This window comes from Salvelinus sp. IW2-2015, linkage group LG15 (genome assembly GCF_002910315.2).
Source record: "Salvelinus sp. IW2-2015 linkage group LG15, ASM291031v2, whole genome shotgun sequence".
NCBI classification, from domain to species: domain Eukaryota; kingdom Metazoa; phylum Chordata; class Actinopteri; order Salmoniformes; family Salmonidae; genus Salvelinus; species Salvelinus sp. IW2-2015.
This window is the reverse complement of record NC_036855.1, coordinates 60,375,135-60,447,223: the sequence shown is the minus strand read 5'-3', so window position 1 is coordinate 60,447,223 and position 72,089 is coordinate 60,375,135. Positions and strand designations below refer to the sequence as shown.

Below are 72,089 nucleotides of genomic sequence, written 5' to 3'. Positions count from 1 at the left end.
TTGTGTGTGTGTGTGTTCGATTGTGTGTGTGTTTCATTGTGGTGTGTTTCATTGTGTGTTGTGTGTGTGTGTGGTGTTTTCATTGTGTGTGTTTCATTGTGTGTGTGTTTCATTGTGTGTGTTTCACTGTGTGTGTGTGTTGTGTGTTTCATTGTGTGTGTGTGTGTTGTTTCATTGTGTGTGTGTGTGTGTGTGTTTCATTGTGTGTGTGTGTGTTTCATTGTGTGTGTGTGTGTTTTCATTGTGTGTGTGTGTGTGTGTTGCATTGTGGTGTTGTGTGTGGTGTGGTTGTGTGTGTGTGTGTGTGTGTGTGTGTGTGTGTGTGTGTGTGTGTGTAACGTATATGGATGTTACATTTGCAAGTAGAGTGTGCATGTGTCCCAGTTTGAAAGTGTTGGTTGGTTGATGAGCTCGTTCGAGGCACAGCGAAGGGTGGGAGGTGTACAAGACGAGCCGGCTCCAGAAAAGCTGCATGTTCCCCTTCATGTCCAGAGGCACTGGGTAATTATGAACTCTGCTCTACACAGAGAGGCAGTGTTTTGTGACTGCTAACTGACATACTAGCCCATTCCACCCATCTGGTGTAGCTACTGGGAGACAATGTGAACACCTGCAGGGCTATCTCCAGAACAAGCAGTGAATGAAACGGTCCTCTGAAACAGACTGAACCAGGAAGTGACCGCTGCAGCCTGTTCTCACCATCCCTGGGAGACCACAAACCTGCTAGCTGGAAATACAAATAGCAGAAACTCTAAGCTGTGTTATCACTAGAGGTCGACCGATTAAATATAAATATATTTGTAATAATGACAATTACAACAATACTGAATGAACACTGATTTTAACTTAATATAATTCATAAATAAAATATATTTAATCTCAAATTAATAATGAAACATGCTCAATTTGGTTTAAATATTTGCAAAAACAGTGTTGGAGAAAAGTAAAAGTGCAATATGTGCCATGTAAAAAAGCTAACGTTTAAGTTCCTTGCTCAGAACATATGAAAGCTGGTGTTTCAATATTCCCAGTTCTTCAATATTCCCAGTTAAGAAGTTWTAGGTTGTAGTTATTATGATGCGTCGACTATTTCTCTCTATACCATTTGTATTTCATATACCTTTGACTAYTGGATGTTCTAATAGGCACTTTAGTATTGCCAGCCTAATCTCAGGAGTTGATAAACAGCGCTGGGCTTCAAGGATTGCTAAGAGCTGCTGGCAAACGCAGTAAAGTTTGAATGAATGCTTACGTGCCTGCTGCTGCCTACCACCACTCAGTCAGACTGCTACATCAAATCATAGACTTAATTATAATAAACACAGAAATACAAGCCTTTGGTCATTAATATGGTCAAAACCGGAAACTCATTTAGAAAACAAAAAGGTTTATTCTTTCAGTGAAATACGGAACCGTTCCATATTTGATGGAATGGGTGGCAACCCTAAGTCTAAATATTGCTGTTACACTGCACAACCTTCAAATGTTATGTCATAATTATGTAAAATTCTGGCAAATTAATTACGGTCTTCAAACAGTTCGCAACGAGCCAGGCGGCCCAAACTGTTGCATATACACTGACTCTGCGTGCAATGAACAGAAGTGACACAAATTCCCTTGTTAATATTGCCTGCTAACATGAATTTCTTTTAACTAAATATGCAGGTTTAAAAATATATACTTCCGTGTATTGATTTTAAGAAAGGCATTGATGTTTATGGTTAGGTACATTCGTAAAACGATTGTGCTTTTGTTAAATCATCACCCGTTTGGCGAAGTAGGCTGTGATTCGATGATAAATTAACAGGCACCGCGTTGATTATATGCAACGCAGGGCAAGCTAGTTAACCTACTAATATCAACCATGTGTAGTTAACTAGTGAATATGTTAAGATTGATTGTTTTTATTATAAGATAAGTTTAATGCTAGCTAGCAACTTAGCATTGCTCCTTGCTGCACTCACGTAACAGGTGGTCAGCCTGCCACGCAGTTTCCTCGTGGAATGCAATGTAATCGGCCATAATCGGCATCCAAAAATGCCGATTACCGACTGTTATGAAAACWTGAAAATTGGCCCTAATTAATCGTCCATGTCGATTAAAATCGGTCGACCTCTAGTGATCACCCAAAGTAAATGTTTCCAAAACATAAAATGGTGCCATTATGAAAGAGAAACTAGGGTCTACTTGAACAAAATAGGAGTGACGTGATTTAAGCCGGGGGATGGGTTAAAACTGACATGAATATCATCATTTGACAGGAAAGTGACATGCACATGATGTTGTACATGGACAAAAACCATATCTTCTAAAGAAACATGGTAGCCTAAGTGACAAGAGTCCTCTGCTCAGTAGCTTTGGGATTAGAAGGTAGGTAACACTATAGCAGAGATAGTTTCTGTAAACAACTCTTTAACAGATAGGTCTAGCTGTATTGCAGCTCCCAAAAGAACCTCTACTCTACAGTCTGCTCTGCCTGCCTCCGCCTGAGGTGCTGCTGGTGTCTGTTACACAAGAGGACGATACCCCCTTCCCTTCACTGGGAGTGAATCCACACAAAGGTCAGGACTCCGCTCCCGTGACAAAGGGGAGAGAAGGAGGACAGAACTGGCAGAATAAATACACAGTCCTGTACTGACGGTTTGTGCACTGTCAGAGGAGGACAGAGAGGATTTTGCCCTGTTKGGAGGGTGAAGGTCATCTTAGTTAAGAGACAGTCTTACTGATTTTGGGACTGGCAGTCCATGTTACCACCTATCTACCATCTGAAATAGAAACAGCAGATTATGTAAGTGTTTCCCCCATTCCCCAAACAAAGCATTTTGGATTAACCAAAAACCAGACAGCAGCTCTTCTCTTAGCTGTATGCACATCTTTTCTATCTCTTCATATTAACCTCTAGGTTTGTGTTTTGCCGAGATGTGATTTGGAAAAACTCCTTGGTGATCATATCAGTCAAGGACAGAGATAGCTGGAGACTACAATCGTCTGGATTTAATAACCCAATAACCATCAACTCATCCCACATACAGACAGGCACAGAGTCAGCCTAGGACAGAATACTAAACGTTTGGTAGGAATAGGTGGGGGCCTGTGAGAAGTAGTAGCTTGCTGCAGGCTGATATAACACTTTAGGCCTGGTTACCAGAGAACACCCTCTGTCTTCCAGTAGGCTATCCCTGCACCACGCTGGTGTACAATGCCAAGCCAGACTACCACACTGCTCTCAATGTCCCAGCCAGTGTGGGAAATACAATGTTTTCTCACAAGATTCCAGCGGTCAGGATGTTAAGATATTCCTGTAATCCAAAACCCCACACAGAGACTTCCTTGGGCGATTCCTCCCTTGAAAAAAGCTTTTGCTCATGCAGGAAAACACGTCACAGGTCAGTTATTTACTACGAGCATCGACAGGTTTGTTGAGTTGGAAGTGACGCTCGACTTACCTGGAAAGCAGAAGCCAGATCTGTTCCTATTCTATCCAACTCCTCTGACTGACATTGTCATGTCATTCAATAATTGGTCAATTAATGGCATGACAACAAAAAAATCTGATGAGTTGGCTAAAGCACTACAGATTTGGCAACCAGGCTAACGCTAGATCTCTTATGAACTTTTAATGTACAGTAGACTAAAGAGTGTGACGTACCTTCCATGTGCGTGGAAGTCAAGCTGCAGGACCTTGTCCTCGTGGGAGACGGCCCTCTTGGCTCTCTGGTGGTTGCTGTGCAGGGCCTCGGTGTCGTAGGACAGGCCCTCATAGTGGCGGATGTACTTGTTCAGAGGGTTTCCATACTGACCTGCAGGAACAGAGGTGAAAACAGACTTTTAATGGCCAATTAAAAAGTCAAAACAACTCATTCCTCACTGGCAGGTAGGCATGGGGTGCAGTGACAAAAYTTCAGAACAGCATTACTTCAAAACGCAGCTAGTCTATTAGGAATTATTTTTAACCCGAGACCATGACACATAATCTCTCATTATGAAAGCTTTAGCCTTCCCTAGATTCACAAGTATGTTATGAATAATACAACAGCAGGCTGTGTGAATTTCTCTCATTCTCACCATTGATTTAGACTTACTGTGTGTGTGTGTGTGTGTGTGTGTGTGTGTGTGTGTGTGTGTGTGTGTGTGTGTGTGTGTGTGTGTGTGTTTTCCATTTCATCCTTCCTTGGACAAAGATGTTACTTCCTCAAGCACTATTTTTGGAACTAAGAACAGTTGCACTTTTGAAGGACAACTGCACCAACAAGATAGTACAAAACTATAGAGGCCCAATGGTTATTTTCAGCTTAATATTTGCTATATTCACTTTTCCCTTCCCATCTAAAACTGCTGCAGCAATGGTAAAAACAATCAATTGAAACAATTGGCTACCGCAAACACATTTTGAATGCATTCTTTGAGTGTGTGTTAGATATTTATAGTGTTGAAATGCTGGGGGGGGGGCAAAAACACCTTCCACAAGTTGAGTAGATGATAAGCACAAGACTGCAGTGTGCTGCAATGATATCCCCACTCCCCTTCCCATCATAGGGACCTAGAGTGATTCCCATCAAGAGCAGCTAGCTAGACACCCTTTACTCTGCCTCCTGCTGACTCAGACCACTTTATTATCTGACACAAACACCATTCTCATCATTTCCAGCTCCTGGCAGGGGTTCCAGGCATCTCTACACTGATGTGATCCAATCCCCAGCCTCATCTTCCCTCCCCCTGCTCTCAGAARCACATTACAGCAGAGAAACTCCGCCAACACAGAAAAATTGCCATTTGTCAAACTTCMGAGAATATTTTATGTTTCCCTCTAAATTTCGTGTGATATTTTTTTTWAAATACATTTTAAATCACCAGAGCATTTTAATTTGATGTACTGGGGGGGAAAGCAAAAAAATATAATAGCCTAATTTATACGTTCGCTTTACACGACACCAACTCCATCATCAAGTTTGCTGACAATCAGGCCGTCGATGCCCCCTTGTGTGGCCGTCATGCCCCTAACCCTAGCTGCAAAAGTGACCGTTGTGCCTTTGGGCTGAATATAATGATTATAAATTCCCTTCTTCCGGCTGCTAATCACCGTGCTCCGAAGCACCTCTCACTCACATGGCTCGCTCAGATATCTAAATTCTTATTAACCAATGAACGTCACGTGATCGGGTCCTTCTCTCAGGCATTGCAGCTCCAAAGTACGCTACCTAGTGAAGACACACAATAGGCATGCTGCTGCGCGCRTCCCTCTTATCAAATTCCGAGGCGCATATTGAAGATGTTAGAAGAACTGTCCACATTTACCGTTCGTCAGCCAACAAGAATGAATTAAGAACAGCAAAATCACTAGCCTATGTCAATCTATCCGACCTAGAATATGTGGACATCTATAAGTACCTAGGTGTCTGGCTAGACTGCAAACTCTCCTTCCAGACTCATATCAAACATCTCCAATCCAAAATCAAATCAAAGAATCGGCTTTCTATTCCGCAACAAAGCCTCCTTCACTCACGCCGCCAAACTTACCCTAGTAAAACTGACTATCCTACCGATCCTCGACTTCGGCGATGTATATCTACAAAATAGCTTCCAATACTCTACTCAGCAAACTGGATGCAGTTTATCACAGTGCCATTCGTTTTGTTACTAAAGCACCTTATACGACCACCACTGCGACCTGTATGCCCTAGTCGGCTGGCCCTCGCTAACTGTTCGTCGTCAGACCCACTGGCTCCAGGTCATCTACAAGGCTATGCTAGGTAAAGTGCCGCCTTATCTCAGTTCACTGGTCACGATGGCTACACCCACCCGCAGCACGCGCTCCAGCAGGTGTATCTCACTGATCATCCCTAAAGCCAAAACCTAATTTGGACGCCTTTCCTTCCAGTTCTCTGCTGCCTGCGACTGGAACGAATTGCAAAATCTCTGAAGTTGGAGACTTTTATCTCCCTCAACAACTTTAAAAAATCTGCTATCCGAGCAGCTAACCGATCGCTGCAGCTGTACATAGTCCATCTGTAAACTACCCACCCAATTTACCTACCTCACCCCCCATACTGCTTTTATTTATTTACTTTTCTGCTCTTTTGCACACCAGTATCTCTTCTTGTACATGATCATCTGAATGATTTATCACTCCAGTGTTAATCTGCTAAATTGTAATTATTCGATTTATTGCCTACCTCATGCCTTTTGCACACATTGTATATAGATTCTCTTTTTTTCCTACCATGTTATTGACTTGTTTATTGTTTACTCCATGTGTAACTCTGTGTTGTCTGTTCACACTGCTATGCTTTATCTTGGCCAGGTCGCAGTTGCAAATGAGAACTTGTTCTCAACTAGCCTACCTGGTTAAATAAAGGTGAGAAAAAAATAAAAAAAATAAAAGAAATATCTACTATCCCCCATGGGTAGAAAAGTTCACCTATTCTATTGGTCAGCTTGTCCTGTGCAATAAATAAGTATTCCAAAACGTACTCTGGGACGCGATAGAGCCCAATTTAATACAACCATTATACATCAAAAAAACATTTAAAAGAAATTAGGCTGATGCAACAGGTCAGAATGTATAGATTAAAAATGTTGATACGCTAATAGTTTATTTCTTCACATTCATTATAAGCGCAGCAAGTCGCACAAGGSAGTAGGCTATTGGCGCAAATTTTCCAAAATGCAATTAGAGGGAAAACACCGTTCTCAAAGTGCAAATGCTAGCGGTTTCACATGACAGAAATGAAAATATGAATTCAGAAAGAGGTAAGATCTAAAGACACAACAAGCATGGTTTGTTAATATGACTAGGATTGTGACTTTGGCTGCTGGACAAGGAAAGAAAGTTGAAAACATGCGAAACAGGTTTCAATGGCATGAGGACGTGTTAAACGAAACCCTGTAACATCCCTATGGTCAGAACACAGTAAGACATGCTTCATAAAATGAAAAAAATAACTTCCAGATTTTAAACAATTAAGTTTATGGTAAAATAGTTACAAAATGTTGACTGCATCCAATTAGATTGCAAGGTAGGTGATGTTGCAGTGTGCAACAAGCACTGGCACTTCTCTCCTATCTGAAGGAACAGTGCCTGAAGTATGTCAGAATCAAGCCAATAGCTATTAATGATCCTATATTATATTTGCCAAACATGACTGGCGTTAAGCACACACACAATTAAAAGTCATTAAAGTTTAGCTACATTTTCAGGGGCCTCCCTTATGTCAGCATTGGTCTGGACATGACAGCCTATGTGCATTGGCTACAGCCTATCACCTACACTTTAACATGTAGGCGTGAGCGTGTTAACCATTTCATCCTTCCTTGGAAAAAGATGTTACTTCCTCAAGCACTGTTTTTGGGACTAAGAACATCTTCACTTGTGAAGGACACCCACAAGATACTACAGAGACCCAATGGTTATTTTCAGCTAAATATTTGCTATATATTCACTTTTCCCTTCCCATCTAAAACTGCTGCAGCAATAGTAAAAACACGCAATTGAAACAATTGGCTACCGCAAACACATTTTGAATGCATTCTTTGAGTGTGTGTTAGATATTTACAGTATTGAAATGCTGGAGGGGGAAAAAAACACCTTCCACAAGTTGAGTAGATGATAAGCACAAGACTGCAGTGTGCTGCAATGATATCCCCACTCCCCTTCCCATCATAGGGACCTAGAGTGATTCCCATCAAGAGCAGCTAGCTACACACCCTTTACTCTGCCTCCTGCTGACTCAGACCACTTTATTATCTGACACAAACACCATTGTCATCATTTCCAGCTCCTAGCAGGGGTTCCAGGCATCAGAAAGTTCCTGACCCTTTGCAACCCTATTACTACATCACCCCCATGTGACCTACTTGTTGTGTATGTACTGACATGTATGGGGAACTGATAATGCRCACACACACACTGCATGTTAATGTTCTTAGAAATGTATGTCAATTGTGAAGTCTTTTGTAACTTATTTTTCATTATATGTCGGTCCCCAATAAGACTAGCTGTCACCATTGGCATCGGCTAATGGGGATCCTAATAAATCAAATCAAGTTACTAATCTAGGCAGCCTAGTGGTTAGAACATTGGGCCAGTAACCGAAAGTAATCGAATCCTCGAGCTGACAAGGTAAAAATATGTTGTTCCTCCCACTGTTCTCTGGTAGGCTGTCATTGTAAATAAGAATATGTTCTTAACTGACTTGCCTAGTTAAGGTTATATATATATATATATATATATATATATATATATTTATTTTTTAATCTATGCTTAACCACCTTTGAGGGTTCACACTCATTACCAATTCTCAGGCTGACTTTCTCTAGTCTGTTTCCCACAGTTCAAATTACAGCTGTCTTCTACAGTACATAGAAGAAGAAAAAAAAGGTTTAGTTTCCTTTTAAAATTCATTTATAACAAATGGCTAAAACCATGTGCATTTTGTTTACTATCTACGGGGAAAATCACAAGGATTTTATGCAGTCAGTTTCACACAGGGAAATGCGGATGAATGTCTTGCTCGAGCTGTGTATGCAACTGGTTCACCTCTGCTCACAGGCAATGTGTATTGGAAGAGATTTCTGAATGTTCTTCGCCCAGCATACACCCCTCCAACCAGACATGCTTTATCTACTCATTTGCTGGATGCAGAGTTCAACAGAGTTCAAGTGAAGATCAAGCAAATCATAGAAAGCAGACTGTATTGCAAACATCTCTGATGGGTGGTCGAATGTTCGTGGGCAAGGAATAATTAACTACATCATCTCCACCCCTCAACCAGTATTCTACAAAAGCACAGACACAAGGGACAACAGACACACCAGTCTCTACATTTCAGATGAGCTGAAGGCAGTCGTCAATGACCTTGTACCACAGACGGTATTTTCACTGGTGACAGACAATGCTGCGAACATGAAGGCTGCTTGGTCTAAAGTGGAGGCGTCCTACCCTCACATCACACCCATTGGMTGTGCTGYTCATGCATTGAATCTGCTCCTCAAGGACATCACGGTACTGAAAACAATGGATACACTCTACAGGCGAGCCAAGGAAATGGTTAGGTATGTGAAGGGTCATCAAGTTATAGCAGCAACGTGAGAAGAATAAGAGCACCACATTGAAGCTACCCAGCAACACCTGTGGGGTGGTGATGTCATCATGTTCGACAGTCTCCTGGAGGGGAAGAAGTCTCCAAGAAATGGCCATATCACAGTCTGCCGCTATGGACAGCCCAATGAAGAGGATCCTATCCTCCTGGATGTATTTTGGGAGAGCGTGGTAAGCAGACTGAAACTTATAGCACTAGCCGTTGCATGGATTGAGAGAGACAATGCATCCTGTCTGCTGTTCAGACTCTGCTTGCAGATGAGAGAAGAAATCCGTACTGCCCTGCCCACTTTACTGTTGCTCCAAGCAGAGGAAACTGCACTTCTGAAATGCATCAAAAAGCGTGAAGACTTCTGCCTGAAGSCCATACACGCCGCAGCGTACATGTTGGACCCCAAGTATGCTGGCAAGAGCATCCTGTCTGGTGCAGAAATCAACAAGGCCTATGACGTCATCACTACCGTGTCTCGCCACCGTGGCCTGGATGAGGGCAAGGTTCTTGGCAGCCTGGCGAAGTACACTTCCAAGCAAGGGCTTTGGGATGGAGATGCAATATGGCAGTCGTGCCAACATATCTCATCAGCCACCTAGTGGAAGGGACTTTGTGGAGCTGAGGCTCCTTCCCCTGTTACCTCCATCATCCTCTAAATCCCACCAACATTAGCCGCCTCAGAGCACAACTGGTCCTTGTTTGGGAACACACATACCAAAGCACGCAACAGGCTGAACAATACAAGGGTTGAAAAATTGGTGGCCATCCAGGCAAATTTGAGGCTTTTTGAGCCTGATAACAAGCTGTCCTGAACAAGGCTGGAAAGTGACAATGAAGATGAGGCCTCAGTCTGATGTTCAAGAGGTGGACATTGAGGAGGTCCAGGGAGAAGACATGGAAGACAACCAAAGCTTTAGTTTCTAGACTATCATTTTACAGATGTATGTTGAAAACGTTTTTGGGAGATGCGATGGATCATTGGGGATTGTTCAATATTCCCTTTATTTTGTTGTTCAGTGAAATCATCCCATGTGAAGAGTCAACTCATTTAATTAAAGTTCAATTTGTAAGTAAATTGTTTTTATTTCTATTGGAAGGATTTAATAATTTGCAATTATGTTTATGTCTCCATATGATATGGTAAATATATCCACTGCAAAAAACAAAATTGAAAGGGTATTAATATTAATTTGCATATATTTCCATGGAAAGTTCCCACTGAATATTCCCAAAATGTGCAACCTTACCTGTGTTACACCACAATTTACATGTTTGGCATTAAAGAAAATCTATAAGATAGCTCTGAATCCACGATATGGCAGAGGTTGAAAAGCCATAACACAAGTTCTCAACAACAGGTTATGGTCAATCATAGCAAAGGCTGCACTGAAATCTAACAGTACAGCTCCCACAAAGACATCAGGGATTGTAACATACTCTGTTTCAAAGAAACATGGCTCTCAGGATATGCTGTCAGTCGGTACAGCCACCGGGATTCTTTGTGCGTCGCGCCGACAGAAATAATCTCCCCGGTAAGAAGAAAGGCGGGGGTGTATGTTACATGATTAACGACTCATGGTGTAATTGTAACAACATACAGGAAGTCAAGCCCTTTTGTTCACCTGACCTAGAAATCCTCACAATCAAATGCCGACCTAATTATCTCCCAAGAGAATTCTCGCCGGTTATTGTCACAGCCATGTGTAGATCCCCCCTCAAGCCGATACCACAACGGCCATTTTCTCCATTTTACTCCTCCTTTCCTATAGGCACAAACTCAAACAGGATGTACCCGTGATAAGGACTACTCAACGCTGATCTGACTAATCGGAATCCACGCTTCAAGATTGTTTTGATCGCGTAGACTGGGACATGTTCCGGGTAGCCTCAGAGAATAATATTGACTTATAAACTCACTCACTGAATAATCAGTACATAAGGAAGTGCATAGGAGATGTTGTACCCACTGTGACTATTAAAACATACCCTAGCCAGAAACCATGTATAGATGGCGGCATACGCGCAAAACTGAACGCGTGAACCACTTCATTCAACCATGGAAAGGTGACTGGGAATATGGCCGAACACAAACAGTGTAGTTATTCCCTCCGCAAGGCAATTAAACAAGCGAAATGTCAGTATAGAGACAAAGTGGAGTCGCAATTCAACGGCTCAGACAATACACGTACGTGGTAGGGTCTACAGACAATCACATACTACAAAAAGAAAACCAGCCACGTCACGGACACAGACGTCTTGCTTCCAGACAAACTAAACACAATCTTTGCCCGCTTTGAGGATAATACAGTGTCACCGACACGGCCCGCTACCAAGGACTGTGGGCTCTCCTTCTCCGTGGCCGACGTGAGTAAGACATTTAAAAGTGTTAACCCTCGCAAGGCTGCCGGCCCAGAGAGCATCCCTAGCTGCGTCCTCAGAGCATGCTCAGACCAGCTGGCTGGTGTGGTTACGGACATATTCAATCTCTCCCTATCCCAGACTGCTGTCCCCACATGCTTCAAGAAGGCCACCATTGTTCCTGTACACAAGACGGCAAAATTAACTGATCTAAATGACTATTGCCCGTAGCACTCACAACTGTCACAAATGCTTTGAGAGACTAGTCAGGGATCATGTCACCTCTACCTTACCTGTCACCCTAGACCCACTTCAATTTGCATACCGCCCCCAATAGGTTCACAGACGATGCAATCGCCATCACACGGCCCTATCCCATCTGAACAAAGGAATACCTATGTAAGAATGCTACTGTTCATTGACTACAGCTCAGCATTCAACACCATAATACCCTCCAAGCTCATCATTAAGCTTGAGGCCCTGGGTCTCAACCACGCCCTGTGCAATTGGGTCCTAGACTTCCTGGCGGGCAGCCCCCAGGTGGTGAAGGTAGGAAACAACATCTCCACTTCGCTGACCCTCAACACTGGGTCCCCAAAAGGGTGCATGCTCAGCCCCCTCCTGTACTCCCTGTTCACCCATGACTGCGTGGCCATGCACGCCTCCAACTCAATCAAGTTTGCAGACGACACAACAGTAGTAGGCTTGATTACCAACAACAACGAGACAGCCTATAGGGAGGTGGTGAGGGAACTCGATTGTGTGGTGTCAGGAAAACAACCTCACACTCAACATCAACAAAACAAACTTGTTCTCAACGGGGCTACCTGGTTAAATAAAGGTGGGGAGAGAAAAAAAAAAAAAAAGATGACCGTGGACTTCAGGAAACAGCAGTGGGAGCACCCCTCTATCCACATTGACGGGACAGTAGTGGAGAAGGTGGAAAGTTGTAAGTTCCTCTGCGTACACATCACTGACAACCTGAAATGGTCCCCCCACACAGACAGTGTGGTGAAGAAGGCGCAACAGGAGGAGGTTGAAGAAATTTAGCACGTCACCAAAAACACTCAAACTTTTACAGAAGCACAATTGAGAGCATCCTGTCGGGCTGTATCACCACCTGGTACGTCAACTGCGCCGCCCACAAACGCAGGGCTCACCAGAGTGTGGTGCGGTCTGCACAACAGATCGCCTGGGGCAAACTACCTGCCCTACAGGACACCTACAGCACCCGATGTCACAGGAAGGCCAAAAAGATCACCAAGGACAACCACCCGAGCCACTACCTGTTCACCCCGCTTCCATCCAGAAGGCGAGGTCAGTACAGGTGCATCAAAGCTGGGACCGAGAGACAGAAGCTGTTTTTCAATCTCAAAGCCATCAGACTGTTAAACAGCCATCACTAACACAGAGTGGTTGCTGCCTACATACAGACTTCAAATCATTGGCCACTTTAACAAATTGATCACTAGTCACTTTAATAATGCCACTAATGTTTACATATCTTGCATTATTCATCTCATATGTATATACTGTATTTCATACAATCTATTGCATCTTGCCTATGCCGCTTGGTCATTGCTCATCCATACATGTATATGTATATATTCTTTATTCCATTCCTATACTTAGATGTGTGTATTAGGTAGTTGCTAGATTACTTGGTTAGATATTACTTCACTGTTGGAACTAGAAGCACAAGCACTTTGCTACACTCGCAATAACATCTGCTAACCATATGTATGTGACCAATAAAATTTGATTTGACAAACTTATCAATTTATTTCCACCAATCATTTGTGTCAGTGCAGTACATGTTGAGTGGTCTTCTCTATAAGCATGCTGAAAGTCTGTCACGACTAAGACATGAAAAAGGCTTACATACTTTTCAATAAAGCTGAGGAGTACCACCATTACTAACCGACTGTTATCAAAACCCGGTCTTCAGTACACCACACTCCAGAGTACGGCTGACCCAATTTAGTCGACTGCTGTAAAAAAGCCTTTTTTTTTTAAATGACTGGTACACATTTATTTTGTTTACATTGTTCCAAACATTCACAGAAATTCTAGTCATCTATACAGCACCTGTTTGGCACATACAGTGGGGAGAACAAGTATTTGATACACTGACAATTTTGCAGGTTTTCCTACTTACAAAGCATGTAGAGGWCTGYAATTTTTATCATAGGTACACTTCAACTGTGAGAGAMGGAATCTAAAACAAAAATCCAGAAAATCACATTGTATGATTTTTAAGTAATTAATTTGCATTTTATTGCATGACATAAGTATTTGATACATCAGAAAAGCAGAACTGAATATTTGGTACAGAAACCTTAGTTTGCAATTACAGAGATCATACGTTTCCTGTAGTTCTTGACCAGGTTTGCACACACTGCAGCAGGATTTTGGCCCACTCCTCCATACAGACCTTCTCCAGATCCTTCAGGTTTCGGGGCTGTCGCTGGCAATACGGACTTTCGGCTCCCTCAAAGATTTTCTATGGGTTCAGGTCTGGAGACTGGCTAGGCAACTCCAGGGACCTTGAGATGCTTCTTACGGAGCCACTCCTTAGTTGCCCTGGCTGTGTGCTTCGTGTCGTTGTCATGCTGGAAGACCAGCCACGACCCATCTTCAATGCTCTTACTGAGGGAAGGAGGTTGTTGGTCAAGATCTCGCGATACATGGCCCCATCCATCCTCCCCTCAATACGGTGCAGTCGTCCTGTCCCCTTTGCAGAAAAGCATCCCCAAAGAATGATGTTTCCACCTCCATGCTTCACGGTTGGGATGGTGTTCTTGGGGTTGTACTCATCCTTCTATTCCTCCAAACACGGCGAGTGGAGTTTAGAGCAAAAAGCTCTATTTTTTGTCTATCGACCACATGAACCTTCTCCATTCCTCCTCTGGATCATCCAGATGGTCATTGGCAAACTTCAGACGGGCCTGGACATGCGCTGGCTGAGCAGGGGACCTTGCGTGCGCTGCAGGATTTTAATCCATGACGGCGTAGTGTGTTACTAATGGTTTTCTTTGAGACTGTGGTCCCAGCTCTCTTCAGGTCATTGACCAGGTCCTGCCGTGTAGTTCTGGGCTGATCCTCACATTCCTCATGATCATTGATGCCCCACGAGGTGAGATCTTGCATGGAGCCCCAGACCGAGGGTGATTGACCGTCATCTTGAACTTCTTCCATTTTCTAATAATTGTGCCAACAGTTGTTGCCTTCTCACCAAGCTGCTTGGCTATTGTCCTGTAGCCATCCAGCCTTGTACAGGTCTACAATTTATCACTGATGTCCTTACACAGCTCTCTGGTCTTGGCCATTGTGGAGAGGTTGGAGTCTGTTTGATTGAGTGTGTGGACAGGTGTCTTTTTATACAGGTAACGAGTTCAAACAGGTGCAGTTAATACAGGTAATGAGTGGAGAACAGGAGGGCTTCTTAAAGAAAAACTAACAGGTCTGTGAAGAGACGGAATTCTTACTGGTTGGTAGGTGATCAAATTATTATTTCATGCAATAAAATGCAAATTAATTACTTAAAAATCATACAATGTGATTTTCTGGATTGTTGTTTTAGATTCCGTCTCTCACAGTTGAAGTGTACCTATGATAAAAATGACAGACCTCTACATGCTTTGTAAGTAGGAAAACCTGCAAAATCGGCAGTGTATCAAATACTTGTTCTCCCCACTGTATATGCACGTAGCACTTGCTCCTTACCTTCTTTTTCTTGATCTCCAGTATTTTCAACAACTAGTCACATTTATTCCACACATCTGACTTCTCCTTTACCTCCTGAGCAACCAGTAAACATGGCCCATTTCAAGTTAATTTGTCACAGGTTTTTTTTAAAGTCAAGGACAGCCCTACTCCAGAGTGAACCATACCATTAGACCAAAAAGCCATCTTCCACTCTGAGCTAAGGGAGTTTACTTTCTAGATTGTCAAGGTTGCTCATAAGGCATGGCAAAGACTTGGTGCACTCCAACAGTTGTACTACCTATGTGTATGTTTAGCCTATAGGCATATAGCCTAGATCAGAAGCTAGATGTTTCCAGTTCTTTAGAATTCTCCTTACAGTGATTGTGGTTGAAATGAATGAGGAATACTCCTTCACAGTTTGCGCAAAGCAAACCTGCACAGAGTAAAGAAAGGAGAAATCACTAAAAACGTTGTAGTCATCAGCAGCGTTAGATGGAGTTTTCTCCCGGAGGCAGCAGCGGCGCAGCCCCCGCTTCCACCTGCTCGGCTGTGATAAAACTCTCCACTTAACTAGTTCTGGCTAGGGGATAAACGCTGCTCATTAAGAGTGGGACACTGACAAGCATCGCAATTCCACACGAGGCTACTCTCTCTCTCCTGGGCGTCTGTCACCCTGTTACATTACATGAGAGTGAGGGGACATTGATGTAGAAACAGGACGCTTTTAAAGAGCTTTTAGATGCAACAGTCACTTTTTTAGCAATCAGCACGGGATGGAAGCAGCCATCACTTATTCATTCAGTTCTTTTTCAGGTTAAAATTAAAGCTAGTCCCATAGGAACAGCACACTGGCTCCTGCTCAGATGTAGCTCAGCTGTTGGCTGACTGATGCTATGCTGGCTGGTTGCAGTGTTAGAGCCTTATTGAGACTGTCTACTATACTGGCTGATGCTAGCTGAGAATATTCCTCTGCCCAGACAGCTTGGCAACACTGGGCAAATGGTCAAACTGCTCCTCTCACTAGTCAGTCCGGACAGTAGGGCTAGACTGTGTGTGTCCAGTCTGGTGTCTCCAGAGCTGCCCATTGGTGGGAACATGATCCCACTTCATTCACACTGAGGGGCTCCTTAGGATCCTGCCGAAGTGGAAAATACAGCCTCTTCCCTGACAGCTGTGTACTATTAGAGTTGAGAGCGTTTAAACATTTGAAAAGGGCTCATGAAATGAGGGAGGAACAAATTTATAAAATAAATCACATCTGCTAGACGAACACAAAAACACTTTTTTTAAGTGCACAACAGTGTGGCAAAGGAACAATGCTTTTCTATGAAGGGAGAGCATTGACAGCAGACCATTCCATCTGGGGAGAATAATACTTCATCCATATTTGATTTTCCTCTTACCTCCAGAATGCGTCTGTAGACTAGAAGTAAATCTGAGGAGATTAGATGAATAAACAGCTGGGGGGAAAAAAGCGTATCCTTAAAAAGGAGGGATATGTCAAAAAAATACAAAAAAAGTAAGCTGTTGCCACTTTTGTGAAAAAACAAATGCTTAACGTTAAAACAAGAGGTTGGTGAGAGCCGAGGCAGGTATGAATGTCTCCCAGACAGTCCCAGGCCTAGTAAATGAGCAAATCAACCCAGTCTCCAAGCTCTCCGCTGATGAAGCCCTCAGTTTGCAAGTCAAGAGTACGGCTAAGTGTGACGGTGGAGAGAACTGTGGAGGCAAAGCATAATCCTGAGAGGAGAGAACTCAGCTGCATAAAGACAGGCTCAGATTTAGACATAGGCCATCAATTTCATTAAAGCGCTGTGACACAGATGCTAAAGAGCACGCTCTGGCAGTGTGCCTCCACACAACTCTGGGTAATGAAGACAGAGCACGGCCAGGGAGGGACTGGCTCTCATAGTGACACCAGGGCAGCGGCTCAACTCTACCACGAAGCGTGGTAGCCACGCTAAACAGGCTTAGGCTTACACACACACACACAGCTGGAGCGCGAGACTCACCGCCACACAGAACAACTTATCCACCAAGCCTTATCATTGGTCCACTACTAGTCAACAAAGGCTTTAAAGAATGGTCAGATACCAACGTTGCTGTTTAAGCAGTCCACCTGCTAGCTGGCTGTATACTGGTTAGCTGACAGTCATGAAAACAATGCGCATGCTTCAATGGGGCAGAAGGCCATGTTGTTGTGATTCTGGATGGCCAGATAGCTAGCAACAATGACAAGAAACTGCCATGTGGGGAATCATAGGTGGTTTGTTTCAGCAAGTTTTATCTTGATACCATGTCTTGTTTTGAGGTGTTTTTACTGATGTCACATCTATGCTAATATGGCTCAAATTCACTAGCTAGCTAACAAACTGTAACGATGTATTTGAGAGACAACATAAATACATTTTCACAATGAGCTTGTTTTCATTAAACATTGGAGACTAAATATAGTTTACATGCTGTTAATAATCTAAGCCAACCCTGGTCTGTCTTTCCCCATAGTTGACCGCGCGCTGGTTTTGTTGCTGAACAACCAACCCATCTATAACATCATAAGCAAGGAGACTACGAAGTCACCACACAAAAAACATATTCAAAAGAAATTGGCTGAGATGACTGGTTCCTTTCAGAGATTCTCACAGCTGTTGATGTGTTAGACTACTACCTGAGAAGCTATTTTAAAACACCATTAAGAAATGTATGGTCATCAGCTAATGCTGTGTTTGATATGAAGGGGACACTCCGTGCTTCACAGCTCTGGGAATAATTACCTAAAGAGAGGAGCTCATACAGTGCTGCTGGGGTAATGGTCCCACAGACAGACACAGAGACAGACTATTGTCATGGTGGCCCCAGTGTGTAGGAGTAAACTATTCAACAAGCAGGGGCCACACCCGGCCTGCCATGACATGTTCATGAACGAGTCAGGGAGAAAGTATTCCGARATTTACACTAGCTTTTCTTAGCCCTCCCCCCAACAAATAGACTAATGACAGTGGGCAATCTAGACCGTGGCACACTGATGGACAGAAACACATGAGCTGGTGGGCTTTTTAATGTGAGAACAAGGTTAGAAGATTAATCAAATCAGGAAACAGAGGGGCCTTGTATGAAAACAAAACACGCTCAGATTGCCTCCATCAACCCCCATACATGGGCATGACATCTCCTATGCATTGTCCAACACAGCCTATTAACATGCAACACCAGTGGAATGAAGCAGAATAGACAAGAGAGAAATGCAATTATTTTACTAAAAAGACAGTTCATTGTATATGGCTCAATTTGGCAAGGGCTGGTATTTCTAAGAAGTGATACACATTAAATATTGACAACACTATCATGCAAAACAGCCTTTAGTTAATTGAAATGTTTGGTTAAAAAACAAGGTTAGTCCTCGTTTTAATATTTGCTCAGGCCGAGATGATACCAGTATGGCGATACATGTTAGTACCGTGGCAAGCAAACAAAACATGAAGCGGATTTAACTTCTTTAGGAAAACAGCCCCAATGTTGGAAACAAAACATCATTATGTTGTCATTCAGAGTCACATTTATTTAATTTCCAAGCTATAGCACACAACTTAAATACAGCAGATTGTTAAAAGACCAAAGAGGTTGTCTGCTTCGTGTTTCCATTTTTGCCATGGAAAAATATATTGTGATACTGGTATCATCACAGCCCTAGTAATTGCAACACTGAAAGTTTCTAAGAACTGATGTTGCAACAAAGTAGATTTATTCACATTTACAAAAAAGAAGAAAAAAAGATATCTTAAAACTTCATGACAATGGGACATATTTTGCCCTCTATTAGTACATGTACAGTTTCAGGGGATATGCCTTCAAGTGATACTCATTTTATCATCAGTTGTTAAACATCTGTCCTAAAAAGGGAAATATTTAGCCTGTTATGTACAAACCCACTCTAGCCCAGCCTACCGCAGCCAAAGCTGCAGCAGGATGAATGGAATCAACAGGGTAAAGGTCAACTCAGAGGCTGTTGGTTAGAGATAGAGTATGGCAGGCACACCACGGTCCCTTCAGCTGTCAGACCACATACGACTCCAGTGGATTCATGGATGTTTTCATTGAAGAAAAAAAACATTGGGAGGAATGTACGACTAACTGTTACTTTTCGTATCAAACCACATGTGTGTAGGGTCACTGTCCGGAGGATGGGAGGGGCATGTGAGGACTGTGACCCCAGTGCTGAATATGCCAGCATAAGGAAGTGTTTTCATGACATAAAAAAATAATAACAGGTATAATTAGCAAGTCATTTATTAACATAATTTCCTCCCTTATCTAGCAACCACAAAAAGTTAATGTAAAACTTAATGTTTTGCAAGCAGTCACTGACTTTGAATTAGTTGGCAGGGTAAAGGACTAGGAGGACTAACACTATTTGCAAGAGAAAATGTTGGCTACTCCTTATTTGTATATTGCTGGAATGCACCTGCTAGTCCAAATTGCCAGAGCAGTCAATGACAAGTGGTGCATGTGGGCTTCATACTGTAGGCTTAGTCAATAGTATTTCAGTGAAGTCTTCATCCTCACTCACAGAGGTGCCAAGCTTGAAAGATAGAACCCCTTGACAGTAACAGAGGAAGTGGAAACAGCTTGGGTCATGATGACTCACCCTCCACATACATTAACATGCTGGGAAAAGGCAGGTTGTTTGACAGACAAGAGGGCTCAGGGCGCCACCACTTGTTCTCCTGGTTGCTATTGCACCATACAACAACACTGTGAGTGATGGGTAAATCACTAGCCTACATCCCTGACAAGACATCCAGCCATTGACTACTGAGGGGTGGAAACATGGCATTGTGGTRTGGACCAATGCCATGTCCACTAGTCCATGTGGCTAGCTGCAGCATTTGACCACTGAGGAGCTACTAATCCAATGGGCAGTGGTGGCAGTAGATGTTTTTGGACAAATACACTTTTGTGTTGGGTCTGGGAGCTGCAGTGCTGTATGGGCAATTGTCAAGGGAGGGGTCCGAAATACCAAAGCATGATGTAGCTAGTAGGGCTGGGAATTGCCAAGGACCACACAATATGATATTAGCACAATACTTAGGTGCCGATACGATATGCATTGTGATTCTATACTGCAATTTTATTGTGATTTCATGTTCCAAACATATTGCTCACTATATTTCTGCTGCAGAGAGACGAGAAAATCAGTTTTGATCAGTCAGGGAAATAAAAGTGCTGAAAACATGTTGGCTCACCATTTTTTTTTTTTAAGATCGAGAACAAGCTATACGATGAAAAATGCCTGAGTTTTGGTACAGGTACAGCCGACTGTCTCTAGCTAACACTGCCTGCAGTAGCAAAACAAAACACAATTGTAACTAGGGGTGCGCGATGTATCGGCCGATATTAGCTAAAAATGCCAACATAGGTAGGTGCCCGATGTCTAGTTTAACGCCAATGTTAAAAACCGATGTCAAAGCTGCCGTGCATACCTATATAACGTAGGTACATGACGTAATGACGCCACGTAAAATGTTGCGTTACTCGAGCAAAACAGCATCCCTAACCTAGCCCACAATGTCTGCTGTGTGGATCGAGCAGTGAACAAGTCGAGCAGTCATTTGAAAGAGTAAGAACATTTCAGCGAGACTCAAAGCCAAAATCCATTAAAGCCAAGATAATGATATTCATTGCCCTTGACAATCAACTGTCCTTTGTCGTGGGTGATGTTGGCTTTCGCCGACTGATCGAGCACCAGTACACACTACCAAGTGCSCTATTTTTCAGATGTTGCCCTACCGGAGATACACATTGATAGCGTCACAACATACATACATGCATACTATGGAAAGCCGTTTAGGTCTTTGCGTGTCAAAAAAGATACAGTAGCACTTTCAAAGCTGTACAAAGAAGTCTGCAAACACCGGCCACGAACAATGTGTTTACAATACTGCGTTGGTAATAAAGCATAATTTGTTCAACCGCAACTTCTGGGGTAGCTAGCTTTAGCTTGCTACCTAGCTAGCACCAATACAACCAGCCTGAAAACAATGACCAGTAGAAACTGCAGTCATTTTCGTTATTCTTAGCAATGATTTAGGAATCCTTGTGAGTAAGTATTAGCTAGGTTGCCACTTGTTGTTCGCCTATTGAAATTGAACTTCAGTTCATGAAAACAAATAGCTRGCCAGCTACTTAACCCTGTTGCCCAAAGCTAAMGTTATAAGCAGCCAGCTAGCTTCATCTGCCTAGTGARGCTCGACCAGACCGGGTTATGTGTTGTGAAGCTAGCCACAATAAGGATTAGGCACAAGTGGAATTTGCGGTTTGCCTTCAAAATAAAAGTATGTCATTGACAGTGATGCAAATGAATGCAAATAGTAGAATTATGATACTTTTATTTTGAAGGCTAACTGCAAAGTCCACTATTGTGGCTAATCCTTATTGTGGCTAGCTTCACATACATTGGTCCAACCACCATCAATCAAATAAGAACAGTCTTATGAATTAGGGTTATTTTAGATGATGACGCCTAGCTATATATTTAGCTAGCTAACTATATAGCTACTGAAACAGATGTCGTTTGCTATGTTTTTGGGGAAGAACACTGTTTACATCCATGAGTTAGCTAGCTTTTTTTGAATGACCAGCACTGTAGGTGCGCGAGACAACTTGTTAAATTGTGACATGCAGTCATATTCAGATCCTGATTGGTCAACAAGCTAATTTGACACGTCACTTTTTTGACACGCAAAGACCCAAACGGTGTGCTATAGAAATCCTGGTTGAGAATGAAACTGAAGAAATTAACGAAACAGCACAGGAAGTAAGTTAAATAAATTGTTTTTGATKATGTTTTACTGGTAAATGGGGACATACATAAATGCCAACAAAATTATGTTTTGCTCAGTGTGTGTGTGTGTGTGTGTAACCTTCATTTAACTAGGCAAGTCAGTTAAGAACAAATTCTTATTTAAAATGACGGCTTACCCCAGCCAAACCCGGGCGATGCTGGGCCAATTGTGTGCCGCCCTATGGGACTCCCAATCACGGCCGGATGTGATAGAGCCTGGATTCTAACCAGGGACTGTACTGACGCCTCTTGCACTGAGATGCCGTGCCATAGACCGCTGCATTCGTGTGTGTGTTAACTATACTAGAATGCTTAAAAAGGTCGCTTTTGGCAAGGAAAATATTGGATATCGGTCAAGAATGGCATATCGGTGCATCACTAATTGTAACTATGTATTTTTCCCCCATCATTAGTAGCTAGGTACAATGTTCCTCCTCATTCCATGCATGCTTAGAAGAGGTTCATCTGAATTACTGTACAGGRTGTGGGGTCCATTGCTCATGTGATGCTAAAATAATTATGAAGCAGCTTTTATGGCTCACACAGCACAATGTCTGCACATAATTCTAGGTTAGCCTACTGTGGAAAGTCACGTCAGAGGCCAAAGGAGATTGTGATGTGAAGGCATGTTTCTAGGTGCTGAGGGTTCAGCACAAAAGTATAACTAGACTAGGCCCACACACACACACACACACACACACACACCTAAAAACATTGCAGTTTTGAGTGGATTTCTAAATTCTAGTCTTACTGCTCAACGTCCACTTGAATATGATGCAGAGAGCAAAGAAACAAGAGGCAGGGCAAGTTAGTTGTCTGTGTTAACAAGCAAAGAACCTACTGATAATGAAGTCAGAATTGAATGTGATGCTGCTTACAGCTCCCAGCTGAAAGAGATATCGCTGTGAAAGGAATAGTGATTTGACACTGGAACACGATTTAAACGTAGGAACCATTTTCAGGTCAATGTTAGTTTACTATTGTCTTTCAAGAAACTGATTGGCAAGTCAAAACACTAGCGGTAGAAGAACCATGCACTGAAAAAAGCCAGAAAAACAAACTGACAGGGAATGTAAGAACACAGTCATTATAGAAATACAAATGTCAGGCACCATGTCACAAGTCTCAGAATGAACAAACTAGCCAACCATGTCACAGTTTCTCTACAAAAGAAAGCAACAGAGGAAACGGTGCTTCAACAAACCAATGTGGTGAGTCTGATAAGCAATGACTGGTAAGTAGGTCCCTGTCAGTAAAACATCACTGGTAATCGTGATTGTTTAAGCTTGGCTACATGTTTCAGTTTCCTGAATTGTTGCTTGATGCTGTCTTCAGAGGGCCTAGGCCTAATGTGACTAGTACAGCGGTTCCCATAGTTTTTATAGTCCCCTAGCCCATCAAACATTCAACCTCCAGCTGCGTAGCACCAGGGTCAGCGCATTCTCAAATATTGTTTTTTGCCATCATTATAAGCCTGCCATACACACACACTATACAATATATTTATTAAACATAAGAATGAGTGTGAGTTTGTCGTCACAACCTGGCTCGTGGGAAGTGACAAAGAGCTCTTATAGGACCAGTGCACAAATAATAATAATCAATGATTTTTCTCTTTATTTAACCATCTTACATATAAAACCTTATTTGTTCATCAAAAATTGTGAATAACTCACCACAGGTTAATGAGAAGGGTGTGCTTGAAAGAATGCACGTAACTCTGTAATGTTGGGTTATACTGGAGAGTCTCAGTCTTAAATAATTTTACACATAGTTTGTGCCTGTATTTAGTTTTCATGCTAGTGAGGGTCGAGAACCCACTCTCACATAGGTACGTGTTTGCAAAAGGCATCAGTGTCTTAACAGCGCGATTTGCCAAGGCAGGATAGTCTGAGCGCAGCCCAATCCAGAAGTCTGGCAGTGGCTTCTGAATAAATTCAATTTTCACAGAACCGCTTATTGCAATTTCGATGAGGCTCTCTTGTTCATATATTGTAAGTGGACTGGAGGCAGGGGATGAAAGGGATAACGAATCCAGCTGTTTGTGTCATCCGTTTCGGGAGAGTACCTGCGTAAATTGCGCACCCAACTCCCTCAGGTGCTTCGCTATATCACATTTGACATTATCCGTAAACTTAAATTAATTTGCACACAACAAAAAAATCATACAGTGATGGAAAGACCTGTGTGTTGTCCTTGTTAATGCAGACAGAGAAGAGCTCAAACTTCTTAATCATAGCCTCAATTTTGTCCCGCACATTGAATATAGTTGCGGAGAGTCCCTGTAATCCTAGATTCAGATCATTCAGGCGAGAAAAAACATCACCCAGATAGGCCAGTCGTGTGAAAAACGTCATCATGCAAGCGGTCAGACAAGTGAAAATTATGGTCAGTATAGAAAACTTTAAGCTCGTCTATCAATTCAAAAAAACATGTCAATACTTTGCCTCTTGATAACCAGCGCACTTCTGTATGTTGTAAAAGCGCTACATGGTCGCTGCCCATATCATTGCATAGTGCGAATTCAGAATTCAGGGGCCTTGCTTTAACAAAAGTTAACCATTTTCACTGTAGTGTCCAAAACGTCTTTCAAGCCGTCAGGCATTCCCTTGGCAGCAAGAGCCTCTCAGTGGATGCTGCAGTGTACCCAAGTGGCGTCGGGAGCAACTGCTTGCACGCGCGTTACCACTCCACTATGTCTCCCTGTCATGGCTTTTGCGCCATCAGTACAGATACCAACACATCTTGACCACCAAAGTCCATTTGATGTCACAAAGCTGTCCAGTACTTTAAAAATATCCTCGCCTGTTGTCCTGGTTTCCAGTGGTTTGCAGAAGAGGATGTCTTTCTTAATTGACCCCCACAAACGTAATGGACATATAGCAGGAGCTGTGCCAGGCCTGCCACGTCTGTTGACTCATCCAGCTGTAACGCATAGAATTCACTGGCTTGTATGCGAAACAGTAATTGTGTTATGCATTTCGCAAGTATCTTTGCGTCACAACATTGAAGTGTAAGGGGCCTCCAGTTTTTTAGATATAAAGACCCTGTCTATTTGCCATCTGGGTCTTGTTTTAATAAGAGAAAAATCAGACCTTCCTGCTGAGTACCTGACAGACTACCATTTCTATACAAGTAGTTAAAACAATCCAAAAAGGCTTGATATACCTCTACCAGTATGCTATCAAGCCCTGGGGTTTTTCCAGACTATTAAATCCTTTCAGTCTCAAACTTCTTCCTCTGTAATTTGGCATTCGCACTGATCTTCCTGTACATTTGTTAATTTTAAATKTTTATATTATTTGGAAAGAATTCCTTACTGTAATTTTCATTCAGTGGGAGAGGATGAGATGTTCTTTTTTCCATCTGCCTAAAATAATTAGCTTCCTCTTTTTAAAATATAATTCAGAGAATCAGAGATCAGAGATGACTCCGTCTTCAGTAATGAGTTTTTGCAAATTATCTTTGTTAGCATTCCTGTATTGGAGATTCAGGAAGAAATTTGTGCATTTTTTTCCATATTCATCCAGTTTGCTTTATTTTTGTCATAGATTATATTAGATCGTTCTTGAATAAGTTCAACTTCTTTTTCCTCTAACTTGTTTTGTATCTCTGTAGTATTGTTTTTATTGCCATCTACCTGTACTATTAGTTCATTGATTTCCCTTGTTAGTCTTGTCTCTTTAGCCAGAAACTGCTTTTTTATTATTGATGAAAATTGAATAACCTCTGAAGGTACATTTAAAAAAGTATCCCAAACAATAAGGGGATTTGCTGAACCTATATTATACTGGAAAAATTCAGTTATAAATTATTTTGTCTTATTTTTAACTAAGTTGTCCTCCAGTAAACTTTGATTACATTTCCAATATCCCCGTCCACGTGGAAAATCTATAGGAGTTATGTGAATGCTAATTAGATGATGATCCGATCGCATTCTGTCTCTTATTAAAACGTTTTTAACCTTTGAAGCAAGAGAGAAAGAGACAAGTAGTCAAGACGACTAGCTTGATTAAATCTCCATGTATCTCTCACTAGGTGTGGGTTTTTTAGTCTCCAAATATCCGCTATTTCTAATGTGTCCAAAATATTTGTGACTTCCTTAAGGGCACGGTGATGATAGTTTGTAGAGTGATTTCCTTTACGGTCCATTGAGGTAATTAAAACTGTTATAGTCTCCTACCATAATGATATACATATCGATTTGCTATATTCTCATCGCATTCCTTTACTAGATTGTGTGTATTAGGTTTTGTTGTGGAATTTGTTAGATATTACCTGTTAGACACTGCTGCACTGTCGGATCTAGAAGCATAAGCATGTCGATACACATGGTTAGCAATGTTATTGCAAGTGTATGTGACCAATACAATTTGATTTCCCTGTGTTTTTCAACCTTTCAAACACATACACACACAGCAAAGCACCCATTTCCTGCCATGACCCATTAATCTTACAGTGCATGTTGTTGATGCACACACACTACTCTGTCTGCTCACCCTGGGATGGAACAGAACGGAAACAGCTCCACCCATCATGTCACTGTGTTTACACTACTGCAGCACCACACACACACACACACACACTACAGCTGAGAGCGGGAGTGTCTTAATTGACATTTCCAACCCTACACGCACTACAGTAAGAGCATGATAAAATGCAGCTGTGGGTTAATCATGGCTTAGTCAGAGGCTTAAATTAGAGAAGCAAAGAAAACGATTGTGTGAATCACATTTCCTCCTAAGGTGAAGAAATGTCATATTGCCTTGGGTATCAATACTACGTCACCACTAGACAAACTTCCCTGAATTTCGTACATGGGGCCTATTTGTTTATAGCCTGAACATTAGGCTACACCTGAAACATGGAAAGGATGCCCTTGAACAGGGGGAATCCAATTAAGCAATCTCTGACCTTGGTTGACAATACACCAGACAAGAACACTAGCATTTTCACAACTTGGAAAATGCAACGAAAATAAGAATGTTGACAACAAAGAGGGTGAGATGGGGGGGTGCTGGGGGGAAAGAGATAGCTGCCAGCAGAGTGCACTTTATCTGATTGGATGAGTCAAGGACAATCCTTTGTGGACACATACTGTATGAAGTGTGATACCAATGGAGAAAAAAAATATCTAAAGTTAAAGGCATATTTTTCCCCTGTTGACTTGTTTTGGAAAAGATTGGGGCAGCTTTTTCTGTCAAGAGCTTTCAGGGCCAAATATGGAAAATCTAGGGGCACAAAGCCCCTCTGCATTTCTGACACTGACATTGCACATCTTGAATATGGTCAATATTTACCTTTGAGTGTGAATATACTAGAATGCTGCTCTGCATGCTTCAAACTAACAAAATACAATATTAAGTGTTAATATAACAATGTCAATTGTGGAAACTCATTGAAGTTCTTTGGACATGTGAGGGGAAATATAATCCAGGATTACATATTTTTCCCACAACCCCACATTCTGAAAGGCTTTGCTATGCCTCCCTAACAAGCCACTGTGCATTACCAAAGCACAGGACTCCAAAACACTGTTTTATTCTCCACATACAAGCAAGGCCTTTCGGCAGAGTCTCTCTCTCTCTCTAAGAGTCTTGCTGACATCTTATCAAATGCTGTCCAATACATTCAAATGTCAAGGGAAGTCACACACCCCATGTAATGTCTGTGTGAAACAGCAGAATGGAAGATAATGAAACCGGTGTGTGTAGTGCCACAGCGCTAGTGAAAAGACAGCATCTCAACAAGTGAAGAGAATATGATCAGTTGGAATATAGGGATGTTCCTAGTCAATTAACATGGTTGCCTACTCTACTTCCTCTTTAGAAATTATGGCTTTTGGATCAGTACCAGCTAAAAATGTTTCTCTCAACAAGAACAGATTAGCCAGATCTCCTGCTTTCCCTCTATAAATAATTAATTTCCAACCCTGGAAACATATTTGAGTCAAAAGGGAAGAATCTGTTACCACAAACCCTAACAAATCATTAATATCCACCCATGAATCAAGTCTATGGTTATATGACAACATCTCACATTCATTATTCATTTGCGTGTGGCATCTGGCATTGAATTATAGATTTTGAAACCCAAATACTGATAACATAATTTGCCTTTCCAGTAAAATGTACAAAACATTAGGAACACCTGCTCTTTACATGACATAGAATGACCAGGTGAATCTAGGTGAACGCTATGATCCCTTATTGATGTCACTTGTTAAATCCACTTCAATCAGTGTAGATGAAGGGGAGGAGGATTGTGTATGTGTACCATTCAGAGGGATTTAAGTGCCTTTGACCGGGGTATGGCAGTAGGTGCAGGCACACCGGTTTGATTGTGTCAAGGGTTTTTCACTGTTTCCCGTGTGTATCAAGAATGGTCCACCACCCAAAGGCCTTCCAGCCAACTTGACAACTGTGGGAAGCATCCCTGTGGAATGCTTTCGACACCTTATAGAGTCAAACTCAATATTAGGAGGGTGTTCCTAAAGTTTTGTACACTCAGTGTACAATGATCTGAGGCTCTGAGCATATAGCCTAAGCCTAGAGGACATTAATTGCTATAGTGGTGACCAATATAATCCCAAACTCTCCCTTTTCTTTTTTTTACCCCCTTTTACTCCCCAATTTCGTGGTATCCAATTGTTAGTAGTTACTGTCTTGTCTCATCGCTACAACTCCCGTACGGACTCGGGAGAGGCAAAGGTCGAGAGCCATGCGTCCTCTGAAACACAACCAAGCCGCACTGCTTCTTAATACAGCGCGTATCCAACCCGGAAGCCAGCCACACCAATGTGTCGGAGGAAACACCGTACACCTAGCGACCTGGTCAGCGTGCACTGCGCCCAGCCCGCCACAGGAGTCGCTAGTGCGCGATGAGACAAGGATATCCTTACCGGCCAAACCCTCCCTAACCCGGACGACGCTGGGCCAATTGTGCGCCGCCCCATGGGCCTCCTGGTCGCGGCCGGCTGCGACACAGCCTGGGCTCGAACCCAGAGTCTCTGGTGGCACAGCTAACACTTAGACCACTGCGCCACCCGGGAGGCCCTCAAACTCTCCCTTTGAATACAAATCTGTGCTTTTAAAATTGTGTTTGGAGTGGACATTGGCTTATCTTCTTAGTTTATGAAAGAACATTGTGGTGGTCCTCTAAGAGAACTGTTTCCTCAGTAAACATTTGATTTCCAGTCACAGAAGGCAGTGCTGGGTCTGGCTCATATCCTCTTTTCCACAGAAAGCAAACATCATGGTGAACCATCATGGACTCTGGGCGGCATCCTCTCCATTCACACACTCTCAGTTGGCAGCAAACACGCTTTTAAGGACATACCAGGGAACGTGTGCCTCACACAGAGCTCTGCTGCTGCTCTGTTTAGTTCTGCCATTAGTCTGACAGCCCTGACATCAAAATTACTATCTGACCCAACATAACATTGGGTGAACCAATCAAACCACATGAGAAGAGTCATCACCATAAGGACAGTTGAAGACAGGGAGGAACGATGTACTTTTACAGTATTAGAATTTGAGCATATGTCCCAGTCCCTTGTATGGATTGGAGTCATTACTGTACTAAAAGACAAATAGGAAAATGAAAGGCTCAAACTTGGCCATCATGAATAACATAACTGAGTCAACAAACCCCCATAATTAATGCAAATGAGTGGGAATATTAGCTCACCGAGGAGAGCCATGAAATATGGTTCTACTTTATCAGCTAATGAGAGTTCTCAAGTGGAATCAACAAACAAAATAATTAATTAGGATGATAAATTATGCACTAGTAATTTCAATATGGGGATTTGACAACACAATAACAATTTATGAGGAGCAAATAAAATCCAAGTCCTGATAATTTAATCAGACCTAGCCATCTCTGAAACAACACTTCATCTGCAGTGGAATGTTTCTGTTCCCATCATTGAACAAACAGGACACCAGTTAGGAATTGGAGGGGAGCTCAATGTTCAGGGGGCTCAGGGGAACACAAGGCCCACAGCAGCTTCAGGCAGATCAATTACTCACTTTGTGTTCACACACACTAAAAAAACAGACCGTCAGAGCAGGTAAAAAACAGACCCGGCATATGTCTTTTATCGCATGGCAAACAGGAGAGGGAAATGAAAAATGCATTCGATGTCAGACAGATGAGGCGTATAGTCAACTCCACAGTAGTCAGACCCAGATGGAGTGGGACCTTAACAGGGCGAAGAATAATGATGAAGTCAAACATTTGATGCCATGTTTATGAAATAGCCTACATGGGTCWGTAAAAGTATATTCTAATGCACGCTACTACATCACAGGGAACATCCTGTCTATATGTGTCATGTTTTCAGAAGGTCTGAGTGCTGAATGAAATCAAATTAGAATGATGAAAATACAGATCACTAACTACATGTAGCCTACCATATAAATCAAGTAATGTTTGCATCAGAGCCATAGAGATCTAGCTAGGCTGTGTACATATACAGTACAAAAAGAAAAGTCAGTGAGTGGGCATATCATGAGAATGACAATTGTAATTTACAGTGTCACAATGTCACCTTTTCCTTTCTGTCGAAATAGCTAGAAAATTCTGTACATTAGCATGTAATCACTTTGCCAGCAAACATCTATACAAATCAACTTGCTACTTGACCAGGGGTTCCCAAACGTTTACTGCACAAGACCCTAAATTGACACTAGAATATACAGAGGACCCCATTTGGAAAAAGTATACCCCCCAACGTTAGTTAATGCTGTGTGTTCATATTTACTCAATTTTAGGTCCTGCCGGATGTCCAGAACTATGAAAGCACATTCTAATAGCGTAAGAGGTCTTAGTCGACACTAACAAGTTGTATTCTAAACCCAGTTGAAGACAAAAAAAAAGTTAAGATCACTTTCTCAGGGGAACCCATTTCACGTTTGGGAACCACTGTACTAGACTCTCAGAACTAACAGTGCGTGGCTGAAACTGCAGTGATGAGGACTAGTATGTTGATACTATATAACTTTTAGTAAACATTACATTCTAGATAGTTGAGAATGTCTTAAGAAAAATATCCTCCACAGTTACATTCTTATTTCACTTCGGTGGAYCTCTCGTAGGCTCTCTCGATATAGTCCTAGCAGAACCATAAATGTAAAAAAAATAAAAAAGGAGCTGGACCCCTCCCAGCTAGGTAACGTTAACGCTGCTAGCCTAGCTCGCTTGCTACCATTTCCTCAATCCGATTAGCGAGCTAGCTAGCGATGAAACACTTTTCTTGCTGTATAAATCAGAATGCCCAAACTTACCTTTAATGGTCCATATGCCATTAAACAGCAAGAATTGTATCAAGACCATATCGATTAAATTCATTGTTAGTACATTGACACCGCGAATGCTTTAATGTTTCGATTTGCACTTCTTAAAGGCGCAGTCTGCGCGCTGTTTATGGCAGTACCTTCACAACCGCCTTTCACCGCTTGTCTCCAACCGCCTTACGTCAGGCGCAGGCAAGTACTAGTCCCTCCTACCTCACTAGCGCAACAAAACCTGTTTGCTTTCATTTGATAGGGCCGTTTAGATTTGTTGAAAACAACAATTCAAGTGCAATAAATTCAACAGCGACAAGCTAAGCCACTTTTCAATATCAAGTTAGCCTACAAATTCATATTTTTTCTTTATTAGGATCCCATTAGACAACGCCAATGGCGACAGCTAGTCTTACTGGGGTCCGACATATAACGAAAAAGACATTACAGACAAAATACTTGACATCTATCAGTTGCACATACATGTTAGTACATTCAAGCAACAAGTAGGTCACATGGGGAGAGGCGTTGTGCTGTGAGGTGTAGCTTTATTTGTTTTTGAAACCAGGTTTGCTGTTCACTTGCGCTATATAAGATGGAAGGGAATTCCATGTACTCATGGCTTTGTATAATACAATATCATGTATTGACAATAATGCATTTGTCTTGGACAGAGTTAAAAAAATATCCCTGTACCCTGATTTAATGGAATATGATTTCAGTATTGAATACAGTACATCACTACAGTAGATTCCACCGTGAAATGTCAATGTATTGGGGGGAAACAATTTCAAACATTCAATGAAAAATCGATATAGAAGTGTGTGGCCCCACATGCATTTGCACTGCTCAGAGACAGCTATTTGTGTTGAATTCATTGTGACTTTGTTGAATGTGCCTGCATAACATGTCCTGGCTACCTACACCTGCCCCGCACTTGCTTGATCTCTGCATTTGTCTCTGCACTGATCGTCTTTGTTGAGATTCCCTAAAAACAAGCCACTTCCATACAGCTACAACCAGAGGTGACTGTTTTGTAACAGGTTAGGATAACTTACACAGCAGGTTAGGAGAATTAACGTAGCAGGTTAGAATAATTAGGTTAAGGTTAAGGTTAGGAAAGGGTTAGGGTTAGCGAAAACGCACTCTCTGTAACACCAACTATTGACTGCAAAAATAATTGTATCTCTTATTTCCCATAAGACATACTATACTGTACAYCAGACATACAGCGTTGATCTTTTCACTGTGTAGCTTCTGCCACTGTGTGGCTAAAAAAAGCCACTACACTGACTGAACTGGAAACTTCATAACAACTTGTCAGTCTGCTGCTGCTTCCAGATACAAGGTGATGAAGACCCACGCACCTCTTCCTTCCCTGTGCACGCACGCACACACGCACGCACGCACACACACACACACACACACACACACACACACACATTTTGTGAAGATAATATTACTTCAGCCATTAGGATTCTATCCATATAAAAATGAAAATAAATTAACAAGGCAACAGTAAATATGTCATTCGCATGAATGATGCAGCGCCAATTGAGATATTGTGTGTGACTAACTCAATTCAGTTAATTACTATAAACTCCTGCATTGGGCCAATCGGTATAATTTTGTAAATGCCAGATCTCTAAGGCAAGACGCATCGTTAATCCAAGTTTTGTCAAAATCGGGCCAGTGCTGTCTGAGATATAGGGTTTGACGAGCATAGGAATTTACAGATGGAGACAGATCCACAGTCCCTTCCCCAATTTCATCGTGGGGGACAATAAAATACACAAGAATGGAGTTATATACAGGGAGTACCCGTACCAGATTAATATGCAGAGGTATGAGGTACAGTAAACATGTAATCCCCCACGAATAATGCAGCACCCCCCTTGGGCCAATCAATGTAATATTGTAAATGACGGATCTACATGGCAAGACGCATCATTCGCCCAAGTTTCATACAAATCGGACCAGTGGTGTCTGAGATGTTGCGTGTGACTAACGTACGTACAGTTGATTACTATAGCGCCCCCCTTGGGCCAATCAGTATTATTTTCTAAGTGCTGGATCTCTATGGCAAGACGCATCGTTAATCCAAGTTTTGTCAAAATCGGGCCAGTGCTGTCTGAGATATAGGGTTTGACGAGCATAGGAATTTACAGATGGAGACAGATCCACAGTCCCTTCCCCAATTTCATCGTGGGGGACAATAAAATACACAAGAATGGAGTTATATACAGGGAGTACCCGTACCAGATTAATATGGAGAGGTATGAGGTACAGTAAACATGTAATCCCCCACGAATAATGCAGCACCCCCCTTGGGCCAATCAATGTAATATTGTAAATGCCGGATCTACATGGCAAGACGCATCATTCGCCCAAGTTTCATACAAATCGGACAAGTGGTGTCTGAGATATCATGTGGGTTAGCTAGACTCACATCCCTGAGCATGTGTGCCACATTTCAACGCTCTGAGTCAAACAGATCAAGAGATAAACACTAGCACCACTGTTGAGTCGATATGAATGTTCTTGTAGTGATGAGCATTCCCGGCTCTTTCAGTGAGCCGGCTCGTTCGGCTCAGCTCACCAAAAAGAGCCGGCTCTTTTGGCTCCCAAACGGCTCTTTAAAAAATATATGTTTTGTATTTTTTCAAGTCAAACAGTTTGTGATAGATTGACTATGATTGGTGTTAAAACAATTCTAATTAAATTATTAAATGAAATCATACTCTACCTTAACCACAATGTATTTAAAAATGCATTGGTTTGTTATGAAAAATAATGCTATTAAACATTTGCATTTAAAATATAACTTTTCAATGTATATAAACAAAGTGCATATAAATCTAACCATTCAAAACAAATACAAACTGAACAGCATAATAGAATATTGCACCATATCAAAGAAAATAAATAACAATTTGCAAAACTGCAGCATCCCACAAATTAAAATGAATGTAAAAAAGAAGGATGCTATTACACATGTGCATTTAAAGTGTAACTTTTTTAATGTATATAAACAAAGTGCATATAAATGTAACAATTCAAAACGAATACAATCTGAACAACATAATAATAGAATATTGCACCATATCAAAGAAAAACAAATAACAATGTGCAAAACTGCAGCATCCCACTTAAAACATTAAACTGGTCCCTCTTTTCTCTCTCTTCTTTATTGCCATGTTATAACCAGCAGCACACAGCAATGCTGACCATATTTTGCTTTTATGAGAGATTTGCATTCAGAAAGGAGGGAACGGATGTGGCCGCTATGCAGTCTCCCTGTCATGACTTTAGTAAGCCGTGGGTAGACAGAGGCCTTGTTCTTCCACCAGCTCAGAGGATCCAAATAGGATTGGACCTCCATTATGGCATTCCTTTGGCCGCCTTTCCTTCCAGTTCTCTGCTGCCAATGATTGGAACGAATTTCAAAAATCACTGAAGCTGGAGTCTTATATCTCCTTCTCTAACTTGAAGCATCAGCTGTCAGAGCAGCTTACTGTACCTGTACACAGCCAATCTGTAAATAGCACACCCAACTACCTCATCCCCATATTGTTACTTATCCTCTTGCTCTTTTGCACCCCAGTATCTCTACTTGCACATCATCATCTGCACATCTATCACTCCAGTGTTAATGCTAAATTGTAATTATTTCGCCTCCATGGCCTATTTATTGCCTTACAGAGTTGCCTTATTGCCTTACTCTTCTACATTTGCACACACTGTAAACATATTTTTCTATTGTGTTATTGACTGTACGTTTGTTTATGTGTAACTCTGTGTTGTTGTTTTTGTCGCACTGCTTTGCTTTATCTTGGCCAGGTCGCAGTTGTAAATGAGAACTTGTTCTCAACTGGCCTACCTGGTTAAATAAAGGTGAAATAAAAATAAATAAAATTGCATCTGCTGAGGGATTCCTTCGTGCTGCATCCCCAGTTGCTCTCTCGTCAAACAGCATCCAAACAGCAGACGTTTGTGGCACTACTGCTGGTGCTTCTGCTCCATCTGCTCCCTCTTCTTCCTGTTGCCCTGGTGCCTGAGCCAGCTGACTGCTGGGGCTGTCCCTCCCTGCTGCTGAGGTTATTCTTTGAAGAGTCTCATCAATCACTCTGGCATCACTGAAAGCTAACTTCTTAAACCTGGGGTCAAGTGCAGCGGTTTCTGATAGCACGTGATTATATTCCATTCTGTGGAACTTTCTGTCCATTGATGAACATAGGGTGTCCATCAACACTGTCACATGTCCTGTGGTTGCATTTGTTTCTCTCTGGTGGCTGGCTGTGATTCGCTGCAGACCCTTAAACAGGAGTATCACTTTTGAGGCTGTCACATAGCTGAAAAGAGAGAACAGTAACTTATTAGTTCAGGTTCATGTTTTGTCTACTGATACTACATTCTCATCTACTGCTCATATACATATATAATACTGGATTAAATAATGATGTAGTAATAACTGTTTACTGTACCTCTCTTCACTGATGTCCACAGTGACCTGCTCAAAGGGTTCCAGGACTCTGCACACTGCCTCCACCACCTCCCATTCCTCTTGGGTCAGAGCATCAACAGGTGCACATCTCTACCCTGACAATGGCCAGGGTAGCGATGATGGCATCCTTTGACTCAAGAAACCGCTTCAACATATAAAATGTTGAATTCCACCTTGTAGCGCAGTCTTGTTTAGGCCTCAGCTCAGGCAATCCCATCTGGCTTTGTGTAAACTTTAGTTTTTCAGTACCTACTGTGCTCCTGTGGAAGTATTCCACAGATGCTTTCACTTTGTCCACACTTTGTCCGTCACCTTCAGAGCATCTCTTACAATCAGGTTGATTGTGTGGGCAAGACATGGATGATGGATCCATTTAAACATTTTCATGGCTTTGGTTATGTTAGCTGCATTGTCGCTAACACAACATACCACTTTTCCATATACTTGCCATTCTCTGGCCACTCTCAATAGTTCATCAGTTCCTCTCAACAGTTCTGAGGTGTGTCTGTCGCTGAACTCAAAGCAGTTCAGAAGACAGCTAGACATCGAAAAATCTTCAATTAAGTGACATGTAACTGACATGTAAGAAGTGGTTACCCTTGATGCCCAGCAGTCAGTGGTAAGGCAAACTGCAGTAGCTTTTTGGACTCTTTCCCGCACTGACGCCTGTGTGCTCTCRTAAAGTTGTGGAATAAGTGATTTTGAAAGGGTTTTCCATCTTGGAATTGCATACATTGGATTTAGAGTATTGCTATAATTTCTAAAACCTCTGTCCTCCACAATCGAAAATGGCTGGAAATCGGTGGCAATCATTTTAGCCAATGCAATATAAATTTGGCCTTGTTTTGCTACAGACATAGACATTGGCATAAACTGGTCCATAGAGAAGACTGCGTTGCTGTGTGTCGTGGAGTAGGCCTACTTGACTGAGTGGATACATCTCCACGTGTGGAGGTGCTGGCTCCACCACTATCACTAGCAGGCCCGCTAGTTTCTTGAAGCTGCGCTACAGCTAGCTTCACAGTTGGGTGCACAGTTCGCATATGCCGGTGTAGGTTGTGCGTAGAACCATCTTTATATGAGATTTTGTTTTGGCAAATTCTACACTGTGCTCTAACATTGTCTACATTATTAAAATGCATCCAAATGCTACTGTGCTTCCGACTCATTTTCCAGCTGTTGTTTTCACAGCTGTCCTTACTCACATTCGTTCTGTCTGCTCAGACTAACAGCCTCACCTGTTGTTCCTGTCAATCAGACACGCAGTGTCAACCAATGAACCAAAGATGCGCGAGGGAGGGCCGAGCCAACTCACTCACAGTCACACACTAAGAACGAATGTGTGTGCTCTTGAGAATTTAGGCCTTTATTATTTGATTTATTTTTTCGTTCTTTGAATTAGTTAATTCTATTCATTTAAATCTTTTGATTATTTATAACTTAATTTTTTGTATATTTTTATAAATAGATTCGGCTCTTCTGATGTGCGAGCGTGCTCCCAACGTTCACCTACAAGAGCCGGCTCTTAGAGCCGACTCGTTCGCGAACGATCCATCACTATGTTCTTGCATATGTTGAGTCTTGACAGTGTTTGCAGCATGTGCAACAAATTGTGTTACAATATGAATATCCTTGACTGATGTATATGCATTTATGTGCCAGACCATGCATAGGTGAAAGTTTATTGGTCAATAGTGGCCATGTTGTTTTCGGTACTAGTCTGGAAAATATTGCATTAAGAGACCTTTGTCCATAAATGCCATATGTAAAGTTTTGTGCAGATCGGCCATTCGGTGCCAGCAGAGTGGCATTTTAAGTGTTTTTCACAAAATTCTAAATTGCGAAAAATCCATCGTGGCGGTCCTTATGGGTTCCTGATGCAAATGTGTTCCTTGTGAGGAGAGGGGCCTATGTACCGAATTTCATGACTTTAGGTCAAACAGGGTGAGGAGCGTGACATTCAAAATGTGCATTTTCAATCTCTTATTATAGCCACCATCTGGCCAATCAGAGTAATTTTGTAAATGCCTGCTCTCTATGGCAATACTCATTATTCACCCAAGTTTCGTCCAAATCGGCCAAGTGCTTTCTGAAAAATCACATGTGATTAAGGTATGAATGAACATATAAACGAAAGGATGGAGACAGATCCACAGTCCCCTCCCCGATTTAATCGTGGGGGCCAATTAATATTAATGTAAAAATGACAGGAAACCATGCCGAGAAAGCATGTGTAATTTGTTGCAAACGGATTAAAAATGTACACAGCACACCCAAATTATGAAAATCAGCACTCGCATCTCCAGTTATTCTCTACTGCCTCTCCTTGGCCTGAAGAGGCATTTCTTCCAGAACTCTGTGGGCTCTTCTACAGTGACGTCACTGGCAGAGATGTCATGGCGTCTGTGGGGCTGGAGCTGGAATTAAGCTAGCTAAAAGCTGTCGACAGTGTGTAAATCGAAATGGAGAAAAATGCAAACCTGCATCGAGATGTTGGAGGAAGTACTCTATGTGCTACTATTGCAGGAGAAATGGGCGATATTAAAACAGTTGGCAGAATGAAGGGAGCGACCGATACGTGCAAGAATAGTGAGCGTTCTCTCAGTACTTTGGTTAGTTGTACTACTAGCTCCAGTAGTGCCCCTAGCACTGCTAGTAATGCTATCTCCAGTGTTGAGAAATTAGATATGGCAGAAATGATCGAGTCTCTCCCGGTGCAAGAGAAGAACATTCAATCGAGTGGTTGGTCGGAGACATTGTCCTCTGGATCTGGAGATCATTTGAGTAACGGGATGGGATATGGCACGCAGCTGGCTACAGGAAATAGCGAGGGTGCCACCTCAAAGTTAGTAAACAATAAAACGGATGGCGAGCCTTCCTCAATGGGGGCAAGGATTACAGATGGTGAAGCTGAGGTGTTGGGGTGTGAGTCAGTTGAACCAGTGAAACTGGCAAAACCGACACACCTATGTTCGGACAAAACAAATACGGGAAACGTCAAATGTGGAGTTAAGATTGACAAAACCATATGCGAGGGTTTGCAGAGTGGGAGTGACCSGTGCATCGCGGCAGAATCTAGGAGCGCCGACTCACTTAAGTCCTTCTCGAACCTCAACTCCTGTCCCAGTTTCGATCTCAACAGTGAAGGGGTGGWGGACAGGGGGCTGGCAATAACACTACAGAGCGAGTATGGGGCTGATGGAACTAAGATCCCGTGCACCAAGGACCGGGGCGCTGGCCAGTCCATATACCACATCAAGTGGATCAAGTGGAAGGAAGAAAACACACCTATCATTACCCAGAACGAGAACGGTCCATGCCCATTGCTGGCAATTATGAATGTCCTATTGCTGGCATGGAAGGTAAATGACTGACATCATAACCAGACCTCTGAGACAAGTTTACATGTGGTGTGCATGATGCCATTTGGAACATTTCCACATATATTATTTGTCAATACTAATAGAGAAGTACATTTGAAACTGGTCATCATAACTACACTATCTGTTGTATTATCAGTTTAAAATAAAAATGGAATGATCAGTAGTAAAATAAGCTGTTGTCACCTGCCAGAATATAGAGTACCATGAAAAGTTGAAGATTCATAAATAACATTCCTTCATTTGGGGAGAATTTAAGTTAAAGTTCAAATTATACCACTCGTATGCATTCATCTTTATTTTCTCTTAATACTCAATTATTGTAATTTTATGATGGAGTTTGTTGACAGGTCACATTGACCAATTATACCATAGACCCAGTTGTATATATTTTCCCCATGCTGCGGCCTTGGCAGCTCAGTCCCTCTCTTATAAGTAGTCTCTGAGAGCTTCCAATTTAGTCATTTTTAAGCCTCTGGTTTAATTTACATCATAAAGATAATGTTTATTTAATGTCAGTGACAGTTGGTTGGCAGGCAGTGGAGATTCTGATTCAGTATGTGGCTTCMCAACTTAAACTGCAGCTCTGTCTGAAACCTTCCCTAAAACTTCACTACCTACTGTGAAAATGGGTGACATGAAAGTGACTGTAAACAGAATTCTTTGCTTCAAACGCCTGTGTGTGTGCTGACAGTTGTGCAACCGCTAACAGTGCACTTCTGGTGACTTTAAACACAGTTTTCCACTTCCCAGGTGTGGGTGGATTTACTGTGAACCATAATCATGGGGGAGGGAGATTCCTGTCAGCCAGGTTCTATTGGCATGTCATATTGTTTGGTTTGTTAAATAATATATGTGGTTCCATTACAGGTGAAGATGCCACCAATGATGGAGATCATAACTGCTGAACAGTTGATGGAATATCTTGGTGAGTATAAGTGAGAATCTGTTTACGAAACCAAAGACCCAAGTGTCATTTAAATCAGTGACCTGTTCTTTAGTTGCCCTCCTGGAGGGTGAAGTGTACAGTTTATTCCCGGTCTCTAGTATTTCTCTAAGTTTACGGACAGTTGTGACCTGTTTTTTTAAGCCTGATACAAATTCAAGCCACCTTGACAGTGCTCAAAGGCAATGGGAAATACTGTATTTTTCTTTGGTTTTGAACCTGCCTGGAAGGTCCATGTCACAAATTGCTAGTCTGGCTGTAACTGTAGTACACCAGTGCAGTGGAGCATTGAGCTGTAGTAGAAACTAGCCTGGGAAGTGCAATGTGACCTTAATGACAGAGTACTGGAGGGCTGTAATTATGTACCACTGCCTGAGAAGGCATTACTGTGTGAATAATCACAGGACCTGCCTCACTGCTTGCCTGGCCCTTCAGTCTTATTATACTCATTTCCTCAACTCCCTTCAATAGACTGTGGATTTGCTGCCTCTCCTAGCTTTAGGATAAATTGCTATATAATATGGATTTCATATGATTTAAGCAATGGCACACAGTAATTGCATAGCTGCTGTGAAATCACCAATATGCCAATATTACCGGAGTTTTCCTTCTAAAATAACAAAACCTCCACTTGATTTTTAGCCAGTGAATACAAGAAGATTCTGTAATAAATTCAATACTGTACCTGGATCATTATACGCATTCTGGTCGTCACCTAGCTGCTAGACCTGCACTCAGAAGAGTGCATATGTACTTGTATACCCATTAGTTATATGCCTGGAGTCCCCACAGATGTGGTGGGTGGGTTTAGGGTCATAAAATATTGTATGGATGAAGGGCGGGCGAGGTGAGTAAAGAGAAAACAATGCATAACAAATCCATAAATGTGCAATTCATATCTATAGACTACATTGATGTTTTCATTTCATTTTTTCTGTCTGGCGTTAGGCCCTAAAGCTTAGGCTACACACTAACTGTAGCGTCCTAAATACACGGCAATTGCCAAATGCATTTGGGAACTTGGGCAGAAAAGTTCAAATCGATCCAATGAGGCAAAAAGGACAATGTCGGAGTTTAATTCAATAATAGAAAATCTGCGAACTGGAGTGTTGATGTTTGGGGAAAATGTAGAGAAGTGGTAAAAAAGGATGATAGCCAGAACTGCTATGTCATGTGTGATGATTCCACAGTCTCAAGACGGGGAATTCAAAATGGCACAACAAGGGAACTACTGTTCAGATGGGTTAAATTAAATGGTAGCCTAACTGAAATGTTGATTGACTGTAGGTCTATAACCTCTCACAATCGCCTAATATAATATTAACTCCTGCAGAATTAAGAATTATTATTTCTTTCAGCATCTTGAGAGAATGAATGTGCGGTTAGGAACAGTCTATAAAGGTGGCGGTGCTATCTATATCAGCATCATGAAAGTGTAAGCCATCACTTTATCTTTATTATTATTACTTAATAATATATGCATCCAAGCCGGACTGAGATCTTATCAAAAACATGTTGAGCTGTTTTAACAGGTTTTAATTTCCTTCAACCAGTGAAACTGATGTCATTTGGACATTTTTGCACGTAAAATCTTTCATGTTTTTTTTAAGTCATTCAATTTTCTCCTTGGTCCCAGAACGTATTTGCTGTGTGAGAGAAGCAGAGATGAAAGAGGAAAGAAAACAATTTTAACAATGTCAACTATACTGAACAAAAATATAAACGCAACATGCAACAATTTCAACCATTTTCCTGAGGTACAGTTCATATAAGGTAATCAGTCAATTGAAATAAGTTCATTCGGCCCTAATCTATGGATTTCACATGACTAGGCAGGGGCGCAGCCATGGGTGGGCCTGGGAGGGCAGGCCCACATGGGAGCCAGGCCCAACCAATCAGAATGAGTTTTTCCCCACAAAAGGGCTTTATTACAGACAGAAATACTCCTCAGTTTCATCAGCTGTCCGGGTGGCTGGTCTCAGACGATCCCGCAGGTGAGAAGCCGGATGTGGMGGTCCTGGGCAGGCGTGGTTACACGTGGTCTGTGGTTGTGAGGCTTGTTGGACGTACTGCCAAATTCTGTAAAACAATGTTGAAAGTGGCTTATGGTAGAGACAATTAACATTACATTCTCTGGCAACAGCTCTGGTGGACATTGCTGCAGTCAGCATGCCAATTGCATGCTGTAGCATTGTGTTGTGTGACAAAACTGTACATTTTAGAGTGGCCTTTTATTGTACCCAGCACAAGGTTCACCTGTGTAAATATCATGCTGTTATTCAGCTTCTTGATATGCCATACCTGTCAGGTGGATGGATTATCTTGGCAAAGGATAAATTATCACTAACAGGAATGTAAACTAATTTGAGGGAAATAAGCTTTTTGTTCGTATGGAACATTTCTGGGATCTTTTATTTCAGCTCATGAAACATGGGACCAACACTTTACATATTTTTGTTCAGTATAGATTGAAACATTAACACTATTGATTTCTAACATTCTGGTAAGCAAAGGTTTATTTAGTCTTCTAGGACAAGAAGTAATTACARAAGAGAAGCTGCCTGTATCTTATTATAGACTAACATAGGCCTATGTTTCTGCTTATAATTTCTGACATTTTGTTAGGCTATCTAAAAATGTTTCCATCTCAGTCTGTACAACGCATTTTCTGTATTTGTGGGTTAGGGTCGGGTGAGGGCCTCAGATTTTCATCAGCGCTTGCGGATGAATTATTACCAATTGTGAGCGGGTGCGGATGAACAAACAGCTCACCCGCGCATCKCTAATACCCATGTGAGGTCAGGTGGTATGGTCCAGTATAGACTGACCAGGAGGACTGAAGAATCCCTGTGGACCAAGCTCTGCTAATGTCAGGGAAACAGGAGCTGTGTTCTTTCTCCTTGCGTGGCACGCTGACCCCACTGCCTCCCTCCATAGCTGGGTGCTGTTATGATGAAGAACCAGGGGTGTCCTGTTACTAAAGGCATTCTCATCTAAGCTATAGAGAAAAAAAATATGTCACTATAGCCAAGCCCTCTTTTCATGGCAGTGGTCAGTTTGGCTTCAATTTTACAAGCTCTATAATTCTTTGACTGGTGCCATGACTAGTGTCCCGTTTTGAGTGTGTTCTAGCTAAATGCATCATATAATGACTGTTAGGCGTCAATAACAACTCTAACTATAAGAGAAATGGAGTCACCAGCTGCTGAGTTCTGAGAGACGCCAGAAGTCCTGAAATGTATCCACATTAGTCATGCCATGGGAGTTGTTTACTTTCATATGATCATTTGGGAGTTCGGTATAGAGGTCAGTTTGCACTAAAAGACTCCTGACTGTTTGTGGTACATTGTCCTACATTCTGCATGTGATTAGCAGATTCAACTGGTTTTAATTTAATCTATATTAGTCATTATGGGCCAAGACACAGACTCGTTAATTTATGGCTAAGGATATTTCTCACCATGGTTTAATTACAGTGTACACTGTCGTGCTTCATTGGGGGACAGATTAGTTAGCTAGCTACCAAGAATGTAAACAGCAAAATGTGATTGGGAAACAGAGGGATGATTCTTCATTGTCAAGAAATATATTTTTGATGTCAGTCATGCGAATATTCATTACAGTTCTCAGTTTGCTGCTTCTCTTCAAGTATTTTTCATTAGGCCTAACTCAAATGTTGTATTCACTTCTCATTAGTGTGTTTTGTACCAGGGGTAATAATGATTGTATGCAATAATGTTGTTACCTTTTGGTTAGATGTTACATTTTTAGGATGCATTGGCTAGGAAAATGTAATTTAGAATTAGTAATTGTGTCTGTTGTTGAACTCTGTTAATGGGATAGCCTTGTGTTTCCTCCCCACAGAATCTGCCTCTGTGAGTCCATAGCGCTTGGTGTCCATGACTGATCAATTATAATTGAATTGCATGCATTAGAGTTTGGTTCATTTTGCTGGAAGAAAAAGTATCATCTACAGTGTGTGCATTTCATTGTCAGACTACACTATGACCAGGAAAATCTAATTTGACCTTCTCCAAATACTTTTTTAGTAGAGAGGAGGCTAACAAACTGTAAACTGTACCCTGCTGGTCAACTGACATGAAACCCTGAGAGAGGAGACCATTCAGACTGACCCAAAGCATTAGCACATTGAGAGACACACAGTTGCTCATCTTTAGATATTTTAGAGGTAGCCTAGTGTGTGGGTCTGATGGAACACAGAACTCACTCCAACCCCATAGCTCTTTGATCAATACCAGTAAGAAGCCACAGAGAGGCCTTTACCCCCTCTCCCACCCACTCAGGGCCCCCTCCCCCATTGTGCCCCAGATGGAGTCCCCTGATTGCTCCCTCTGTCTGCAGCTTTTGAGCACCCTGACTCAGTGAGCACTTCAACCCTTCTGCAAATCACAGGTGACAAACGGTAATGAAGCACAGCGTTTTCATTTCATGTAACGTCTGTTTTTCCGACTGTGTCGTGTTAGATTTCCTCGGAGGAATGCTCATGGTTGTAGCCATCCCTCTTCTGTACAATAACGACCTTTAACTGCGTTATGCAGGCTGTGTGCACGTATCGTTCCACATATGCCTCTGAGCCGTCTCTGCTCTTCTTTCACAAGTGCCCATAAATTGCGGCTCTGTGTTTGTGGAGACGGCTTTGTCTTTACTCCAGCTAGTGGCTGAGAGCTCATAATGAATGGTTTGGTCCCTGGTCAAACATACATCTTGTGTAATGTCCAGGAACAGGCAGATAGGCCTGTCTCCTAGCCTCACCATTGCACTTCATTACGCACAGTTATTGTTTTATGCCCAGACAAAAAAATAATGGCTTGTGAAAAAGAGCTGCTCACAAAGAGCCCCATTTAACGTGGGCTGATTCAGACGCTGTATTAATAACTACTGTGAGGCCCATAAGGGCAGAAGTGGAGGAGATGTATGTTGTATTAAAGAGGCTACTGGTTGATGTTGGGATTTAGTACTCTGTGGAGCATGCCAGTGAATCATCAACAGCAGCAGTAGAGGCCCAGGCAGGGAGGGCACAGTCTACAGTCAGCTGGCAGGGAACGGGGCAGGCGGAGGGAGGTAGGGGGGGTATGGCCGGGGGTTCCCTGGGCATAGAAATGTCCGAGTCAGTTGACTGGCCTCAGCTGGGTGCATTCATGGCCAGGGCTGAGGAAGCCTGTGTCTGAGGAGAGGATATGGAGATCGAATCAGAGTAGCTCCCCGGCTCTCAAACACACTGACTACTGGCTCACTTTGTTAAAGTAAGAAAGCAATCGTTGGCTTATGAGGAAAAAGTAGGCCTATTTTTTTGTTTTTCAGATATAAAAGTCTCAGAATCATTATCTGTAACATAAAATATCTTGCAAGTGGGTATGTTTTTGACAGCTAGACACTGCCGCTATGTGTTGCTCAGAGAGGGGAGGGTGGAGTTGGGTGCGATGTTAATGGTTGGATGACAGGTGCACTGTGATTAGCACCACAGGGCTCTTCACAAGGCTCTCMCTGCCTGCCCCAGTGGCTGCTCTCCCTAGGTCCTACACTAAGCCCTTAATACCTTTCTAGCGGCTCCCCACTGGCTAGGGCTTGACTGACCCCGCATGCCTGGCCGAGCCCTTCCTGGAAAAACAGCTGGCCAGCGCTTAACACTCAACATCCCCCTTCTCACTGAGGATTAGACACTTCTTATGAAATCAGAACATAGTCGATAATATCACCTCTTCACTTGGGATTGACGTAAGCAGGCTGTGATGTCACTGGTGAGCGGGCAGGGCTGTACCCTGATTATATTTTCCCTCTCAGCTCCCCTGTGTGTCTGTGGCTGCTTTACTTGGCCTGTATCCCCAGGTTCTCTGATGTTGCTTCCTCCTCTCTCTCTCCCTCACTCTCTCTCCCCTGCAGGAGACTACATCCTCGATGCCAAGCCGAAAGAGATTTCTGAAGCCCAGCGGCTAAACTATGAACAGGTAAGGACTGTTGTTGCCTAAACACAGGGGCAGTAAGGGCAGTTATTCACTGATCATACGCATGTCTACCGGTCCATCTCTCTTTGTGTTTGTCTGTGGCTCATGTTGGAGAATCAGACAGGCATGCAGGATGAGGCAGGCAGGCTCTAGGCTGTTGGGCACCCCCCTCTCCCTCTTAGATCTCTGATGGCAGAGCAGCAGCCAAAAAGTAAAGCAGCAGCATCACACTATTAACTCGCACCACGCCAAGGGGATCACTTGTTCTCACTTCCCAGCCTAAAATATCCCTGCCTGCCATTTAGTGACTGCAGTTCCTGTCCTCTTCTATCCAGAAATATATCATATTCTCCTAATGGGCAACGATGCAATGTTAAGATGATGAGTGTTTATACGGTCATGTGCATTTGCACAACATTTGCATTGGGAATGAATCTCCAGAAAGACCAATGAATGTATATTTATGTAAGATGAAAATAAGCAGCATGATGATTATGGTTATATGGAAAAACAGCCCACTGCCCTGGAGCTGCGTTTAGCCCCTATATAGGTTACATAAAAAACAGCTCACTGCCCTAGAGCTGCGTTTAGCCCCTATATAGGTTACATAAGCCGCGTCTTATCAGGCCTACGGCACAACATGGTCATGTGGGGCAGGTCATGTCTTTTCACATCGCTGTGGGAGGGTGCTCGGATGCATGGCTGAGTTCAGATCGAGGCCAGTGCTGGGGCTCTGAGTGGTTCACATGGCCTGTCAGGGATGGCTTTCTCATTCCCACTCCCATCCACACTCCCATCCCTATCCATGCTGCCTGGAATGTGGGTGGGGCATGGCCTTTCTTCCTATCCTCCTTCTCTCCACTCTGCTGTGGCAAAGAACCAGCACATCTGTGAATGTTATTCTCTTCACGGACGTCATCGCTCGGGGAGGAGAACAGTCATGTGTGCGTGTGTACATACCAGAGTCTCGATTACTGTCCAAGGAGAATGTTCTGACTGCCGTACAGTCGTAGCTCTCCAAGCTCCTGCCTAGAAGGCCAGCATCCTGGGGTCACCTCTTCACTGTTGATGTTGAGACTGGTGTTTTGCGGGTACTATTTAATGAAGCTGCCAGCTGAGGACTTGTGAGGCGTCTGTTTTTCAAATTAGACACTCTAATGTACTTGTCCTCTTGCTCAGTTGTACACCGGGGCCTCCCACTCCTCTTTCTATTCTGGTTAGAGCAAGTTTGCGCTGTTCTGTGAAGGGATTAGTATACAGCGTTGTACGAGATCTTCAGTTTCTTGGCAATTTCTCGCATGGAATAGCCTTCATTTCTCAGAACAAGAATAGACTGACGAGTTTCAGAAGGAAGTCCTTTGTTTCTAGCCATTTTGAGCCTGTAATCGAACCCACAAATGCTGACGCTCCAGATTCTCAACTAGTCTAAAGGTGGCCAGTTTTATTGCTGCTTTAATAAGCATAACAGTTTTCAGCTGTGCTAACATAATTGCAAAAGGGTTTTCTAANTGTCACTATAGCCAAGCCCTCTTTTCATGGCAGTGGTCAGTTTGGCTTCAATTTTACAAGCTCTATAATTCTTTGACTGGTGCCATGACTAGTGTCCCGTTTTGAGTGTGTTCTAGCTAAATGCATCATATAATGACTGTTAGGCGTCAATAACATCTCTAACTATAAGAGAGATGGAGCCACCAGCTGTCATGTTCTGAGAGACGCCAGAAGTCCTGAAATGTATCCACATTAGTCATGCCATGGGAGTTGTTTACTTTCATATGATCATTTGGGGGTTCGGTATAGAGGTCAGTTTGTACCAAAAGACTCCTGACTGTTTGTGCTACATTGTCCTACATTCTGCATGTGATTAGCAGATTCAACTGGTTTTGATTTAATCTGTATTAGTCATTATGGGCCAAGACACAGACTGTCGTTAATTTATGGGTAAGGATATTTATCACCATGGTTTAATTACAGTTTACACTGTAGTGCTTCTTTGGGGGACAGATTAGTTAGTTAGCTACCAAGATAGAATATAACAGCAAAATGTGATTGGGAAACAGAGGAATGATTCTTCATTGTCAGGAAATATATTTTTGATGTCAGTCATGGGGAATGTTCATTAGATTTCTCAGTTTGCTGCTTCTCTTCAAGTATTTTTCATTAGGCCTAACTCAAATGTTGACTTGACTTCTCATTAGTGTGTTTTGTACCAGGGGTAATAATGATTGTAAGCAATAACGTTGTTACCTTTTGGTTAATGTTACTTTTTTTGGATGCATTGGCTAGGAAAATATAATTTAGAATTAGTAATTGTCTGTTGTTGAACTCTGTTAATGGGATAGCCTTAAGTTTCCTCCCCACAGAATCTGCCTCTGTGAGTCCATAGCGCTTGCTGTCCGTGACTGATTAATGCATGCAATTCAATTCCAATTGGAGTTTGGTTCATTTTGTTGGAAGAAAAAGTATAATCTACAGTGTGTGCATTTCATTATCAGACTACGTTATGACCAGGCAAATCTAATTTGACCTTCTCCAAATACTTTTTTTTATAAGAGAGGAGGAAAGCAAGAAACTGTAAACTACCCTGCTGGTCAACTGACATGAAACCCTGAGAGAGGAGACCATTCAGACTGACCCAAAGCATTAGCACATTGAGCGACATAGTTGCCCATCTTTAGATATTTTAGAGGTAGCCTAGTGTGTGGGTCTGATGGAACACAGAACTCACTCCAACCCCATAGCTCTATGTTCAATACCAGTAAGAAGCCACAGAGAGGCCTTTACCCCCTCTCCCACCCACTCAGGGCCCTCTCCCTCACTGTGCCGCTGATGGAATCCCCTGATTGCTCCCTCTGTCTGCCTCTCTGCACCTTGCTCATCTGCTCCTACAGATACCCATGGTTGATTCCAAGTTCTCAGTGTAAAAACATTCCCTGTCTCTTTCGAGTACCCTGACTCACAGTGAGCACTTCAACCATTCTGCAAATCACAGGTGACAAGCAGTAATGAAGCACAGCGTTTTCATTTCATGCAACTCCTGTTTTTCCGACTGTGTCGTGTTAGATTTCCTCGGAGGAATGCTCATGGTTGTAGCCATCCCTCTTCTGTACATTGCCGACCTTTAACTGCGTTATGCASGCTGTGTGTGCGCGTATCATCCCAGATATGCCTCTGAGTCATCTCTGCTCTTCTTTCACAAGTGCCCATAAATTGCGGCTCTGTGTTTGTGGAGACGGCTTTGTCTTTACTCCAGCTAGTGGCTGAGAGCTCATAATGAATGGTTTGGTCCCTGGTCAAACCGTTCATCTTGTGTAATGTCCAGGAACAGGCAGATAGGCCTGTCTCCTAGCCTCACCATTGCACTTCATTACGAACAGTTATTGTTTCATGCCCAGACAAAAAATAATGGCTTGTGAAAAAGAGCTGCTCACAAAGAGCCCCATTTAACGTGGGCTGATTCAGACGCTGTATTAATAACTACTGTGAGGCCCATAAGGGCAGAAGTGGAGGAGATGTATGTTGTATTAAAGAGGCTACTGGTTGATGTTGGGATTTAGTACTCTGTGGAGCATGCCAGTGAATCATCAACAGCAGCAGTAGAGGCCCAGGCAGGGAGGGCACAGTCTACAGTCAGCTGGCAGGGAACGGGGCAGGCGGAGGGAGGTAGGGGGGGTATGGCCGGGGGTTCCCTGGGCATAGAAATGTCCGAGTCAGTTGACTGGCCTCAGCTGGGTGCATTCATGGCCAGGGCTGAGGAAGCCTGTGTCTGAGGAGAGGATATGGAGATCGAATCAGAGTAGCTCCCCGGCTCTCAAACACACTGACTACTGGCTCACTTTGTTAAAGTAAGAAAGCAATCGTTGGCTTATGAGGAAAAAGTAGGCCTATTTTTTTGTTTTTCAGATATAAAAGTCTCAGAATCATTATCTGTAACATAAAATATCTTGCAAGTGGGTATGTTTTTGACAGCTAGACACTGCCGCTATGTGTTGCTCAGAGAGGGGAGGGTGGAGTTGGGTGCGATGTTAATGGTTGGATGACAGGTGCACTGTGATTAGCACCACAGGGCTCTTCACAAGGCTCTCMCTGCCTGCCCCAGTGGCTGCTCTCCCTAGGTCCTACACTAAGCCCTTAATACCTTTCTAGCGGCTCCCCACTGGCTAGGGCTTGACTGACCCCGCATGCCTGGCCGAGCCCTTCCTGGAAAAACAGCTGGCCAGCGCTTAACACTCAACATCCCCCTTCTCACTGAGGATTAGACACTTCTTATGAAATCAGAACATAGTCGATAATATCACCTCTTCACTTGGGATTGACGTAAGCAGGCTGTGATGTCACTGGTGAGCGGGCAGGGCTGTACCCTGATTATATTTTCCCTCTCAGCTCCCCTGTGTGTCTGTGGCTGCTTTACTTGGCCTGTATCCCCAGGTTCTCTGATGTTGCTTCCTCCTCTCTCTCTCCCTCACTCTCTCTCCCCTGCAGGAGACTACATCCTCGATGCCAAGCCGAAAGAGATTTCTGAAGCCCAGCGGCTAAACTATGAACAGGTAAGGACTGTTGTTGCCTAAACACAGGGGCAGTAAGGGCAGTTATTCACTGATCATACGCATGTCTACCGGTCCATCTCTCTTTGTGTTTGTCTGTGGCTCATGTTGGAGAATCAGACAGGCATGCAGGATGAGGCAGGCAGGCTCTAGGCTGTTGGGCACCCCCCTCTCCCTCTTAGATCTCTGATGGCAGAGCAGCAGCCAAAAAGTAAAGCAGCAGCATCACACTATTAACTCGCACCACGCCAAGGGGATCACTTGTTCTCACTTCCCAGCCTAAAATATCCCTGCCTGCCATTTAGTGACTGCAGTTCCTGTCCTCTTCTATCCAGAAATATATCATATTCTCCTAATGGGCAACGATGCAATGTTAAGATGATGAGTGTTTATACGGTCATGTGCATTTGCACAACATTTGCATTGGGAATGAATCTCCAGAAAGACCAATGAATGTATATTTATGTAAGATGAAAATAAGCAGCATGATGATTATGGTTATATGGAAAAACAGCCCACTGCCCTGGAGCTGCGTTTAGCCCCTATATAGGTTACATAAAAAACAGCTCACTGCCCTAGAGCTGCGTTTAGCCCCTATATAGGTTACATAAGCCGCGTCTTATCAGGCCTACGGCACAACATGGTCATGTGGGGCAGGTCATGTCTTTTCACATCGCTGTGGGAGGGTGCTCGGATGCATGGCTGAGTTCAGATCGAGGCCAGTGCTGGGGCTCTGAGTGGTTCACATGGCCTGTCAGGGATGGCTTTCTCATTCCCACTCCCATCCACACTCCCATCCCTATCCATGCTGCCTGGAATGTGGGTGGGGCATGGCCTTTCTTCCTATCCTCCTTCTCTCCACTCTGCTGTGGCAAAGAACCAGCACATCTGTGAATGTTATTCTCTTCACGGACGTCATCGCTCGGGGAGGAGAACAGTCATGTGTGCGTGTGTACATACCAGAGTCTCGATTACTGTCCAAGGAGAATGTTCTGACTGCCGTACAGTCGTAGCTCTCCAAGCTCCTGCCTAGAAGGCCAGCATCCTGGGGTCACCTCTTCACTGTTGATGTTGAGACTGGTGTTTTGCGGGTACTATTTAATGAAGCTGCCAGCTGAGGACTTGTGAGGCGTCTGTTTTTCAAATTAGACACTCTAATGTACTTGTCCTCTTGCTCAGTTGTACACCGGGGCCTCCCACTCCTCTTTCTATTCTGGTTAGAGCAAGTTTGCGCTGTTCTGTGAAGGGATTAGTATACAGCGTTGTACGAGATCTTCAGTTTCTTGGCAATTTCTCGCATGGAATAGCCTTCATTTCTCAGAACAAGAATAGACTGACGAGTTTCAGAAGGAAGTCCTTTGTTTCTAGCCATTTTGAGCCTGTAATCGAACCCACAAATGCTGACGCTCCAGATTCTCAACTAGTCTAAAGGTGGCCAGTTTTATTGCTGCTTTAATAAGCATAACAGTTTTCAGCTGTGCTAACATAATTGCAAAAGGGTTTTCTAAAGATCAATTAGCCTTTTAAAATGATAAACTTGGATTAGCTAACACAACGTGCCATTGGAACWCAGGAGTGATGGTTGCTGATAATGGGCCTCTGTACGCCTATGTGGATATTCCATAAAAAATCTGCCGTTTCCAGCTACAATAGTCATTTACAACATTAACAATGTCTACACTGTATTTCTGATAAATTTGATGTTATTTTAATGGACCAAAAATGTGCTTTTCTTTAAAAAACAAGGAAATTTCAAAGTGCCCCCAAACTTTTGAACGGTAGTGTGTATGTATATATATATATATAACTCATCAAAAAAAGAAACGGAGGCATGAGGACTGCAGATGTGGCCAGGGCAATAAATTGCARTGTCCATACTGTGAGACGCCTAAGACAGCGCTACAGGGAGACAGGACGGACAGCTGATTGTCCTCGCAGTGGCAGACCACGTGTAACAACGCCTGCACAGGATCGGTACATCAGAACATCACACCTGCGGGAAAGGTTCAGGATGGCAACAACAACTGCCCGAGTTATACCAGGAACGCAATCCCTCCATCAGTGCTCAGACTGTCCGCAATAGGCTACGAGAGGCTGGACTGAGGGCTTGTAGGCCTGTTGTAAGGCAGGTCCTCACCAGACATCACCGGCAACAACGTCGCCTATGGGCACAAACGACAGTGGGTTTGGTGTGTTTACGGACATATTCAATCAATCCGTGTCCCAGTCTGCTGTTCCCACATGCTTCAAGAGGGCCACCATTGTTCCTGTTCCCAAGAAAGCTAAGGTAACTGAGCTAAATGACTATCGCCCCGTAGCACTCACTGCCATCATCATGAAGTGCTTTGAGAGACTAGTCAAGGACCATATCACCTCCACCCTACCTGACACCCTAGACCGACTCCAATTTGCTTACCGCCCCAATAGGTCCACAGAAGACGCAATCACACTGCACACTGCCCTAACCCATCTGGACAAGAGGAATACCTATGTAAGAATGCTGTTCATCGACTACAGCTCAGCATTTACCACCATAGTACCCTCCAAACTCGTCACTAAGGGTCTCGACCCCGCCCTGTGCAACTGGGTCCTGGACTTTGACAGGCCGCCCCCAGGTGGTGAGGGTAGGAAAGAACATCTCCACCTCGCTGATCCTCAACACTGGGGCCCCACAAGGGTGCGTTCTCCGCCCTCTCCTGTACTCCCTGTTCACCCATGACTGCGTGGCTGTGCAGGCCTCCAACTCAATCATTGTCATTGCAGGTAATCTCAACGCTGGTAATCTCAACGCTGTGCGTTACAGGGAAGACATCCTCCTCCCTCATGTGGTACCTTTCCTGCAGGCTCATCCTGACATGACCCTCCAGAATGACAATGCCACCAGCCATAGTGCTTGTTCTGTGCGTGATTTCCTGCAAGACAGGAATGTCAGTGTTCTGACATGGCCAGCATAGAGCCAGGATCTCAATCCCATTGAGCACGTCTGGGACCTGTTGGATCGGATCGTGAGGACTAGGGCCATTTCCCCCCAGAAATGTCCGGGAACTTGCAGGTGCCTTGGTGGAAGAGTGGGGTATCATCTCACAGCAAGAACAGGCAAATCTGGTGCAGTCCATGAAGAGGAGATGCACTGCAGTACTTAATGCAGCTGGTGGCCACACCAGATACTGACTGTTACTTTTGATTTTGACCCCCCCTTTGTTCAGGGACACATTATTCCATTTCTGTTAGTCATGTCTGTGGAACTTATTCAGTTTGTCTCAGTTGTTGAATCTTATGTTCATACAAATATTTGCACATGTAAAGTTTGCTGAAAATAAACGCAGTTGACAGTGAGAGGACATTTCTATTTTTGCCGAGTTTATATATACAGTTGAAGTCAGAAGTTTACATACAGTTAGGTTGGAGTCATTAAAACTTGTTTTTCAACCACTCCACAAATTTCTTGTTAACAAACTATAATTTTGGCAAGTCGGTTAGGACATCTACTTTGTGCATGACACAAGTCATTTTTCCCCCAAAAAATTACAGACAGATTATTTCACTTAGAATTCTGTATCACAATTCCAGTGGGTCAGAAGTTTACATACACTAAGTTGACTGTGCCTTTAAATAGCTTGGAAAATTCCAGAAAATCATGTCATGGCTTGGGAAGCTTCTGATAGGCTAATTGACATCATTTGAGTCAATTGGAGGTGTACCTGTGGATGTATTTCAAGGCATATCTTCAAACTCCGTGCCTCTTTGCTTGACATCATGGGGAAATCAGAAAAAAATGGTAGACCTCTACAAGCCTGGTTCATCCTTGGGAGCAATTTCCAAATGCCTGAAGGTACCACATTCATCTGTACAAACAATAGTATGCAAGTATAAACACCATGGGACCACGCAGCCGTCATACCGCTCAGGAAGGAGACGCGTTATGTCTCCTAGAGATGAAAATACTTTGGCGCGAAAAGTGCAAATCAATCCCAGAACAACAGCAAAGGACCTTTTGAAGATGCTGGAGGAAACCGGTACAAAAGTATCTATATCCACAGTAAAATGAGTCCTTTTTATCGACATAACCTGAAAGACCGCTCAGCAAGGAAGAAGCCACTGCTACAAAACCGCCATAAAAAGCCAGACTACGGTTTGCAATTGCACATGGAGACAAAGATTGTACTTTTTGAAGAAATGTCCTTTGGTCTGATGAAACAAAATAGAACTGTTTGGCCATAATGACCATTGTTATGTTTGGAGGAAAAAGCGGGATGCTTGCTAGCCGAAGACACCATCCCAACCATGAAGCACGGGGGTGGCAGCATCATGTTGTGGGGGTGCTTTGCTGCAGGAGGGACTGGTGCACTTCACAAAATGGATGGCATCATGAAGGAGGAAAATTATGTGGATATTTGAAGCAACATCTCAAGACATTAGTCAGGAAGTTAAAGCATGGTCGAAAATGGGTCTTCCAGATGGACAATGACCCCAAGCATACTTCAAAGTTGGCAAAATGGCTTAATGACAACAAAGTCAAGGTATTGGAGTGGCCATCACAAAGCTCTGACCTCGAACCTATAGAAAATTTGTGGGCAGAACTGATAAAGCGTGTGCGAGCAAGGAGGCCTACAAACCTTACTCAGTTACACCAGCTCTGTCAGGAGGAATGGGCCAAATTCACCCAACTTATTGTGGGAAGCTTGTGAAAGGCTACCTGAACGTTTGACCCAAGTTAAACAATGTAAAGGCAATGCTACCAAATACTAATTGAGTGTATGTAAACTTCTGACCCACTGGGAATGTGATGAAAGAAATAAAAGCTAAATAAATCCTTTCTCTACTATTATTCTGACATTTCACATTCAATTTAAATAAAGTGGTTTGTTCTAACTGTGACCTAAGACAGGGAGTTTTACTAGGATTAAATGTTAGGATTGTGAAAACTGAGTTTAAATGTATTTGGCTAAGGTGTATGTAAACTTCCGATTCCAGCAGTAATTGTATGTGTGTAGTGTATATTATATATATATATATATATATAATTATATACAGTGGGGAGAACAAGTATTTGATACACTGCCGATTTGCAGGTTTTCCTACTTACAAAGCATGTAGAGTCTGTAATTTTTATCATAGGTACACTCAACTGTGAGAGACGGAATCTAAAACAAAAATCAGAAAATTACATTGTATGATTTTTAGTAATTCATTTGCATTTTATTGCATGACGTAAGTATTTGATCACCTACAACCAGTAAGAATTCCGGCTCTCACAGACCTGTTAGTTTTTCTTTAAGAAGCCCTCCTGTTCTCCACTCATTACCTGTATTAACTGGCACGTTTGAACTCGTTACCAGTATAAAGACACTGTCCACACACTCAATCAAACAGACTCCAACCTCTCCACAATGGCCATGACCAGAGAGCTGTGTAAGGACATCAGGGATAGAATTGTAGACTGCACAAGGCTGGGATGGGCTACAGGACAATAGGCAAGCAGCTTGGTGAGAAGGCAACAACTGTTGGCGCAATTTTAGAAAATGGAAGAAGTTCAAGATGACGGTCAACATCACTCTCGGTCTGGGGCTCATGCAAGATCTCACTCGTGGGGCATCAATGATCATGAGGAGGTGAGGGATCAGCCCAGAACTACCGGCAGGCCTGGTCAATGACCTGAAGAGAGCTGGGACACAGTCTCAAGAAAACCATTAGTAAACACTACGCCGTCATGGATTAAATCCTGCAGCGCACGCAAGGTCCCCTGCTCAAGCCAGCGGATGTCAGGCCGGTCTGAAGTTTGCAATGACCATCTGGATGATCCAGAGGAGGAATGGGAGAGGTCATGTGGTCTGATGAGACAAAAATAGAGCTTTTTGGTCTAAACTCCACTCAGGTGTTTGGAGAAGAAGAAGGATGAAGTAAACCCAACATCCCACCGTGAAGCATGGAGGTGGAAACATCATTCTTTGGGGATGCTTTTCTGCAAGGGGACAGGACGACTGCATCGTATTGAGGAGAGGATGGATGGGGTCATGGTATCGCGAGATCTTGCCAACAACCTCTTCCCTCAGTAAGAGCATTGAAGTGGGTCATGGCTGGGTTCTCAGCATGACAAGCCCAAAAACACACAGCAGCACAGGGAACTAAGGAGTGGCTCCGTAAGAAGCATCTCAAGGTCCTGGAGTGGCCTAGCCAGTCTCCAGACCTGACAGCCAATAGAAAATCTTTGGAGGGAGCTGAAAGTCCGTATTGCCCAGCCGACAGCCCCGAGAACTGAGGAATGGAGTGGAGATGATTCTGTAGGGAGGGTGGGCCAAAATCCTGCTGCAGTGTGTGCAAACCTAGTCAAGAACTACAGGAAACGTATGATCTCTGTAATTGCAACAAAGGTTTCTCTACCAAATATTAAGTTCTGCTTTTCTGATGTATCAAATACTTATGTCATGCAATAAAATGCATTAATTACTTAAAAATCATACAATGTGATTTTCTGGATTTTTGTTTTAGATTCCGTCTCTCACAGTTGAAGTGTAGCCTATAGATAAAAATTACAGACCTCTACATGCTTTGTAAGTAGGAAAACCTGCAAAATCGGCAGTGTATCAAATACTTGTTCTCCCCACTGTATATATCTTGTTCTTGACTTTTTGTTTGATATTGTCTGCTGCATATTTGAATAGTCAAGCTCCTTTTATGATTTTGAAGAGCGTTGAACGAGTTCATCATAACAGAGTTCTATTTATAAATTCTGGGTTCAAAACATCAAACATCATCTGTCGGAGGATATGAGGATTAAAATAGCGATTGCTTGGCTGTTGTTAAACAGTAACTCAGAAACTGGAGCGATTAGTAAAGATTTATTCCGCAAGGACTGGTCTTGGTAATGTTCCCATGATAAAGGGCACTCCTGAGAGTTTGCACACTGTAGCACAATTCACTTGACAGCGCTTTTATGGTTATACGATATAGAATGTTCTATTTTATTGAGATGGAGATGCTCCTAAAAAATAATGTAGCAGGATGGGAGTGTGTCGCTGTATATATACATGATTGTGGATTTTAAGAGTGCACAGTTGTAGACTTAAACTAACGTGGGTTACTGATTGATTCTATTAAACTGTAACATGTTAAACTGTAGTTTTTATCCTGTTTAGTGAATGATTACTGTGAGTATTAATGGAGTTTAGGCCCTGAAACTGTGTGTATGCTAATTTAGAAACCATAACCCAATCAGAGAAGAGGAAATTGCCTAAGATCAGAGAGCAGGGTCAAGCCCAGAACAGAAGATGGACGAGGTGGGAATCTGACATCTGGCTAAACAAAGAGAGGACCATGGACATTCCACAGGGGAGCCAGAGGGAAACTCATTGGGGTCATAAAATGTATAGCTGGGGAGGTGACAACTACAAGAGGGTGGTGACAAAAAGGAGGGAAGAGTATAAGATGTTTTGTGAACTTTCTAAATATGTGCACTCAGCTGACTGTATCCTTGGTATTAAACACTTGGAACTTCTCTTGAGCTTTTGGTCTCAATTTCTTATTGCAAAGAGGTTGCAATAGCGTTTTTCTTTTTAACAAAGTTTTGTGCCAGATCTCCATAATACTCGGGGAGCTGTCCAGTGTGCCATTGACATGAAAACTGAAGCAAAGCCTGTGTCAATCAGTCTGTCAGTCAACTTCGTGGTCCTATCAGCCTGATTTGCCAGCGGATGGAGGTCTGGAGTCACTCACCAGTCCCAAGTGGAAGCAGAGCGTGTGTGAGAGAGAGAGACCTGCTGGTTTGAGCTGGCGGATGAGCGTGGCCGTGTGTGTGTGTGTGTGTGTGACTGCTGTGGGAATTAAATGTTGATCTGGCTCCCAGCCTGCTAGTGGAACATGTGACAGGAAGGCCGGCCTGTTTATCCAATCAGTCTCCCTCTTCCGTAAAAGTTGGAGTGGAACCATTGAATACTGGCCTTCATTGTCCAGTGACCAGGGAATATTCTACTGTACATCATCACATGCAAATACCACAGGCTCTGTGTGGATCCCATATTCAGCATAGAATTTATGATTAGTGTGGTTAGGGTGGCATTACTTAGATGTAGTCAGGTCATAATCTGTAGACTGTGAGCGGCTGGAGCCGAGTGGAGCAGGGCTTGGCCACACAGCAGGAGGGCGTGGGTGTGCAGAGCAGGCAGCATGTTGGGCACTGGGCAGAGCGGGAGCAGTGGGCGGGCACGTTCCTGATCTCTTACTGTGCTGCCAGCTTCGCCACCCGCCAGACAGAGACGCAGTGCCCACACGTTTGTGTGTGCACTTGTCAGTGTGTGTGTTTTTTGCTTGTAGGCACATTTTGTATATACAGCGCTGACTCACGTTTGACTTGTGCTTTAGCACCTGTCCTCAAGAATACAAGTAGGATAACAAGGAGGATAAAGCAGAGAGAATCCTCGCTGTGTGTCTCAATGATGGACTACATGACCCCCCCAAAAATTCAGACCATTATTCCTCCTCCACCGAACTTTACAGTCGGCACTATGCATTGGGGCAGGTAGAGTTCTCCTGGCATCCGCAAAACCCAGATTTGTCTATCGGGCTGCCAGATGGTGATGCATTATTCATCACTCCAGAGAATGTTTCCACTGCTCCAGAATCCAATTGCAGTGAGCTTCACACCACTCGAGCCGACGCTTGGCATTGCACATGGTGATCTTAGGCTTGTGTGCGGCTGCTCGTCCATGGAAACCCATTTCATGAATCTCATGAATTTCATGAAATTTGACGAACTGACTTGTTGGAAAGGTGGCATCCTATGACGTTGAAAGTCACTGAGCTCTTCAGTAAGGCCATTCTACTGCCAATGTTTGTCTATGGAGAGTGCATGGCGGTGTGCTGGATTTTATACACCTGTCAGCAATAGGTGTGGCTGAAAGAGCCGAATCCACTAATTTTAAGGGGTGTCCACATACTTTTGTGTATATATAGTGTAAGCAAAGCACTGTGGAAGTGGATGAAGTCCCCCGCTTAGTGAGGTGCTAATCAGTAGCTCTCAGGGGGTTCATCTGATGTCATGTGACTGAAGCTCTCTTCCCTTGGAGTGGAGCAGCTGCATGGTCTGTTACATGAACCATACTAATCCTCCCCACAACTGTCCACAGGAGTCCTAATCCACACACACACACACACACACACACACAGATCGTCCAGCGAAAGGCTTTTCAACGACTCACACCGCTAAGTGCGAAAGCTGGAGAATCTCCCTGCTTTTGGGGATTTATTTTCCCTCTTATTGACAGGTTATCCTCTTAGAAAATTGAGAAAATACACACAAAGTCACCCACTATCACCTCTCTGTGCGTGTGGGGTGTGGAGACAGCTGCAGAGGCTCCCTGTGACACAGACCAAAGCAACGGTCATCAAAATTGTTAAAAGGTTTTGAAAACAATTCTAATAAATGCAGCAGTTGGACAATAGATGAAGATACTCCAAACTTTTATATCATTTTTTTTTATCCATCAGGATTGACTGAATTATAGCACATAAAACATTTTACTGGCACTGAAAAATAATGAATGGCATTCAGGAATTTTGTTGGGAATTCAGGTGTTTATTTCTTTGGGGGGGGGGTGCACTCACCATTTTATTTATAGATATATATATATATGTATATATAAGTCAGGTATTTATTTTATATTTTATGTTAAAATAAAGAAAATGTGTACTTGAAACAGTTGCATAAATACAATGGATGTATTTGCATAAATGAAAACATTAACATAAAGGGGTGGAACAGGGCTGCAACCACAAACACTTCCTCTGTCTTGGACTCTCGGTCTACCTGCACTCACCTGTGCTGTCTAGACTGCCTAATTAATGACTGTTGTCACATTCTGTTGCATAATTCAACAATTGTGCCAATAGCAGGATAACCTCGGATTAAAAATCAACACGCTTGGCTATAGATTACACCTATCTATACATACTTTGAATTGTTTGCAAGTTCAGACATAATATCACTATAATCCGAGTGTTCATTTTCAGAAGTTGCTTTCATTTCATTGCATTTAATTTGTCAACATTTCAACTGTAGCAAATTACAACTTTTTTCAATTCCACAAAAAAATGAACACCCATCAAAATAAAGTGATCATTCTTGTGTTGAGATGTGTTACATCCGCGAAAAGAAGCTTTAGTGTTCTTATAGATGCAACGGAAAGACAATGTATTCCATTCAGCCCATTTCAGGCGTTACCGGAGTGTGTTTGACAGGTCATTACAAATATTTCCGCGGTCGTAACGTTAATGAATAAAAAAGACAGGCACAAGCAAAAGTATGATGGAGTCGTAGAAGTAAAGTGAAAGCAATTAATTCAGAAAGATTTAAGTTACACGTGGATTTTGCACCCCTCAAACACAGGAAACAGATGGCTGAAAAAGACAGATCCTCAGGTGGGCGGGGCATGCGCATTGCTACAGACGGGTCTTGTTAGTCTTTTGTGTGTCTGAGGGGGGAACGACAGGAGGGAGTGATGAGTACGGTAGACAGGAAGTTCCTTGGTCAGGACACTTTCTGATTTGTACAGTTTGTATACTTAACTGATAGTACAAACTAGCAGGTTTCTGTGGGTGAGTCTGCTGTTTTTCTAGCTGTAACTGCTGTAGTATGTGACAGTGGTTGGTTCACTGTCCTCAACATTTATTCCAATGTCAAATCTTATTTCAATGCCATAATTAACAAGAATTCTACAAAGACTAACATCCCTGGCTAAAGACCTTGAAAAGGAACATGACTTTCTATTTGTTGTCCCCCAGAATATGAGTGATGCCATGGCGGTGCTGCACAAGCTGCAGACAGGGCTGGATGTCAACGTGAAGTTCACAGGGGTGCGGGTCTTTGAGTACACCCCAGAGTGCATTGTCTTTGACCTGCTGGACATCCCTCTCTACCACGGCTGGCTGGTGGACCTGCAGGTGAGAACCCTTCCCTCTCTCAGCCCCCTTTAAAAGTAGACTCAGCGAGTTGACATAAATGCACAAAGAAAACAGCAGTAGTGGGTCAATATCCGCAATAACTCAGAACGTTGAAGCCTGAGGCTGGACTTCTCTGCTGTTTTGGTCCTGTAGTTACCACGTTGTAGCAGCGTGAAGCAAACCCGTGCACATGCCCAGATCCTCTGTGTGACTGTGAGAGCAAAGTATTGCATCGCACTCATTGCAGTAACTACGTTGCTGCTCATGGCAACATCATAACGCTAAGTCTACCTTTTTAACCCATGTAGCTATTGCTATGATATACAGGCAAATATATTGTTTAAAGTCACCTTGTCCTAGAGAGATTTACACTGTTATCAAAACGTCACGCCAGGGTAAGCCTACACGAAACACAGCCCTTATTTTAAGTGTTTCTAAAATCCCCTGTGGGAAAAAATTAATGGTGGAAAAACGATTGGAACCATTTCCCTGTTTGACCACTAGGTTTTATGGGTATTATAACTCATACTGTGGTACTCTATAGCCGTTTGTCATATAGACAATAAACCAACTCCACACATTATTTATGAAAGAAATTACTTCAGAATGACTGGTTAGCGTACAGCTCCTCTTGAGTATTTTTCTTTTGAAAACATGACAATATGCTCTTGTCGCTTGTTCTTCACTGCATAATAGAACACAACAATGGTTGATGAATGCCCTCTCCTCTTTTATGTTCCCTCCAGATGGGCGACACAGTGAAGGCAGTGGGTAACTGCAGCTACAACCAGCTGGTGGAGAAGATAATCTCCTGCAAACAGTCGGCCAGCAGTGAGCTGGCTGGGGAAGGTGGGTGGACCGACCGACTGGGGGGATGTGTTGCTTGCTTTCTTTCTCGCTGCCTCTCCACTACACATCCCAGGCTGCTTGATAAGGCCGACATTTCCTCCTATTGCGCTGAGCAGATAAACGGAGGCCTGGCCTAAACATTCCTGTGGACGACTGACTTTAGTTGTGTCTCAGTTTCCTCTCCAGTGCTTCTCCACGGTCTGTCTAGTTGTCTCCTCGTCTTAGTTAGAATATCACCCTGTCTCTTCGTGTCACTCAATACAACTCTGTCTATCTCGCTCTCTTTCTCTCTGTGTCTCATTCTATAGGTCAGTGTGTCTATCCTTGTTCGTCTGTACATCACTTTATATCTCTATATCAGTCCCTAAGTCTTTGTCTGTTTGTCAGCCTGTCGGTCATTGTCGGTCTTGTGTGTCTGTCTGTCTCTCACTGACTCGCTCTCTATCTCTTGCCTTCTCTCTCCCCCCTCCCTCTCTCTCTTTCTCCCTCTCTCTCTTTCTCCCTCTCTCTCTACCTGCAGGCTTTGTAGCCGAGCAGTTTCTGCACAGCACGGCCACCCAGCTGACGTACCACGGCCTGTGTGAGCTCACGTCCACCGTGCAGGAAGGAGAGCTCTGTGTGTTCTTCAGGAACAACCACTTCAGCACCATGATCAAGTTCAAGGTGAATGACCACTCAAGTCATTGACGAGACAATATCCACTGTTTCATGGTTATGACAAATGGGGCCTTGCAGTACTGTTTACTGTGAATGGGTCTTCCTTACTTTCCTCTGCTACAGCGTCCCAAAACCACCATCCATTATGAACAAAAACAAGTTAATTAAGTCTGCCTTGTCCTCTTAGTAGTGGGAAAGGGTGTTATATAAATGAATTCATATCACTCAGTCCCAGATAAACCTTTATTTCAAATGTATTGCTAGCTTCCGGATCAGATCACCCCATTCTATGTATTGTAGGTTGTTGACACATGGGGACTTTCTTTCATCCAAGTCTTTTCAACCATCTGTTAACAGCTGAGCACTGTTAGTGCGTTCCCCTTCTCCCTGTCCTCCCCCTCCCAATAGATCTCCCCATATCCCAGGCCCAGGTGATCTAATGTTCAGTACACAGGGTTCTGAAGCTGGTGTGAGGGCATAAATATAAATGCCCCAAGGAGCATGGTAGACACGTGATGGGGACCTATTCAGCACCTCGAGTCTTAATGCTATCTACGATGGTTTCAACCGCCTTGTGGTCCCTCCACTTATCACTGCAGCTGGGACAGGCTCTTCCTGTTATCTGTAGCAGGGGAAGTTGAGCAGGCCTGTCTGTGTGAGAGTGTGTGTGTGAGCATGCTTGCCAAGTGAAGCAAGCTGTGTGTAGCACCCATGACCCCAAGTGTGAAAGTGTGTAGATGTATAATGTGTGTCTCTGTGTGATCAGGGCCAGCTGTACCTCCTGGTGACAGACCAGGGCTTCCTGACGGAGGAGAAGGTGGTGTGGGAGAGCCTGCACAATGTGGACGGGGATGGCAACTTCTGTGACTCTGAGTTCCGCCTGCGACCCCCGTCAGACCCAGAGACGGTGTACCGCGGACAGCAGGACCAGATAGACCAGGTCAGACCACTACGCCAATTGGGCCCTCTGATCCAGTTCCACTTCATTAATGGGAGCAACGATAAACAATGCTGAACACCCATCTAGCTGACTCATGGCAGCCATTTCGCACTGTTGGGTGCACCACATATCTTTTGAAGAGGATGTTTACCATGGAGAACAAGGTGCACAGTCACAGTGCAGCATTACAAAAATACTAGGTCAGGGGGAGTCACAATCAGAGTGTACCTGATTGTGGTAGCAGGTAGCCTAGTGGTTAGAGCGTTGGACTAGTAACCGAAAGGTTGCAAGATTGAATCCCTGAGCTGACAAGGTAAAAATCTGACGTTCTGCCCCTGAACAAGGCAGTTAACCCACTGTTCCTAGGCCATCATTGAAAATACGAATTTGTTCTTAACTGATTTGCCTTGTTAAATAATGGTAAAATAAAATAAAAACAGAGTGGATTGTATAAAGGGTACAGTAAATATTACACATCCCCTCTATCTGGGCTCAGTTTTCCCCGTGGCTTCCTAGCCTGCTCCATCTGCACTCAGCTCTACTCTGGAGAAGTAGTGGGGGAAAGTTCCTCAATAATATATGTTCAAAGCTCATCTGCTCTGTCTGAATGCCTGATCAGGAAATGACCGTGACATGTGGCGCCTCCCTATGTACTGCGCTGCATCACGCTGCACTTCGATTGGCTGTTTAATAATGCATGATGTGGTTTGTGTCCCCTGTGCAGACGACAGCTGATTGGCTGGCCCGTTAGGCCTGGTGGCAGGGCTGCCCAGCAGCTTGTCCATCTGCCAGGGTCCATATTCACCACCTCACCCAATACAGAGAGGGGGGGAGGAGTCATCTCTACTCACACTCTCATCCACCCAGACACTCTTATGCTTGAGAGGTCATATCATAGCCGACAATTAAGACAGTCTGATGCTGCACTCAGGAAAATATTTGGTTTCACTCTACATGAGGGTTATGAATGAAGAAAGAGGTGTGTAGCCCTGACTTTAAAATGGGTGGTGTTTTGTAGCTTACAACTAGGCTTACTTAAACTAGGCTTACTTGGCAGTGGCACATCACTCTGGTAACAGTGTAAACACCATGACGTGAGACTCATTGACCTGGTTCTATTCTCTTTTTCTCTCTCTCTTTCTCTCTCTTTACCCCCCCCCCCCCCCCTCTCCTCTCTGTATGCAGGACTACCTGATGGCGTTGTCGCTGCAGCAGGAGCAGCAGAGTCAGGACCTGCAGTGGGAGCAGCTCCCCGAGGGCATCAGTGACCTGGAGCTGGCCAAGAAGCTGCAGGAGGAGGAGGACCGACAAGCCTCCCAGTACTACCAGGAGCAGGAGCAGGCTGCCGCAGCACAAGCACAGGTCGGGGGAGGAGCCAGGGAGGGAGGGAGGGAGGGAGGGAAAGGGAAAGGGGGATACCTAGTCAATTGTACAACTGAATGCCTTCAACTTAAATGTGTCTTCCGCATTGAACCCAACCCCTCTGAGCAAGAGGGGAACTTTTGAGAAGGGGGAGGGAAGATGCGAGGAGTGGAATTGAATGAGGAATATGATGAGAGAAAGATGTGTCGGAAAAAAGGAGGAATGAGGATGAGAAAAAGGGTAAGGGTTGTCAGTTTATATAGATATAGCAGTCAGGGGCTTAGTCAGATAGAAATGAAATATATAGCTGACATGATTCTGTTGTACACAATACATGTTCTATCTGAATGTATCTCTATGTTCAAATACAGCTCTGGGCTGTTCTTATGCACGGCGCATAGCAGAGTACCTGGATACAGCCCTTAGCCGTAGTATATTGGCCATTTACCACAAACCCCCGAGGTGCCTTATTGCTATTATAAACTGGTTACCAACTTAATTAGAGCAGTAAAAATAAATGTTTTGTCATAGCCGTGGTATACGGTCTGATATACCACGGCTGTCAGCCAATCAGCATTCAGGGCTCAAACCACCCAGTTTATAATGTTGCTTATTCACCCGCTTGAATAAGCAACAGGTAGGTATTATGGTTGACACTCCTGTTCCATCCTGTCTGTGTTGTGCAGCAGCCAGCAGAGGGAAGTGACGAAGCAGACAGAGCAGAAGCAGCATCATCATCATCAGCTGCAGCTGGAGCCACGCCCAGCCCAGGGAAGCAGCCCTCTGCCGGGGAGCGCAAACCCAAAAAAGAGCCCAAGGATAAAGACAAATGTGTTCTATTGTAACATAGGATGGTTGKGTGTTTGTGTGATAGAGAAAGAGGGGGGCAGCATTTTTTTCCACATTGACCTGACAACCTACGAACAGCCACTTTTGAAAGCGAGAGATAGCGATGAGACAAACTGAGGAGTTGCCATTCCCAAGCCACTGGTGCCTGCCATCCTCTACCCTCAGTGGGCCCGGACAACAGAGGAAAGGACGCTATGACAACTACCACTAATCTTTTGTACAGTTGGCCAAACTTTGTTACAAGTCGCAAGGTGCACTATATTTGTGATCTGGGGTCAAGGTTAATGGGGGTGGTTTTATAGCAAAATGAGAACAAATCCAGAAACAGGATGCTGGGAGGGAAAGAATTCAGAATCTGAAATATCTCYTCTCATGACACCAACGTTTTTCAAGGAAATCGTTTTCATTCATTTTCATTATTGCAGTTGATAAGCTATTTTATTTTTATTTTTTACAGCACATATGTATAGATATGCCTGCTTTGATTCAGTTCAGTTTTTGAGCGTTAGACTTTTCACTGAAAACTCAACCTTCGTTTGCTAGCTTTTGGTTGGTGGGGGTAATTTAGCTCCTTCCAATTGGAGATAATCAAGAGTGTGTTCAGAGTCTTATTGGGATAGAGATGAGGTGATAGTGACATCAGTGAGTGTAATATCTAAGCACTCCTGTCTCTTCGCCACGTTAATGGATGCCAAATTACTACTTTGCGTGTGTTTTTGCGTGTGTTTGCATGTGTGCTTGTATGCGTGTGTAAGAGTATTTTAGAGAACAATTTTATTTTGGTATATACTTAAATTGAAAGGGATTCATTTGTTTTTGCCGGTTAGAAATTAATGTAAGACCCTGTTGTGACAAGCCTTTTGTATATCTCTCTAACACTACCCACATCCCTGTTCTTCCTGAGAGGCCTGTAAATCAGTGCCATACTCTGGTAAGGGCTGTCTCTACCAACCCTCATCTGCCATTTAAGACTCGCCCTATCCAGATTGGCTTTACCAGAGTATGGCAGTGTTGAATTCTGGTGTGTGTGTGGCATTGGTGTCTACAGTGTGTATGTGTGGCTGATATGCTTAGCTGCATTGATTTATGCTCTTAATTTCAACTTGGAAATAACCTAACGTCAACAACAAGAATGTTTTCCGATGTATATGAGAAGTTGGATTGAAAGATATGCCATGTATTTAATTTCTCATATTTGCTGTATATGCTTCACATCCAGTAGAGTCTGGACAATCACACAGACAGAACCATGGAAACACAGGACGGTGCACCTAATTTGACTTCTGTCACTCACTCCCTGAGAGACTTGGCTGGTTATTGGTTATTGGCTGCAGAGGAAGAGTGATAGTATCCCACACTAATAGTCTTTAGTGCCCAATGTCACACAGATCTGCCGGCAGTTATGTTGTCAATATGGGATGTTGTCGATATGGGAAGCCTCGTGACCTAGTTGAGTTATGGAAGTAGGATTTTCTAATGTAGCCATGTTTGAATCCATGTGCTCCTCCTACATCATCTGACTTTCAAACAAATTTATATACATTGTGTACATACCTAATGCACATTTATGACAGAGCTAGCTAGTAGTTTGCACCATTGTCCTACTATGGTACTGCCTCCTGAGAGATTTACTGTTTTCTATCTACACATTCCAGCTGGATGCCTTGACTCAAGCCTTGTGTTGTACGTCAGACCTAGAAACACAGTTATAGGGGAGACTCCTCGCAGTGCTGCTAGTTAAGGAGTCTCCCATTTTTGGCTGTTACATTTTGTTCTCATTGTCCAGAAATGGACAACCCCAGCCTTCAAGGACAAGTCCAGTACTTAGTATTTATTTTTGCCTGGCTACTGGCTGCAGGCTACCTGACAAACCGGTAGTAAGGCTTATCTGCAGGCTGGACTTGAGGACTGGGGTTAGCTCAGCCTGTCTATACGGTCCTCACGAGGCCACACTTACTCTGTATATAAAATGCCTTACAACATTTACAATATCTTTTATAAGAATAAACGGAAACAGGTGTATTACCAGAATGAGACAATCTGTAGATTTTAAACTAGACATCAGAAATACTCTCAGGCCTTCTCTGAAGGGACATATCCTTGAGTGTCTTTTGTAAATTGTTTGTGTATTAGCTGCCTTGGCAACAGCAATGATTGATATATACCATTGTAAAGTATTTAATATACCTTGTAGTAACTCCCTCAAGAGAATGTGTTGTAATGTAAATGTGTAACCACGTATAGGTATCAGTAACAAATGATTTCAACACATGGTATCTAACTAGGTCGACTTCATATTATCAGGCTGTGCATAATTATCGCTAGTTATGTTCACGGATGGCATAACGATGGGTTTCTGAGCTTCTCTCATGCCTACCTAGTCAAAGGAATTCACTATGACTTTACACTAGAATAAGTTTGCCCCTTGTAATGGAATTCAAGGCTGCTTTTCGAAAGTGAATTAAACTGCTGCTGCTTGTATGTTCACAATGACTACCCAAAAAGTAATATATGGCTGAATAGACAGGACTTAAAGAGAAACATCTATGTTGAAGCGAGCGTGTACATCCTGTTTATGGTATGCTACAGTATGTCATTATTGACTAGTGATTTTGTGAAAGGTTGGGGTGATGGGGGATGGGCGAAGGACCACGTCCCTTTGAGTGTCAGGGACACAATCCATATTCTTGTTTCTTTTGTAAAATAACATCCATTTTAAAGTTACCGTCACACTGCAGCTTGAATTATACTGGCCTAAACCCATTTGTAACGATGTTCAAAAGGCAACTAGTGAGTATTATGATGAGAACCTCAGAGGGCCACTTTATCTAATTACTTTGAGGTTTTTGGGGGAGCAACAAGATGTTAAACACATGCGTCACACACATTTAAAAAAAAATTTTTTTACTTTGCATTATTTACCAGTATCTAGATATTGTTTTATGTGTTTCAGCTTGAATGTTGTTCCTCAAAATAATTGATAAGGATTTTGTTTGTGGAATGTCTCGAGTGAATATGTGTAAGCCTTGTTATAGTGCTGGGGCGGTAAATACTGTACAAACAATAGTCTGTTAACAAGGTAGTCCTTGAACATATAGTCATTGTAATTGGTTTTGCACTGTTACATTGATATGCACTACTAAGGCTGTGTTTGGACAGGCATGTTCTTTCCAAGCGCATCAGATCTGATTGAAGACCAATTAGTGAGAAAAAATATCAGAATTGGTCTGCCTGTGTAAACAGCCTAAGAGAAGAGAAAATACCTCATTTTATACAGAATTAGAAATTGTGCAAGAGTGCTTTTGTTCTTTGGGTACCTTGTAAAAATGGAATACTGTCTAGAATTGCTACAACAGTAGCTCTTCCAACAGTCAGTTGAATATGAAATGCTCAATTGTTTCTTTATGACAAAGGTATGAAAGGGCTGGTTAAATGTTTTGGCTAAAAGTACATTAAGTACTGTGTAGCCCTTTTCAATAAAAGTTGATGCAACTTGAACTTCAGGTAGCTGTTCACCCGTTTATCTGCTAAGGCCAGAATTGTTTAATAGCATTTGCGTAGCTTTTCACACAAAAATATGTCACTAATGCCGCTGGCTGGTCATCTAGAGGGAAGGGATTTTAAAAGTTGGCTATTTCGACATTGATACTGTATAGATTGGAGAAAAGTATTAGTTTCATATGGGAAATGTGTAAAATCAGATATTCTGGAGCACAGAACATGAACGCAATCCACCATATTGATTTAACTTGTTCTGTTGAGATTAAATGCAATTATATTAATCCCAATGTTATTCTGATGCATAATACTGAATGCAACAAATGCATACTAATGACATTTAGCAGAGTATAATTTCAATTATGTATTATGTTAATATTTTCACTTATGTTTAACCACACACAAAAAAGGTCAATCCTCGTGTTGGAAGGTTCAAATGTTTATCTATATACATATGACCAAATAATGTATGTAGCCTATCACAGTACCTTTGCAAAATGTAGATGGTGTTTCTTCTGTAACAAAATGCCTTAGACGAGGGATATTCAGCCTGATTATTAAAGTACATGGACAATAAAAAATAAAAACTTGTTCTCTTTTCACAACCACTCAATGTGTGATGTCTTGTATATGTGCACTTGAGTCAAATGTAGGAGCGAAGACAAAATGAGCAAGATGTATCATTTAATAACCTTCAGAAGCACCAGGGGCATAACTAAAAATGATGGTTAAAGAATACATTGATCTGCTTACATTTTACATACGGTACATGGAGTTTCAGTTAGGGGAAGAGCAGTTAACATCAAACTTGTTACAAATAACTAAAGCTGTACAATTCTATTCTGAAGGTAAGTTGAACATTATGTGCACAGGGTTTAAGTCACAGCACAACTGTTAGGAAACCATACATTGAGGTAACCTATACARAACAAAACATTTCTATATCAACCTTATGGCTAGAAACCAGCCTCTTAAAACACAATACTCAAAAGATATACTTAATACTTAAAAAAATGTATTTTTGAAAAATAAGCTGAAGCTGATCTGGGGAGAGTTAGAACCGTCGGGGTGCTCCTTTGAAGGGCTTGAATCCGCCAACACTGGACATGGAACTGTTGGTGATCTGCACGATTCTGTTCATTGCAGACGAAGAGTGGCTGGAGAAACAAAAATACATTTCTGCCTAAAGGAGCATACAGTAAAGACATAGAAGCTCAAATATGGCTTCTACCAGAATAGATTTTTACATATAAAAAAAGTACCATGTGTATATATATATATATWTWTTTTTTTATACATAATATCACACATTTGGATTCATTGGAGTTTTTTACACTTGGATTGATAGTTTGCTTGGGCAGTATACCGTATACCGGAATATTTGAAAATAGCCAAATATACCGCCAATACTGTTGAATTTGAATATTTGTAGCTACTTTAAATAAATACCTGCAGTCAACTTGTGCAATCAGTAAGGATTGTCACAATTTGTCATTATGAAGTTTACTGGTAGTCCTCAGTCACATGGTGTTTGTTTATAAGCACAACAACGAGACCAGAGCCTTGATTTTTTTCATTTTTTTAACCTTTATTTAACTAGACAAGTCAGTTAAGAACAAATTCTTATTTTCAATGGCGGCCTAGGAACAGTGGGTTAACTGCCTTGTTCAGGGGCAGAAAGACAGATCTTGTCAGCTGAGGAATTTGATCTTGCAACCTTCCGGTTACTAGTCCAACACTAACCACTAGGCTACCTGTAAGTCACTCACTTGTGTAGCATACGCCAGGTGATCGAGTTAGTTATGTTATACCTATTAACTGTCTAAAATGTGCTAAATGCTCTACAGTTGTGATTTGGTTTGCTAATTTAGTAGCTATTTAGCCATCTAGCTAAGTGGTTAGCTTCTTTCAAAATCAAGCTTTGCTTGGTAACAGCAGAGAATCCTCTCCTGGATCAAGAGCCTTGCTAATATTTGCTTTGTGGATGCAGCAAACTGTGGAGCATTTTTTAGTTACTTGTATAACTTTGAGCTGGTTTGTCTGTCCTGCAAATACTTTAGGTCAGAGACTGTACACAATGTCCTCTTTAGTATTTAGTTAGCATTATCTATGGGATTTTACATCTACTTGTTAGCATTGCTAACCTTCAAATTACAGAAGATCCAGTGGGGTTTGAAAATAGTGCTCCTTTTGTTCAGTGTAGGTATTACGGTGTATTACGGTATATCCCGGCATGGCACAATGACGGTATGGAAATATGGATACCACCCAAGCCTAATTCATAGTGCTCAGACAAGTCCAGTACACATGATATATATTCATTTCAGTCACAACTATTACAGATTAAATCCACCCCTCGGCTTCTCTCAGCCCATCCCA

General features: G+C 42.8%; 2 protein-coding genes across 2 annotated transcripts in view; one reads left to right on the top strand and one right to left on the bottom strand.

The window, feature by feature from the left end:
- adam10a (ADAM metallopeptidase domain 10a) overlaps nt 1-31,463 on the bottom strand; it is a 102,223-nt gene extending 70,760 nt beyond the window's left edge. Inside the window, exons 1-2 of the mRNA XM_024001217.2 lie at nt 31,287-31,463; nt 3,650-3,800 (exon numbers count right to left, since the gene is read on the bottom strand). Of these exons, the coding sequence (XP_023856985.1) occupies nt 3,650-3,800; nt 31,287-31,350 (215 nt within the window). The 5' untranslated portion in view covers nt 31,351-31,463. The remainder of the gene's footprint in view (nt 1-3,649; nt 3,801-31,286) is intronic.
- Nucleotides 31,464-38,139: 6,676 nt separating this feature from the next.
- Nucleotides 38,140-66,308, top strand: mindy2 (MINDY lysine 48 deubiquitinase 2). The gene is made up of 9 exons (XM_024002190.2): nt 38,140-39,152; nt 40,041-40,098; nt 46,018-46,082; nt 61,397-61,555; nt 62,302-62,404; nt 62,925-63,067; nt 63,828-64,001; nt 65,187-65,363; nt 66,050-66,308. The coding sequence occupies exons 1-9, from the start codon at nt 38,253-38,255 to the stop codon at nt 66,206-66,208; spliced, it is 1,938 nt and encodes a 645-aa protein (XP_023857958.1). The 5' UTR covers nt 38,140-38,252; the 3' UTR covers nt 66,209-66,308.
- Nucleotides 66,309-72,089: the final 5,781 nt, after the last annotated feature.